Source organism: Solanum dulcamara, chromosome 7 (genome assembly GCF_947179165.1).
Source record: "Solanum dulcamara chromosome 7, daSolDulc1.2, whole genome shotgun sequence".
NCBI lineage: Eukaryota > Viridiplantae > Streptophyta > Magnoliopsida > Solanales > Solanaceae > Solanum > Solanum dulcamara.
Window position 1 is genome coordinate 11,570,799 of NC_077243.1, and position 69,191 is coordinate 11,639,989.

The 69,191-nt window shown below is 34.3% G+C and overlaps 8 protein-coding genes across 18 annotated transcripts in view; 4 read left to right on the forward strand and 4 right to left on the reverse strand.

Annotated features, from left to right (window-relative positions):
* Window positions 1-2,226: 2,226 nt before the first annotated feature.
* On the forward strand, window positions 2,227-10,930 carry LOC129896986 (uncharacterized). The gene is made up of 7 exons (XM_055972998.1): window positions 2,227-2,530; window positions 3,483-3,718; window positions 5,832-6,501; window positions 7,749-8,112; window positions 8,200-8,303; window positions 8,868-9,062; window positions 9,785-10,930. The coding sequence occupies exons 1-7, from the start codon at window positions 2,345-2,347 to the stop codon at window positions 10,487-10,489; spliced, it is 2,460 nt and encodes an 819-aa protein (XP_055828973.1). The 5' UTR covers window positions 2,227-2,344; the 3' UTR covers window positions 10,490-10,930.
* A 938-nt stretch (window positions 10,931-11,868) lies between these two features.
* LOC129894322 (40S ribosomal protein Sa-2-like) lies at window positions 11,869-14,186 on the reverse strand. Its single transcript, XM_055969957.1, has 5 exons — window positions 13,935-14,186; window positions 13,025-13,287; window positions 12,752-12,949; window positions 12,352-12,553; window positions 11,869-12,120 (listed from the first exon to the last, which is right to left on the reverse strand). The coding sequence occupies exons 1-5, from the start codon at window positions 14,074-14,076 to the stop codon at window positions 12,023-12,025; spliced, it is 903 nt and encodes a 300-aa protein (XP_055825932.1). The 5' UTR covers window positions 14,077-14,186; the 3' UTR covers window positions 11,869-12,022.
* A 2,095-nt stretch (window positions 14,187-16,281) lies between these two features.
* LOC129896337 (alpha-galactosidase-like) lies at window positions 16,282-23,869 on the reverse strand. Of its 2 annotated transcripts, none has more exons than XM_055972204.1 (15): window positions 23,557-23,869; window positions 21,128-21,186; window positions 20,928-20,984; window positions 19,982-20,016; window positions 19,598-19,701; window positions 19,389-19,464; window positions 19,193-19,251; window positions 18,837-18,902; window positions 18,549-18,632; window positions 18,115-18,179; window positions 17,909-17,991; window positions 17,721-17,811; window positions 17,130-17,179; window positions 16,901-17,041; window positions 16,282-16,560 (listed from the first exon to the last, which is right to left on the reverse strand). In XM_055972204.1, the coding sequence occupies exons 1-15, from the start codon at window positions 23,733-23,735 to the stop codon at window positions 16,471-16,473; spliced, it is 1,239 nt and encodes a 412-aa protein (XP_055828179.1). In that variant the 5' UTR covers window positions 23,736-23,869; the 3' UTR covers window positions 16,282-16,470. The 2 variants fall into 2 exon arrangements, with proteins under 2 accessions (XP_055828179.1, XP_055828180.1); XM_055972205.1 differs by lacking the exon at window positions 23,557-23,869 and adding an exon at window positions 21,402-21,493.
* Window positions 23,870-27,366: 3,497 nt separating this feature from the next.
* On the reverse strand, window positions 27,367-33,841 carry LOC129894199 (RNA polymerase I termination factor). 2 transcript variants are annotated; one of them, XM_055969760.1, is made up of 3 exons: window positions 33,571-33,841; window positions 32,350-32,407; window positions 27,367-29,485 (listed from the first exon to the last, which is right to left on the reverse strand). In XM_055969760.1, exon 3 carries the CDS (start codon window positions 29,453-29,455, stop codon window positions 27,734-27,736), a length of 1,722 nt encoding a protein of 573 aa, XP_055825735.1. In that variant the 5' UTR covers window positions 29,456-29,485; window positions 32,350-32,407; window positions 33,571-33,841; the 3' UTR covers window positions 27,367-27,733. The 2 variants fall into 2 exon arrangements, with proteins under 2 accessions (XP_055825735.1, XP_055825734.1); XM_055969759.1 differs by lacking the exon at window positions 32,350-32,407.
* A 1,575-nt stretch (window positions 33,842-35,416) lies between these two features.
* LOC129895163 (uncharacterized) lies at window positions 35,417-40,608 on the forward strand. Of its 3 annotated transcripts, none has more exons than XM_055970828.1 (7): window positions 35,417-35,588; window positions 36,308-36,743; window positions 37,179-37,298; window positions 37,388-37,441; window positions 38,142-38,305; window positions 39,052-39,228; window positions 40,328-40,608. In XM_055970828.1, exons 2-7 carry the CDS (start codon window positions 36,360-36,362, stop codon window positions 40,536-40,538), a joined length of 1,110 nt encoding a protein of 369 aa, XP_055826803.1. In that variant the 5' UTR covers window positions 35,417-35,588; window positions 36,308-36,359; the 3' UTR covers window positions 40,539-40,608. The 3 variants fall into 3 exon arrangements, with proteins under 3 accessions (XP_055826803.1, XP_055826805.1, XP_055826804.1); XM_055970830.1 differs by having other exon boundaries at window positions 40,338-40,507; XM_055970829.1 differs by lacking the exon at window positions 35,417-35,588 and having other exon boundaries at window positions 35,896-36,743.
* Window positions 40,609-40,619: 11 nt separating this feature from the next.
* Window positions 40,620-46,488, reverse strand: LOC129895162 (probable aquaporin TIP3-2). Of its 3 annotated transcripts, XM_055970827.1 has the most exons (4): window positions 44,645-44,670; window positions 41,979-42,133; window positions 41,522-41,772; window positions 40,620-41,412 (listed from the first exon to the last, which is right to left on the reverse strand). In XM_055970827.1, exons 2-4 carry the CDS (start codon window positions 42,115-42,117, stop codon window positions 41,020-41,022), a joined length of 783 nt encoding a protein of 260 aa, XP_055826802.1. In that variant the 5' UTR covers window positions 42,118-42,133; window positions 44,645-44,670; the 3' UTR covers window positions 40,620-41,019. The 3 variants fall into 3 exon arrangements, with proteins under 3 accessions (XP_055826802.1, XP_055826801.1, XP_055826800.1); XM_055970826.1 differs by lacking the exons at window positions 40,620-41,412; window positions 41,522-41,772 and adding an exon at window positions 45,588-46,488 and having other exon boundaries at window positions 42,048-42,133; window positions 44,645-45,034; XM_055970825.1 differs by lacking the exons at window positions 40,620-41,412; window positions 41,522-41,772; window positions 41,979-42,133 and adding exons at window positions 43,222-44,252; window positions 45,588-46,488 and having other exon boundaries at window positions 44,645-45,034.
* A 10,734-nt stretch (window positions 46,489-57,222) lies between these two features.
* Window positions 57,223-63,075, forward strand: LOC129896425 (uncharacterized). Of its 3 annotated transcripts, none has more exons than XM_055972327.1 (6): window positions 57,223-57,520; window positions 57,660-57,801; window positions 60,535-61,033; window positions 61,440-61,615; window positions 62,497-62,620; window positions 62,740-63,075. In XM_055972327.1, the coding sequence occupies exons 1-5, from the start codon at window positions 57,478-57,480 to the stop codon at window positions 62,606-62,608; spliced, it is 972 nt and encodes a 323-aa protein (XP_055828302.1). In that variant the 5' UTR covers window positions 57,223-57,477; the 3' UTR covers window positions 62,609-62,620; window positions 62,740-63,075. The 3 variants fall into 3 exon arrangements, with proteins under 3 accessions (XP_055828302.1, XP_055828299.1, XP_055828301.1); XM_055972326.1 differs by having other exon boundaries at window positions 57,225-57,520; window positions 62,719-63,075; XM_055972324.1 differs by having other exon boundaries at window positions 62,497-63,075.
* Window positions 63,076-64,009: 934 nt separating this feature from the next.
* LOC129893807 (mitogen-activated protein kinase kinase 3) overlaps window positions 64,010-69,191 on the forward strand; it is a 6,255-nt gene continuing 1,073 nt past the window's right edge. Inside the window, exons 1-8 of one of the 3 annotated variants that reach the window (XM_055969209.1) lie at window positions 64,010-64,250; window positions 64,409-64,533; window positions 64,608-64,853; window positions 65,452-65,670; window positions 65,761-65,898; window positions 66,012-66,179; window positions 67,448-67,561; window positions 69,054-69,161. In XM_055969209.1, the coding sequence (XP_055825184.1) occupies window positions 64,432-64,533; window positions 64,608-64,853; window positions 65,452-65,670; window positions 65,761-65,898; window positions 66,012-66,179; window positions 67,448-67,561; window positions 69,054-69,161 (1,095 nt within the window). In that variant the 5' untranslated portion in view covers window positions 64,010-64,250; window positions 64,409-64,431. Of the gene's footprint in view, window positions 64,534-64,607; window positions 64,854-65,451; window positions 65,671-65,760; window positions 65,899-66,011; window positions 66,180-67,447; window positions 67,562-69,053; window positions 69,162-69,191 lie in introns of all 3 variants that reach the window. The other 2 variants (XM_055969210.1, XM_055969208.1) reach the window with 2 other exon arrangements.

Here is a 69,191-nt window from a genome sequence, read left to right on the forward strand (position 1 = left end):
TGAGATCTGGGGAGGATAAAGTGTACGCAGACCTTACTCCTACCAAGGTAGGACGGCTGTTTTCGAAAAACTCTCGGCTCAATAAAAGCATAAAAAGAGGTCAGATAGGGCTAAGAAATTTAAAGCGATATGAGAAAGAAAATAACGAAAGCGACACAGATAAAATAAAGTAATCAAAGTACAAACAGTCATAGATAATAACAGAAATCAGAGCACAAGAAATTGCAATGCGCTTACTAGTAAGGAAACAAAGTAACAAAAACATGGTAAAAAATATCCTTGATATTAAAAAAAAATGCAAAGACAAACAAAATTTGCAAGACAAAAGTTATGTCTTACAAGGCAAAATAAACTTTTATAAATATTTTCTAAACTTTTGTAAATATTTCACAAGGCAAAATTTGCGAGGTAGACATAACTTATTCATACAAACCTGTGCTTATAGAGGCTAAGGTCTATGCAAGGTATAACTTATTCAACAAATTTATGCTGATAGAGATTAAGTTCTCTAAACCTTTGTTAAACAAGACAAATATTTTCTGAACTTTTGCAAAAGATTCTTAAGGCACACGTTATGTATTATAAGGCTTATGTTCATACAAACTTATGCTGATAAAGACTAACTTCTCTAAACCTTTATCAACAAAGTAAAGGTTTCCTAAACTTAGGCCTTACGAGTTGCGAATGCGATACTATACAACTTATAACGGACAAGACAAAAGTTTGTCCTGCGAAATTTGGTCATAGTTAAAAATTCTTTGCTTCATAAATTTTCATTAAATAAAAAGAAAGAAAAATTAAATACCATCAATTTAAAATAATAAAAATTAAAGATAATTCCAAAATAGGATCGAGGCAAATTTTGAATATCACCAAAAAAGTATTCTTTTTTGCAAGATGACTCAAGAAGTATTTAGCAAAATGAATGGGCTTTGTCATTAGGTTGGGCCAGGGCCATAGTCAGATACTATAATTGGGCCAGGCTCAAACTTACAGATTGGTGGTAAGTAATATCCAATGAATACATCTCTAGTTTGGTCTCCAACAACAACAATAACATATCCAGTGAAATCTCACTGGGTGGGGTTTAGAGAGAGTAGAGTATATGCAGACGTTATCACTATCTCAAAAAGGTAGAGAAGTTGTTTTCAAAAGACCTTCGACTTAAGTGCATTAAACCTAAGTAAAAGGAGAAAAAAACAATGGAAAAGCATAATCGTTAATACAAGAAGTAGTATACTAGTTTGGCCCCCCATATTCATATTAAGTTATAGTTTATTCCTATCTTTGGTCCACAATTTGGACCACTATATTAAATAATCTAGTCGTAATTTAGAATGAAAAATAATGTAGTTAGTGAACGATTGGATTGATTAGATATGAATTTAAAAGAATAGTATTTCAAAACAAAAGAATGTTAAATGAAATGGAGACATGAGAGTAATTGTAGATTCATGAGAGCCAAATAAGCAAACGAAAAACATAAAGACGAAATAAGAAAGAATAAGATGATTTGGGGACCAAAATAGCAAAGTTAATTACTTCATTCATTTCAAAATAAGTGTTATTTTTATTTTGTTTCAAGATAAATGGTGTTTCACATCATCAAAATAACATTAATGATATTCTTTCAATTTTAACTATATTCTTTTTTAAAAAATTTGATGTTACTAATAAACTACGAGAGATCTACGTATTTTTAAGAATATTTACGAAGAATAAATCAATAAAAATACATTTTATTTTTCAAGAATGAATAATTTACTTAAGGGGTATGCCCAATCTAAAACCACATCTATTCTGAAACAAAATATTCTGTACTTTCAAATTAGAATGATGTTTTATTTTAAAAAAAAATAATCAAAAACAAGGATACTTTGAATATGAATCATTAATTATATCAACTTTATCGAAAGTAGCAATAGTTCAATATATCAATACATCAATCAACTTAGTATTTGTTATAGTTGTTCACTCTGTATCGATTTGTATGTAATATACAAAATGAAGCAACACAACTCCAAATGAAACAGATAAATATATTTACGTAGTCGCTCTTTTGGATAATAATTTAGTATGGACATGGAATACCTCAGCTCCGTTTCTCGTGCAAGTCCAAGGTTGACGGATCTATTAATTTTCTCAAGTTTGAATTTAAGAATAAAATTATCCGTAACTTCCGCCCATAATTTGTTAATGGTTGCTTCTAGTTACAGCAAACCTTTAGCGCCCATTTCTCTGAGAGGAATTGTAGTGTCCAATAACCTTTTTTCTCCCACCTATAGAATTGGATAAATTTCTTATTCTTGTCGGGGGGTTGAGAAAAAAAGATTAAGGATTAAAGATGATGTTAATGTTAACAGTGTTTGTTCTTGGAGGGGTATCGGTTCTTGTAGTGGAAGCTGTAGGAATTGTTATTTTCATATGGTGGCTTATGAGAAAAGTTTCTCCTGAAAGAGATAAAGGGAAATCACCTCAAGGGTCATTGTGTTTTGCTGGGGATATTGATCCATCTTTCTACAAGAAGCAGGCAGGTACCCATTTTTCTTGCTTAATTTTTGCCCCAATATTATGTCTTGTTCAATGTATCATGTGTGTAATATATGTTTGCCTACACAAGCTGTGGCGGAGCTGGATTTTGACTAAGAGTGTTTAAAATGTAGAACTAGTCGATATCTACTGTATATACATAAAAAAGTTATTTTAATCAGGTATTAATAATATAATTTTCTAACGAATGGGTTTGGATGAACCCCTAACCACAAAGTGGCTCCGCAACTGTACACAAGACATGGGGCACCTTCAAATTCTTTTGAAAAGTTTCATTTCCAGGCATTATGGTGGAAACCAAACCATCTCAATGTAAATTCTTGTACTTCTCAAGTCCTGGAGAGTATTCCAAGTATAATCTAGTATAGACCATTCTATGCACAACAGGAGGCTCAAAGAATGCCCAAGGTTTCAGTGTTTTGGTATTTCTTGATGAGAAGATTTTTACTGATGAAAATGTGATGTTTATACACTTCAATGATTATTAGCAGCAGTCTGTCATCTTTCCCTTGTATATAAAGAAACAGAGAGAGGAAAAGTGGTTCTTGAAGACTATGTAAATGTTATTAGAAGATTAAATGGACCAGAAAAAGTTCCCATTTCATGTTGTAACCTTCTGACAACTTAACAGATTCCACCTAGAGGGCAGTACTCTAATCATTGACTAATCACCTCGCTGTCTCTTGTGCTACTAGAAAACAGTGAACGAATCATCTCGTTATCACCATTAAATGAATGAAACATGGTGTGTGAGAAGATTATTATTTGATCTGAAATAATCTGCGAATGGAATTTATATTCTTGTACTGATATTTCATTAGTATTGTATGATTTAAACTGGAGTTTTCTTTTCCATTCAAGCACCGTGCCTTTTTTTCCTCAGTGGACTTGATCAGTATAACTTATAGTATAGTATGTATATTTGTTCCTAGGGAAAAGTATGGGTTCTAGAATCTGAAAGAATCCTGAAAGCTTTAAACACGGACAAATCTACAAAGCAGCACAAAGCCCAGAAAGAGATCTTAGAAGTAATACCTACTCAGAAATTTGCTAAAATCAAGAATCACTCTCTCATCCTAATAGAATCGGATGGTTCCCATACTGAAATTCCACTCAAAGGTTGCATGGTTGCGGCTGTTTCTGCTTCAAGCTTGTCCACAAGAAAATGGTAAGTTAGAACCTGATTGACTTTACTTTTTGAAGTGCGTCTTAGTTAGAACTCTTCCTGCATCTTTCACTGGTTATAAATGGTGCTTGAGTTACTCACTTCAAACATAAAAAGTTGGAAATATCTAAGAGTGTTCCATCCTATTCTAGCAATTTTATGGACATGGTAGATTATTTGTATTGTAGGCATAAGATCTAAAAAGAGCCTTCTTGGTTCTGTTCTAAGTATAAGCAAATCCTAGTTTTGTGTCTCCGGGCACTGCAGCAGGAAAACTCGAGTGGGTACAAAGAGAACTTGACAGCTTTATACTTCTTCTTAGCTTGAATTTATCTGGTTGTGAGAAGATGATTTAATTTTAGCAACTAGTACTTCTTCCTGATCCGCAGTATGTGAAGTATAGAATACAATTCTCTGAGCTTTTTGAAGCTACAAGAAGGCAAATCCCAATAAAGAATATGCACCAGAAGACAGCCACCAATTTACCATAATATCCTAAAATGAAGAAATTGATTGGTAAATTCATGCTACCTAGAGATGTATCTTCTTTATGTAACAGAATTTCTTCTGGCAAATCCTTCGGCTGACAAGTTTTACTTAGATTGAAGATGCATGTCAGATTGTATTGCGCACCATGCCGTACATGCCAGTGGGTACTCTTTGATGCTGTCCACTGGAGTCTCCATTAAGTTTGCCGTTAGACAGCCACGAGTTATAAGAAAAATAGTAGTAGCATCTAGCTGTAGAGTTTAGTCTTTTGACTGCTTATTGGAAAAGGAAATCGATAACACGTCTATGTCAATTGATGAGATATTATCTCGATATTGGGGCCCTTGAAAGGTTTGAAACCCAAACATACATTTGAAGAGAAAGTTCTGAAGTCGGCGTTCTGGTTGATGTAAAATAATAGGTGGGGAAGTTATATTGTTTGTGTGTTTTTTACTTTCCAGCTCAATTCAACTGAAACACTAGCTTCATTCCTGATTTCCACAAGACTCATTTAACTTTGTTTTTTTCTTGAGCATTTAACTTTGTTTTATTATAGTTGGTTGACCATGTGGACATATTAACTGTAAACTTGTCCTACTATAGGCTGGTAAAATGCCTAACGCATGACTTCTTATTTTTTGCTTAGCTAAAAATTGATGTTTGTTCAATTTACAAAAAGAGCTTCTGAAGCTCCGCTTGAAGTTAAAAGATATATAATGGGCATAGTGCTCTGCTGCTTTCCTTATTTCCATCTATATTGCTGTAAAAGTGAACAACTCCTTCATATCCTGGTTTGACCTTGTACAATGTTTAATATCTTCACTATTCAAGGTTATAAGAGGCAACATGGGTAGGTCTATTTGTTGCCTTTTGTTACTTAAAATCATTGATTGAATATGATAAATTTCATACTAGTATTTTAGCTTCTAGTTTCTTCCCCTTTTTCTTTACACTAAAGTAGTTAAATATCTTTAGAGTATTACAAACACTAGAAAAAAGAAGAGGGTGTTGTATATAGTCAAATTTCTATTTACAGAATAGAACCTGTGAATGACCATAAAAATTAGGACACTCAATTTGGGACTTAAAATCCTCCAACTTTAGAAGCATCCCATTGAGTGTCATTTATTTAGTTACGCAATAATTGAGTATGTAGTAACCTATCGAAAAAAATTGATTGAGAATGTATAACTAAATAACAGGTTAAACACTTACTTTTGGGTCACTTCCTTTTGAATAGAAAACAATTTTCTTTAGTGCTAATTATATTCCAAGACAATCAATGGAAAGTAACATAAGACCAAAATGTGGCCTGCCATTTCTGATGGTAGAAGTATCAAGTTGTCTTAGAAAAAAAAAAGAGAAATCAATCAGTACATGTTTTCATAAATAATAAAATTATGTCCAAGTAGCTATGGATGAAAAGTTGGAATTCAAGGCCTTACAATTCCAAGATGTAATCAATTCAAATAGGTTTTAACTTCATTAAAGAAGGTAGTATAGAGGAACTTTTTACTTAGTTATCTTATATATTTTGTCAAAAAAATTCTGTCACATAAATGTTTCTTTAATTTTCATATTGGAAGGATAGCGCCAACTGTAGCTTAGCACTTCAATTTCGTTACAGGGCAAAAAGATACCCAATTAAAGTTGAAAGTGGAGCATCTGCTGTATATAAAGGAAGTAGAATATTTTACATTTACCTTGAGACATCTTGGGAGAAGGAAGCATGGTGCAAAGCCCTTCGTCTTGCTTCCTGTGAGGATGAAGAAAAAATAAAGTGGTTGGCAAAGTTAAATGTAGAGTTTCAGAATTACCTGACTTCGCTAAACGCTGCATATCCTTCATTTATGAAACCATCTTCAAGTTTTGGTGCTGAATTAGTTGATAAATCAAGTAAGCCAGATGGTTCCTCGTCAAAAGTTCGTCAATTTCTAAAAAAGTTAACCAAGAAAGCTTCCAAGAATGCTCCAGAAAATAAAGGAAGTTGCAGTTCAAAATCAGGCCATGAAGAACGAAAGTTGATTGAGAAAGGCCCTTCATTCCAAGACCTTGACTTGACTAGTAGTGTCATGAAGGTTGCTCCAACAAGAAAGTCTCTCGATTTTTCCAATGAGGATGTTATAGTGCCTTCATCCATTGTATCTTCTACTGGCTCTGTCCTTTCTGATGCAGATTCTGATGACAGGGCTATTGGTGATGAAGGATCCCTTTGTTGGAATTTGTTAATATCGCGGTTGTTCTTTGATGCTAAAAGAAATGAGCAGATGAAAAGTTCTTTGCAAGAACGGATTCAGGTTCGTGTCTCCTTTTACTTCATTAGGAGATGTAACCTTTTTTTAGTTGACTAGGGTAGAGATTGATTATTAAGTTAACTTGTATTGCTTTTCTAGGACATTAACAACTGTAATACTACTACACCTTCAAGTTACCATTCTAAAAAAAGTTCACTACTACACTCAATCCCAAGGTAGTTGAGGTCAGGTTATATTTCCTTTGATATTTATGCTATGTTCTCAAAACAAGCAAACTCAATAAAATAAAAAATGAACAACAACTTCTATGCCTCAAACCCAAGTTAATTGGGAAATGAAATAAATGTTGAAAATAAAAATATACAATTCAGATGGTTATATGATAAAATGTTCTATGCACAATATGTATAAGATCATTTGATTTGATAAACTGAATATGGTAGATTTTTATATATGATATTTACAAATTTTCTTTACTTAATATAGGAGAATAACTACTTACCTAACATTTAGTAAAGAATAATTGTTTACCTTATTAAGTAGAGAATAAGTAACTATCTTATTATGTTAAGTAAAGACTCCTACACAAGGGGTTCTTATTGTGTAATGTCATTGATGAAGTCTTCAATATATAGTATTCTTCTTCTCTCTTTTCTTGTATCAGAGCCTCTATAATCTCGGCAACAACAACAACAACAACCCAGTGAAATCCCACATCGTGGGGTCTGGGGAGGGTAGAGTGTACGCAGACCTGACTCCTACCAATGTAGGACGGCTGTTTCCGAAAGACCCTCGGCTCAATAAAAGATAGAACAAGGTCAGACAAGAATATTAAAGTAAATAGAGTAAATAAGTAGATAAGTAGATAATCTCGGCAGAGACTCAAATAACTTTTGGATTTAGAAAAAACAAAGAAATTTGAGGTCTCCAATTTGAGACTCATCCCTATAAAATGTCATACAATTTGATACTTCTAAGTACGTGTAACATTTTTTAAGAAATTTTGCCATGGCTTGGATAAATGGCTAGTGAAATATCAGCAGCAAGCTTTTGTGTAAGCATCCATAACTTGCCACCTTTCTACTTAAGTAAGGTCTTGAAGGATTGAGCTACTTTCTTTCCCTGCTATGACACTAAGAGAAGTTATCAGTTCAGGACGAGAATTTTGTTTAATGCATTTCACTTTGAAGCTTTATGTGCATATATTTTAATGTGACAGTTTCATGATGACTTGAAGATAAATTTGTTTTTGTAATAAGGCTATAACTCAGTGTTCTCCTTATTTGTAGAGAACCCTCTCCAATATTCGTAGCCCCAGTTACATAGGTGAAGTAACTTGTGCAGCTGTTAATGTTGGTGAGCTCCCTCCCTATATACATACAATGAGGGTTCTTCCCTCAGACATGAACGAGCTCTGGGCTTTCGAAATTGATGTTCAGTACTCTGGTGGTGCAATATTAGACCTTGAAACAAGGCTTGAAGTTCAAGACCTTGATTTACATGAAGAGGACGAAGCAAGTTTAGATTCAAGTGTTGTTGATAACGTCAAATCAGATTTGTTAGAAGGTTTTGAACGCTTCAGTGAACAATTTAAGCATTCTGACGAGAACACGGATAAGATGGACCAAAGAAATGGTGGTGATATACTAGCACGTATGTAACACAACCCTTTTTGGTTATTTTGTTGTGGAAAAATAAATTCTATCTTTATCAGTTAGTAATCTAAAGTGCATTAATCAGGTAACTTCTCAACCGCGAGCAGAAGCTCTAATTGCACTAGTGGCTCACCTCCTGGATCTAAGTGGAAATCAATCTTACATTCTGTGGCCAGGCAGGTTTCACAGGTTGGTTATAATGTTTGCTTATCTTTAGCAATTTAACCTTGGGTTTCCCTGAAATAAACTTCCTGGCTTTGCTGTGTTTAAACGCTTAACTTGCTGGTGGATTCAATAGCTGCAAAAGACATGTTACAATACTTCTGAACTGATTGCATAATTCATGGTTAGGGTACAACAGTAGCTTTCGTACATAATTATCTATAATAATGACCTCCCTATTGTGCTACAGAAAAAAGGAACTAACTAAAACTCATGTTATACAGTTGACTTTTGGTATGTTCTCTTTGATAATTGATGAAAATAGAAAACACTAGTTAAAATGAGGATGCAAGGTGGTAGAGGTGGGAAATAAATTGTGGTGAAAATGGGATCAACTCATTCTACAATCATGAGACTTGTGCTTCACTGATATTTCCCTTTTGCCTGTATTACTAAGATATTCAGAAACATATGGTCCTTTTTACCTGTTTATGTTGGCTTTGCAGTAGTGAATGGAAAATCTTAAAGTGTCCATCTTGTAGCTAGTGGAAGCAGCTCATCGATTTCTAACCATTGTATTTAAACATTCAGGTTCCACTCTCGTTGGGGATCAGGGTTGCATCTCTACGAGGAACACTGAGGTTATATGTAAAGCCACCACCTTCAGATCAAATATGGTTTGGATTCACAGCGATGCCAGATATTGATATCCATTTGAACTCTTCTGTTGGGGACCGTAAGATCTCAAGTGGACATCTTTTGTTGTTCATAACCAGTCGAATTAAGGTCAGTTTTAAAAGTAATCTGCTCTATTGTTTGAATGATATTCATCAAGTAAATTTAGGTTGCCAGTCAGCTACACAAGCTTTTAGGTGCTGTGAATGCCAAAGGTAGAATGTAAGCCAAAATGGCCTGAAACTTAGGAGACAACTATTCCCTACTCTCCACAACAGACCAAAGATCCCATGTATGAGCATGAGGTGCTATTGTCATCAGCTATTCTTCTTCTTCTTGATTTTCTTCAACTTAAAGCATCATAACAGCTGTTTGACTTTAGTTGTCCCAATCAAAGTATCCACCTCAAAAGATCCATGAGCCAATTTTGTGTAGATGATACTTTAAATTGGTCTCGGATAGTTCATCACTGTATCAATTCAGTGAAATTTAAAAAGTACTTTGAGATGTGAAAAGCAGAGGAGAGTGATTCGGTTACTTCTTTAGTGGGGAGAGAGGATGATGGTACTTTATATGGCACCAACAGAAAGTGTTCAAGTAGAATACACTAAGCTTGTCTAGCCAGTTTATTACTTCTAGGACCTGAATTTTTTGCAAATTGTGCTGACTACAAAAGAAAAACCAACTTAATGGAGGAAATCGATTTTCAGATTCTACACCACGGGACATGTTGGCAATTTTTACATATACGTTCTCTTCTCTGCACCTACCTGCGACGTTATTTGCTTAAATTTTCTCAGAGGTTGAGCTGATGCTGTTACAAACTGATGCAGGCTGCTATTCGTGAAGCTGTTGTGCTTCCAAATTGTGAGAATGTGTGCATCCCTTGGATGATAGCAGAAAAGGATGACTGGATTCCCCTAAAAGATGCTCCATATATATGGATTCATAACAAATCTGCAGGTAATGCCAGGAAACAAGAAGCAGATAGGAGAAGTACCAGCAGTACTGCTGAAAGTGAACATGAAAGACTGAATAGAGTTGGATGGGCTACTCAAAAGAGTAAGTCAATGGATCCACACTCATTGTACTCAGTTCCTAAGGTTCAGCCTAGTTTCAGAAGCCTCACTACTAGTCCAGAAAGAGCACACCTTAAGTCGAAAAAACATCATGGAGAGACACTAGAACGCAAGTCATCAGACCCACAGGTATATTTATCAGTTCGTATGGGCCATTCTTCAGCAGCGGAATTGCATGCCCCCTTGTTGAACCACAATGAACAGCTAGAGAGTCACCGCATGAGCACAGAGGAGAACATGCAAAGCAACTCACCTTCACCTTCTCATTCACTGAGTATGCTAGAGGAACAAAATAGTTCTACAGAAGATGATATGAAGCCAAAAAGAACAGATACAAGGGCTAGGATTCTTGGTTTGCGGAAAAAAATGGGGGAAAAGCTTGAAGAGAAGAAGCGTCACATAGAAGAGAAGGGGAGACACTTGGTGACAAGGATGAGAAGCCACAAGGAATATTCGTAAATTTGCAGTTTCCTCTGATCAGTTTGATTGCACAAGGGAAAACACAGGCCAGTGTGTTCAAAGGCTGTTCAGTTAGGCTATACGCGAGTTTCACTTACACTAATTCAAGTAGCTGACGAAAATTGGAGCCATATTCAAGTCTTATCGATAGATTCTCTGGGTTGAGGTTCTCTTCTCACTTGTAAAAGTAAAGATCATAGCCATTAGAACCCACTTCAAGTAGAGTCACAAAGCTGATTTAAACTTCTTAGTCTTGCAGAAACGATGAATATATACACTTGTACCAAATCAGATTTATTTAACTAAAAATGGTCTGTTAAATGCCAATGGAGCAACCATCTTTGCACTTGCAGTCTTGGCAGTAGGCAAGATAGAATGGTCAATACAAAAAAAAGGTCATCAAGAAACACTTAACAATTGGATTGCAGGTTTATTATTTTCTTTTTCTTCAGCAAATAGGGTCAATAGGTCTTGTGGTTCTTTACAAGTTTGTGTAATTTATTTTTTTTCATTTTTATTCCTAAGATCTTGAAAACCTCTCATTTCCTTCCAAACAAAATTGTGAAATTGTAAGTGTCCATAATGGACCATTCTCACAATTAAAAGGAGCACCTCCATGTTGCACTTTCATAACGAAGTTTTGGTTAGATCTGACTTTCCGTTTTTTATTAATTTATAGCATATTTTGTACACTCTCCTCTTACAGCCTTTTCGGAACTCACTTGTGAAATTTTACCAGATATGTTGTATTAAATTATAACATACTGGCTACATTCCATTTCACTCAACCCCTCAACAAAAAAAAAGAATTTTCTTTTAGTTGTGCAAATCAAGAGTTTTATTGTTTTCTTCCATATTACCCCTAGCTTTAAATTACTGAATAATTAAATTTAGAATTCAAAAACATCATTAATAAGGTAGTTCGGCAAAATATCCCTAATCAAATTACTTGTTATATGGGACAAATAAAATGAAAAGAGGGAGTATCTAACAAAATGCTGGAACGACTTCCACACTGTGTTAGTGTGTTCTTCAAACATTCTGCTAACAAAATAACAATGAAAAAGCTTTAACCAAACACTGACAATATTAGATTTAGGGAATTTTATCCTATCCATGCAAAAGAGAAAAGAAACTCATAGCTGCTATATTCTTCTCATTAATTAAAATAACTCGGATAGCAACCCATCTTCACAACAGTTAACAACATCAATCAGTCAACTGCAATTAAAATGCTCGTAATGTAAGCCACAAAGAAGAACTTGGTTTAACAGCTATACTATAAAACCTACCATTACGGACGATTTTCCAATCCTTGAATCACCAAAAAGCTAGATGGGGGTGGGGTGGGGTGGGGGGAATCGGGTTCAAAAAGAAGAAAGCACTAAAAAGACATGCTATAAATGATTAAAAATAATTTCGTACATCAACAGGTCCAAAATTTTACAAATTGCATTGTAAACAAAACCGTCTGTTATAAGAACTCACATATCTAATTTTAACCAAAAAAGAAGTTTCTAAAGGAGTCTGAGTTCATTCCCAGCTAGGAGCAGCATCTGGAGCAGGGGTCACTTCTGGTACACCAACTTGTGCAGGAGGAGGAGCTGCAGCATCCCAACCTCCATCAACCACTGAAAGATATGGAGACAAAATATGGCATTATATGTAGAAGAGAAAAATACATCAAATCAGCAGACCTCAGAAAACTAAGAGATCACTCACTACGACATATATCATACTCTCTTTTTTTCAAAAAAATGCATTCATAAAGTAGAACACAAAAGAATACAGTGACACAATAATAATCAGTGGTTCTGCATCCACGGACTTGAATTACTAATTCCAGAAAACATGTCACCAACCTGCATCTCCAGACCAGCCACTGGTAGTTACAGGAACAGATGTTGCGCCATCTGCAGTCCATTGAGCATCAGGGATTTGGCTGCTAGTCCAATCACCACCAAGAGCAGCACCACCATATTCTGCATAATCAGCAATAGCAGGTACTTCCTCTTCTTGTTGCTCTTTTGCCTCTTCAGGTTCTCTGTAAAAGAACAGATCCACCTAGCACAGAAAGAAATTAAATGTGAGAATGATAGATGTTCAGTTACTACAAGATACACACAAAACATGTTTACATTCAGGGAACACCAAATGAAAATGGAACTTGAAATCATTATTCAAACTTAAGAACAACTAAACTAGAACAGCAGCTAGGAAAAAAATTATGGGCGAATAGATATCCTTCCAGATAGATTTTACCATGACATCCCACTTGGGTCCCGGATTAATGGTACCACGCATCTGCAGTACCATTCTTGCTAAGATCCAAAAGAGAACACCAATGCTGTGCTTTCCTTTGTTATTGGCAGGGATACCAATGTCAACATATCGCATTGGAGAATCAGTGTCACAGAAGGCAATAGTGGGGATGTTTCCAAGTGCAGCTTCCTTGATAGGCTGCAAATGACTCAAACTAGTTAAAAAATGTCAACAAGCTATAAAAGGAACGTGTGATGTTACAGAAATATCAACCTGGTGATCAGTTCTTGGATCAGTGAGAATGAGAAGCCGTGGCTCACTGTATGAAGTCTGAAGCTGGTTGGTAAAAGTACCAGGCGTGTGACGACCAGCAATGGCATGTGCACCAGTATATTGTGCGAACTTCAAGACAGCTCTCTGTCCATAAGGCCTGGCAGATTGCACAATTATGTCCTGGGGATTCTCAATAGAAACAATAACCCTAGCAGCCATATGCAGCTTATCCCATGTCTTTCCAGCGTTGATAATGTAGATACCTGGAAACAAATGATCAATCAAGATACAAAGATAGTTGCTAAACTAATGGATACATTAGTTTGCTAATACCATGATTATGAAGTGAAATATAAAACCCAGCCAGAATACAAATTAATTAGAATCAGAATTCATCACAACTGCTACATTACCTAATAATAAATCAACAAACATATAGTATTAAATATCAGAGATAGTATTAAATATCAGAGACAAGATAGGCATAATAATAAGATAAGTAATTAAGTGTCAACTGATCTCAATGAAAAATCATAGCATAGGAAAACACATCATCTATAAACTACACAAGAAAAAGAGTGGATCGCACATTAATTACCTGAGTGTGCTCGTACTATAGAGTCAAATTATTTGTTTTTCGAACATAATAACTAAGAAAAACATACAGCTTTTATTATTACCAAACAGGAAAATACTTTTCTCTAGGTATATCGATCAACTTTTCTCCTTCGAATCGCTAATAAGCATCTATATCCTATTCTAACGAATCTAGCAGCTTTGTCGAAGTGCATATTTAACACCATATATTCCGATACCAACACGTAAATACCTACTAAATTATCATCATGCATCTAGAACATAATGAAAATGAGGATATTTGCAGTTTAATGCAGCGAGCTAAAGAGTATACCGTCGTTGCGGCGCTTGAAGACGTAACGTTCCATTTGGAAGTCACAGTTCTTAGTGCCGAGATGGACTTCAGCGGCCAACATCAGCTGTATGTCAGCCTCTTTCGTCGACAATGTCCTTGCTTGCTGTGTAATTGCCGCCATTGTTGTGCTCTGTTACTCTCCCTTAGCTTCCTCTGCTTTTTAGGGTTTCACTGCGGCTGAAGAGAGAACACTATGGGAACGCAGAGCCATTAAAAAGCTCTTTTCGTTGGGCTTTAGTGATGGACTTGGGCTTTGCTGCCTTTTAAACCCTACTGATTCGGCTCTTACTGTGGATACCTGATTAATTATTTTCAGGAAAAATTATGCGGATTGGCAAATATAATTACTGCAATAAGCATAGTTTTAATTAATTATATAAATTGGGTATAGTTTAATTAATTTTGCTATTATATAAATTTGGAAGTCAATATACAAATCTGGAAACGAATATACAAATTTGAAAGCGAATATATAACGAATATACAAATCTCTTTGAAAGTCCAATTTGTATAATGCAGCGAGATAGAAAGCTTAATTTGTATAATGTAGCGAGATATACAAACGTTAATGACCATAACAAGCATAAATATAGTTATAGAGAGTAATTAGGCAAACTATTGAAGTTATTAAGCTTAATATGCTTGTCATTTCTGAAATTTCCCCTTATTTTTAATAGTAACAGTAACTCTTAATTACTTATTTTATTTTTTTTACTTTCAAAAATGTCCCAATAAAAAAGTAATAAGGTAACAACATGAAATAATATCAATTTTAAGGAGTAAATTGACTTGCTACGCTTGTTCGCTGTGCTAAAATTAAACTCTTCGTAATTGAATAAAGAAGTCATTTAAGCAAAGAATTTGAGATAGCCCTACTCTAGGTAGGAAGGAGATGCAAAAATAGCCCTAAATCGAGAAAGAGGAAAAGGAGTCGATATATGTGAAAGATAAAAGGGGTCCTTTACTCTATATGTTCGACCCATTTTATCTTTAGCGGGTCAACCAAGTGGAGCGGGTTAATTTACTAATTAAAATGGTAGTTTTTTTTAAAAAAAAATGGCTTAAAAAATCTCACATCAATAGCATCTATAGGAAAAATCCTATGAATGGGTTGAATGATTTTTTAGGTGAAATAATAATAACTAAATGACATTATAAATTAAAAATTAAGTGGTCATTTGAGAAATTAAGTCTTAAAAATTTAGATGGTATGATTAGAGGTGTCAAAAATGGGCGGGTTGAGTATGAATTTGGGCAAGTCAAAATGAATTGAATTAATAAATAATCGGGCTATTGATTTGAAATAATCCGCCCAAAGTTACTTAGACTGAAATTAGACTAAAATGTGGGTCATAACTCAACCTGTCCATTTATTAATTCAACCCGTTTTGACTCACTTAAAATCAACCTAACCCTAAAAATTTTAATTATTTTATTTGTTCTTTTATAATTTTTTAGTACCTTATAAAATCATCAATCTGCCCATTAATAGTTCTAATTTAAATTGATGGAGTAAATATTTGCACGACCTAATTTGGATTTAAAAATAACAGTTTTACTAATAACGTACGATTAAATTAAAATAGGTTTAACTTAATAGGTGTATAGAATAAAAACTAGACTTGACCGTTGAGCGTATTGGATGATGACACGTGGATATTGAAGATAAATCAAACATGAAACGGCGAATGCAATATTGGCTTTACATGTGAATTTGTCCGACGTCGTTATACATGTTCTCAGAAGGTCCAAAGTTTGTGATTCTTGTTGAACATGTTTCAGAATTAAAAGGCTGAAAACTTTCCGGTGACAACTCAAAATAAGCTCAAAAAATGTTACATTCCCGAATAATTTGAGATTCTCTCCATCAAGTATGCAATTCAATACACAACGAAAGATAACATGCAAGTATAAGTCGATGTGGGGGTGAGATTCACGTAAAACGTTACCTAATGTTTAGTTTTAAATGTATCCCTATCCCTCATTTGTATTCACAAGCTATTACTCTCAAGTTTTATAACCAATAACTCCCAAGCTCGCAAATTTTAGTATTTTTTGCTTTTTTATGACGTTGTTGGATAACCACACTTGAGAAGAGGCTTAATTTATTTTATTATTTTCAAGAAAAGATTATAGTTAATAATAAGAATAAAATTAGAAACTAAGTGATAACATCTAAATTAACTCTTTATTTTTTAAACTGAATAAGTAAAGGTGGACGGAGGTAGTAATATAGTATGTCGTAATCTTTTCATATTTTAATACGATTAAATTTCTCATTTAACTATTTTAATTTACATCCAAAGACCAGATACAAAAAAGTATATAAAACATAATGATATATGTCTCATATCAAATTCTCCCCACACAAAATGCACTATTAAGTTCAATACAATACATTTGATTAATGTGGATTAATTTATTTTTCTTATTCTAAACTTAATGATGTATGACTCCTCCAGCAATGTGGTAATTTTTCCATATAAATTATAACATTTGATTAATGTGGTTGAACTTATTTTCTGGGAGTAAGAACATACATGCTGCAATCATGTGACTCAACACTGGCTGATATTTGTCCTTTAACTGATCCTTTTGTTGAATGCTGCAATTCAATCCAAATGATAAAAAGTGTCAATTAAATTAAACTTGGAAACATATACAATAGATGATTAATTAATAATGTGATGTGTGCAAATAACTAGTCAATATATATTGCGGTAAGTGTCCTTCCGTCTTAATCGGAGATCTCTTGTTTGACTCCTAAGAATGAAATTCGAAGTATTTTAAGGGATGAGTGGTCTTTTTAATATGATTTGATCAATTCTTTCCTTATAAGCTAGTTTTTGCGTTTAAGTTAGACCTAATATTCATTTATTAACGGATCATAGTATCAAATATGAGGAATTTAAAGAGAAAAATAAATAAATAAATGAAAGACTTACAGCCCATAAGTCTCTTGCATCAACAACAGTAGAAGAATCAAGGCCAATATCAGACCAATAAGCAGTTATATCAGCCTTTGATGATCCTCTGTTCCATAGCACAACTGCTACTCTTTTCCCACTTAAAGGCCCAGCCCAAACCTGTTACAAGTATATATATTTAAAGGTTTTTGTATTGAAAAAAAAAAAAAGTTAATTGGAAATTCAAATTAAAATTCAAAATATTTACCTCCAAATCTCCATTCTGCTTAACTTTTTTACCTTGAACTCCAAGTTTATCTGATCTCAATGTCAACAAGTAAAAACATGTTATGTTCTTGTTCTCTACTACTATTAGTCTTATTAGAATGCAATTAGGAGTGTTAAATGAACAGATTGAGTTGAACTTAAACGAGTAAAATGATGGATGAAGTGCTCAATAATCTGATTTTGATGTCATCATTTAACTTGTGCCAATTTTTTAGATTTTTGTTTGTATGTGTACCCAATTTGGGATAACTTCAGACACAATATTTGAAATTTCGTATGGTTTACATTCAAACAAAAATGATTGAAGTTAAAATGACTGAGTCCAACCATGTTTGCCTTGAACTTCACACGTATATAACTTAAGACATTTTGTCAAGCCTAACTTCAAATACCGTATGTCTGAAGTGAATATATGTGTAACTTTTAGGTGAGTTGAATTGGACGGCTCAAAATGAACTTATTACTTAAACAAGACATTATTCCGCTCAAATCAAGATAATTATTTTTTCATAGACTAATTTTATCGCACATAAATGCAACTGAAAAAAGAAAGAAAGGTAAACTCTTTTACCTTGATTAACTGCAATGACCTCTGAGTTACTTAGAATGTCATGGGCACTATTATCCATTGATCGTAAATCACAACCTATAATTAAAGGTGCCTATAAACAAAAAAACACGTATATTAATAACAAATTTAAGTCCATTTTTTCTTAATAAATGTATTAAATTAAATTCATAATAATAATCAGAACTAACTTTTGCTAATGCCCAAATGCTGAAATGAGAACGATATTCTCCAAAGCTCATTCCTCCATTTCCAACTTCTAACATGTCTGGATCTGAAATAACAAATTAACACCATGTAATTTAAATCACTTCAAGTAAAGTTAAAAATAAATTTTAATTTAGCTTTATAATTAATGAGAAATAAAATGCATTAATTTTTGTGAATTAATTTATACCATTCCAGCCACCTGGACCAGCATAAGATGCCCACTGGTTATTCATATCTGCCCGAGAAGTCATGCTGCAATACGAAACACACTAACATCACTACTACATCCATTGTCATAACGTTTCGTGTAGAATTATTTAAAAACTAGCGAATAACTATGGCAAAATTGTGAATATTTATAAGCAAAATTAAAAAAAAACGTACAAGTTAAAATGTATTTAATCGGATTCGATCAAAAATGGGAAAAGAAATTTTACGGAAAAAAAATTAGATTTTGTTTGTAAAAAGAATAACAACATTTATAAGCTAGCAATACAGTCTCTAGTTGTGCATAATTGAAAAGCACTTTTTTAAACAATCTCACCACTACACCATAACTCATGTCGGTGAAATAACATGTATTTTACCTGCCCAATGTTGGTGAAATAATCTATATTTTACCTGCCCCAATCATCAGAAATATCTCCAGTAGTTCTCCAACTATTTCCAACAGAGGAAGCCCACGTGGCAGGATTATCATCTCCCCTGAAATTGGAAAAATAACATATTAAAATTCTTAGTCTAATTTAGATGCGTCTCCAATGATTGTCCATCAATTGCTTAAACTAAAAATCCAATGAATATATAATATATAATTCATATATTATATATATATAATCATGTATAAGTAGTGAATTATCTATGTATATCGATTAAAATAAATAAACAAATCCAAAGAAATACACTCACCATTCACACATGGAAAAAAATATAGACCTTCCAGAGTTCTGTAAAGCATTGCCCATTATTGGATATCTGTTTCATTTAAGGAAACAAATATTGTTAATTATGAACATTTTAATATATCTTAGTAAAAAGAAGAAACAAAAGATATATTCTTGTTGAGAAAGGAAGAAATGGTACAAATTTATCCACAATCAATTTTATTTGGAACATATATTTTTTCTGAGTACTTTTTTTTTATCACCTAACTAGTTAATCATTGTAACACATTCATCGCATTATTTACTTAACCATAATAAAGTATATTGATATGATATAAATATTGAGTGCGTTTAAGTTATTTTCCGAGAGGCAAGTAGTACCTTTCTCTTGCACTTCGACCCTCGTTGTTACAATTATCATACTTCAAGTAATCAACACCCTGAGAAAAATAACACAAGTTAAATATTGGCGATTAAATATAAAAGTAAAAATAATAAACTCAAATAATCTCCAAAATTAAGTTCTTTTTTTTTTAATAATAAAAAAAGTGTGTATATAGGCCAAGCAAACACATACCCAGGCAGCAAAAGTTTTTGCATCTTGTTCTTCGTGTCCTAATGAACCTGGCATTTGTTTACTACACGTCTGAGTTCTGCATTACAAAAAATAAAATAAATTTGGTTAGTTTAAATAAAAATTATGACTAAAATATAACAAATTATTGGACTAATTATTATATAAAATAATTTAAAAGGAAAAAAATGTTAATTAGTATAGAAATTTACCCAGCATCAGAATAAACTCCGAGCTTTAATCCTTTGCTGTGAACATAATCTGCTAGTGCTTTAATCCCAGAAGGAAAAGTTGAACCTTTAGCAACCATATTTCCCTGTCAATTTTTTTTTATCAGCTTTAGTATATATCTCAGTAAACCATGTTTCGATTTTTTCATGTTGTCGTATTACAGAAAACAAGTTCAATAAGTAACATTTCACGTTGATTATCTCATTTCTACCCCGGCACCCCACCCTGCCCTCAGTGCCCCCATTTTTGGATTTGTGTACATCTCTAAGATTGGCAATAAAAAACAGGGGAAGCAATTTTTTATTGGAATAAAGAAAAATAATTTTTCGAAAAAAAGTAAAAAATTCTCATGAGTTAAATAGTACCTGTGAGTCTCTATTGCCTTCGGCCCAGCAGTCATCTGAAGGAATAAAATAAGACAAAAAAAATATTAAGAATAAAACTAAAAAGCATTTTTTTACCAACAATAAGTCTAACTCATTTGTTTACATTTAGTGAAGATCATGATTGTAATTATTTAAATCTCATTCATTTAGTTTTGTTTATATCTTACGTCTAAATTTTAATCACTCACTATTCTCAATTACTATAATCAGCTGTCACTATTACTAACCATTATTTATAATCATTATCATCAACCACCAATTACCACATTATATATTGCAATCATCATCACTATTAACACAACTATTAGTTGTTACTCCAATAACTATTACCACTAGCTACTATCACATTCCACCATTAGCCAACACCATCCCTAATTTCGACATTTACAACTACCATTCGGGGGCGAAGACAGAAGCCCGACTACGGATTCGATCGAATTCAATAACTTTTGCTCAAATAGTATATTTGTGTTAATAAGTTTATTAAAAATGTACAAATATTAATTTTAAACCCAATTATTAACATTTGAAATCATCTTTATAAAATTCAGAACCCATAAAATTAAAATCCTGATTTCACCTTTGCTACCATCGCTAGGCGCTACCACCATCAACCACCATATAATTCTTAAAAGATATTTGTTGATGTTTATAGAATTAAAATAATCTAATTTTTTATTAAATTTTATATTTAGTAATTTTTAATAAAAATAAATTTATATATTCAAGTGTTAAAAAAACACAATCTTAATTATTTAATATTCAAAATTTAACACAATATCTTAACAGTTCATATGTGTATTTAAATTCAAAATTTTAAATTTTAATACATATTTTAATAATTAAATTCAAATATATTATTAATCTTAATAAAAACAAATTAGGCCTAATTGGTTAAACATGATAAATTAAGCACAAAAGTTACCCAAATTGATGTACTCATATCCAAGAGAAGCAAGTCCAGTAGATACCATTGCATCAGCTGCCACATCAAAAAGAAAATAAAAAGTGACAACTGTTGTGCAGCTAGCAAAGGAAATGTTATATGGTACATGTATGTATTTCTTCATTTAATCAAATCATACTTCTCTTTTCCATTTGAAAGTAGAAAATAATTTAGCTGACCTGTTCCCCTTATAATGTTCTCATCAATATTGCAACCAAAATGATTCCAGCTGCTCCATCTGTACGTTTAAGTATGAACATTATTTCAAATATTTTTTATAAAAATATAATTATATTTTAATTTTAATTTTATAAATTTTAAATAAAATAAAAAATATTTAATATTTATGACCAAACAATTACTAAAATTATCATGTGTAATCAAACATTATTTAAAAAATATTTCTCAGAGAAAAGGAGAAAAACATCAATATTCAAACGGGCCCTCACTTACTTCTGACTTTAAGCATGATTAACGGTAGTCGTTAATTGGTTTATATGGATCCTTGTCGTGAACCACATAGCACAAAAAAAAATGACATTGCCAAAAATTGACAAGATCAAATTTTCATTTATTCATCAAAAGAAACGTTCTTTTTGACGCCAGAATTTCTAACATGCATAATGCATGTTTACTGGTTAGAAAAGGCACATCTTCCTTCAAATAATTTTTTGTGTCATTTTAGTTTGAATTATTATTTTTAGAGATGTCAAAATGGTGTGTTGGTTTTTATAATTTTTTAGTAGCTAATAATTTTTTTTTTAACTATGAATATATATAATATATTAAATAAAAAAAATATTTATTAATATATTTTAATAAGATTGCTCATGGATCTATTTGGACTATATATGAACCAATTTTTTTTTTATTTTTATGAATTAAAATGGATGGAACTAAAATAAGTTAAACAAATAAATAAATGAATCAAATAATCCATTAAAATTTAAATGAATTATATTTTCTAATTTTATCGCTTTGTAAACTATTTTTGTGCGGAATCAAGGAGATGTTCCCTTCACATGATCTGTTTGGGACGCCCTTCTTACAGAAAAATACGTGGGGTGAGTGGGGTCCACATAGATGAAAAATCAAAGAAAATTATGGGCTAAATAATAAATCACTGGCTCGTCTGAAGTGTTTTTTTTTTGTTTTTTTTTGGTTTCTTGTACGTAAAACGTTTTTTGAATTTATAGAGCTTTAATTAATCTTTTATTTTATTTTATTTTATTGGTGCAACAAGAAGTAGACAACTTGACTGAGTTCACGGGCTTTCATTATGATTCCCACCTACAGAGCATTCCTTCATGGTTTCTCTTTCATGCATTAGAAAAATAATATATGCATTATTTTTATGTATTATTAATTTTATGTTTGATACATACTTTTTTAATTAATATATTTTATTTGATGAAAATTCTTGATATTAATAGTGAAAAAGTTTTTAATCAATGTATTAGCATGATTAAAGATATAATTACTCTTCATAATTTTTTCCACGTCCTTTTCATCATATTTGTGGAAGGTAGTTTGCCCGTCAGCATAATTAATGTCTAACATTACTAACACATCATATTTAGTAATGCTGAAAAGTCAGTTACACGCTTAGACTATCATGCAACCTATTACATACCTATACTATTTAAAAATGAATTTATTTACCCTTAAAAATGATGTGGCAAAACAATTAAAAAAATAAAAAATAAAGTGTATTTGATAAAAAAGTAAAGTAAAAAAAATAAATCAAAACCCTCTATTTCATCACCACCCTACCCCAATCCCCACCACATCTCTTCTTCTTCACACCCCACCTACATCTTCTTCAAAAAAAATTTCACTATCTTCCATACCCAATTTTCATCCACACCACCCCACCCCGCCCACGCCTACCAGAATCCTCTTTCTCACCCACTCATCATATTATAATTTAATTCTTTTTAGATTTCGTCATCTTCATTATACTCGATTTTTCTCTTGGATCTTGTCGGTGGTTGATAAAATTGATGATTGAGTTTAAAAATAAAATATAATAATGAATTTGTTGGTGATGGGTGGTGCGTAGCAAAGCGAGGGAATTGAAGGTGGTGAGTAAGAAGAAATTGATATTAATAATGATGGTGGTGATATTTAGTGGTGAGTTTGTACCTTTTGATGGTGATGAGTGTTGAATTTTGTGGTGATACTTTATAATTTTTGTGGGGACGATGATGATAGTGTGATTCTGATGGTGAGTTTAACTATAGATGGTGAAATTTGTGGTGGCTATTTTAATTTTTGACAGTGAAATATATGAATTTGGTACCTAATATAGTGGCCATGTGGTGTTCATCGAAGGAGATGAGCCCAAGACCACATGCATAAGAAGGTATGGAGCGCGTTCAGTGAAGAAGCAATTGAATTATATGAAGATTATTTTTTTTGGAAACTAGACATGACATTTTATGTGGCAGTGAAATAGCATTGATGTGACAGAGTGTGATAGAGCTCCCATTGTGAGAGTAGTGTTATACGTCTCAAGTAAATAAGTTTACATGATTTTTTCGGAACAAGTTTAAGAATGAATCTATGCCTTTTCCCTTTATATTATAACTTGAAAACAAAATCTTACCCCATTTGCGGAGTTCCGCCAAGGCCATTGCCCAAGAGGTTTCTGCGGTTGAACTCGTTCGCACTGGAATTTGAATCGACGATCAAATTTCGTGGCTGCAGACGAGCATACGTCGTCGTGATCGTAGCCAGACACAAACACAAGCAGCACCATAGTTGAAGTAGCAAAGTTGACGACATCGTACGTTCTGTGGTTTTTCTTGTAGACTACTTTGACTCTGGCTTTGGCTTTGGCGACGAGAGAGAGCCCCTTTTAATGAAAGGAGAAACTGAAGCTAAACTTTGGTTTTTTTAAAATATCTGAATGAGAACCTAGCTATTTATATACACTAGTTATTAATGCTACGTGGGCAGTCAGTAGATGGAAATATTAATATATGTATGTAACTAATTATCTTTTTTATATATAAATGCAATATTAAAAAATTAAAAAATTTAAATTATAAATCTGAGCTGGTGAGAAAAGGTTGTTAATGTTTGAGTTGGACAAGTAAATCTGGCTAGGCAGATTTTTCTATTTATAGAGATATATATCATGACAAGTGACACTATGATTAGTGGTGGTGGTGCCACAATACATTGTATTTCTCATTAATCATTGACTTTTGACACTATACTTTGGCCTCCCTCCAGCCCTACCCCCAAACTAAGAGTGGAGTCAGTATATTGGTTACAAATTCGATTGAACTCAGTAATTTTATTTTAAATTTTGAAATTGTTTAAAGAAATTCATTGAACATGTACAAATTATTAATTTAGAATCCAACAGCTTAAAAGAATTGAAATTTCAAACTCATGTATAAATTTTAAATTCTGAATTCGACTCTGAACACTACGCCCAACCCTATTCATCAAATCTTATCTTTCAAGATTTCAAGAAAATTGTTACAGGTAGTTCTTATGTCAGCATTTACGCCTTACTATCTATTCTCAGACAAATTTTTAAATGTTTTACTACTATAGTCTAACATTTTCTCTTGCCAAAATGGTGGACCAACATTACTTTTGTAACTGTCTTGTTGAAAATGAAGTCCAACTTTTATCAAGATAATATATTTAATCATGAAATGGTGAAATATATGCACTATACTCAATTATTTGCCAAATTATAACCTAAGCTAGGATCGAATTCCTTGCCACGCATTGTAGTTTTTTTAGTATGTAAATTGGATGTCACCACAAATTCTCCACAAATCAAAATTCGTTTTTTAAACTTGTCAAGGGCGATAACAACTTGGAACGGACCATTATTAACTTATTTTAGTGGGTGTAGGTTGATACCTTGGAAGTTGCAAACATTTCCTCAACTTACTTTTGGACATACAAGTTAGTCCAAAATAATAAAATTTAAATATGCATCTAAGTATAGAAATAAGATGAGGTGTTGGAGCTTCAAATTGAAGCACACGACAGGGTCGGCATTGTATTGTTTTGTTTTGTGTATAGTCTTCAATATTGTTACACCTAGAATTTTTCATTTGTCGTTTGCATTATCGTATGTCATGTCACTTTATGTATACATATGAGTCTACGTAATTATATATGTATATCATCTCATGTGACCTATTTCTTGTTTCGTATCTTTCAGCTTCCTACGTACATGCATACATATTTAAGATTTTATATGAAGGGTTCAGACCTACTATTTGTTACAATTTTAGTGAATAAAAACACATAAATTTATGTTTCACATCAAGAGTATTGTATTAAGATGAACACGCAACTAAACACAGCTGCATACAACTCTCTTTCCTTTTTAACATAGTTTTCCTTCGTCCTAGCTAATCCCCTGTTATTCCTCTTCGGTTCCTCCTTTTTCTACTTCTTTCCAGTGTATGCTTCTGTTGCGGTGACGTTACGCCCATACTGGAATTAATCATTTCTTGTGACATGATCAAAATTGATTCCAAGTACCAAATGTTGTTTCATTTTAATACTCAATTTATGCTGAGGTATTGTTCACAATATAAAAATATTGTAAACTGTTGCTCCAAATGCAGAATGCTAAAATCAACAATATATGTGTTTTTTGTTGTGTAACCAACCCTATCAAGCTTCAACAACAACATACTCATTTTAATCACATAGGTGGGGATCTCCGATAGACCCTTAGCTCAAAAGAAGAAAAACTGACGTAGAAAAGTGAGAAAGAAAAAGATAACAAAATAGCAATATTGTACAAAACAAGTGTAACAACAAATAATAATACGGAGAAAAAGAAACAACACGATACCGTGCGAAACAGTGAATGTACTAATTACGCTGATCACTGCGAGATTCAGTAAGCAAAACCAAACTTCCAATTAACAACAATAAATAATTGCTAGCCTTATAGTCTCTGCCCCAGTGGGGGCAGCTGGGGCTAGGTGCTGTTTACAGTTTTGGTTAAAATCAAAATCAAACCGAAAATTTAATCAAACCGAATAAAAAAACTGACATTTGGTTTGGTTTGGTTTTAAATTTGAATAACCGATAATATTTGATTTGGTTATGGTTATAGAAAAAATAACCGAATAAATAACCAAACCAAATCGATAATTATATACATAAAATTTATAATTATTTATATGTATAATATTAGTTTTTCATAAATAATTAAAGATATTTTATACCTTTTAATTATTAATTTAATATTGGGAAATTTACATAAATATACAATATTAAGAAAATATTTACCATTTATAGCAATAAAAAAATAATTTCACTGAACACTTATAATACATTTATAATACAGTTTTAATACATATTGCAGAGAACTATTTATAAAACATATATAATACAAGTTTTATAGATAGATAATATATTTATCACATATTTTAATAGACTTATAATACATTATGTTAGTTTCTTACTACACAAACATAATATATATTTTAAAACACTTATAATACATTTATATTGTATGCATAATTCACTTTTAATACAAGTATAGATTTATCATAATATTACTATATATTGCTATAAATGGTAATAAATAAAAAATATCGCTAAAATCAGTAATTAATTTTTAAAAAACACTCAATCAAGTAATTTTTCCTTTAATATTAATCTATTTATTTTTAAGGCCCAACAATCCAAGCCCAACTCTCAAGCCCAATTATAAATTCTAATAAACACTAAACAACAGTCCAAGTCCAACAGTCCAAGCCCATTAGCCAACTCTCAAGCCTGATTCTAAATCCTAAATTCTTAATAAACACTAAGCACAGCAACATAAGGTAAAAGTTAAAAAACTTTAAAACCCTAGTATCTGTTTTCCTTTTACATTTCTGTTTCTCTCACGTTGGTTTCTCACAAAGTCACAGACTCACAGTCATAGACTAACAGTGAAAGCTCAAGAGCAACCTCAACTCCTCAACCCTAAATACAAGATTGTCAAATTTTGAGAAGGTCTATAAGAAGTTTTTCAAATTTTAAATTGATTTTAAGTTGTTTTCTTTTTTGTTTCGAATGTTTAAGTTGTTTTCTTTTCTGTTTCGAACATTTGTGGGCCGTGAGAAAAAAAGAATTTTGTAAGAATTTGGTAGAGAGAGAATATTTGTATTATCTCGGCTAGTCATAAACCGAATAATCGAACCAAACCGAACCAAACCGACAATAACCAAACCCGTGGTTATTATTTTACTTGATTTGGTTATGGTTTTAGATAATTAATAACCGATTAAATTAGTTTGATTATGGTTTTAATCAATAACCGACCCAAATCGAACCATGAACACCCTAGCTGGGGCTTCTGGTGTCAAGTGTCCTGAGTGATTTTGTGACAAGTTTTAATAGCACCATGATATTTCAAGATTACCTGAAGTACAGAACACATGCATATGTTACGAAATTGGGGGAAAAAATATACATTACAGATAATAAAGATTTTGAATAAAGACCACTAGAGCCATGATAACAATTAACAACACATTGTCAAAACCTTCAGTTTCAGTTGATTGATCTCTTGCCCTACAGAGTACAGACAACTCTCCAATATCAAACTATGAAAATCTTTCCATTTTCTTTCCACCAGAGAGTATTGGACCTCTTCCAAATTATGTCTATCAAATGTTCTACAAAATCTTTTAATAATTACTTAAATGGAAAGGAAGGGGAGGGGGGGTTGTTGTTGCCAATAGTATGTGTTGCTGTAAAATAACTCTCTACAGACATATCCCTGCTGAGTGATGGGCATATCATGGAACGATTGGTTTACTGTCCCAAGCCTCTCTTACTTCGGCTAAATCCAGACGGTATCTCTTAGCTAGAACTTCTACTTGTTCAGCAAATGGCCTGTTTCCAAGTTGACCTATGTGAAGAACCATTTGGTTCCATCTCTTTCGACATATATCTCCAGGCCTATGGTCAAGAAGATTGTCCCAGTCCACATCTTCGATGCAGCTTGCGTCCAGCTCAAAAAGTGCATCAACTAGGCGATAGTCATCAGCATCTGCCCATTCACCTTTGGCCACCATGGGTGATGTTAATTGACCATACCATTTCAAGCAGCAGGTTGCATCAGTTCTCGTGGACAAGCTGTCACTTATTGCACCCCAAGCAATATTATCTCGTAGCATCCCATGCTTAGATTTCTTCTCTTCAGAAAGCTTCAGTCTCAGATTGGTGTTTACTAAATCAAACAAAGTTTGGTACTCCTCCTGAGTCCATTGTCCTTTATTCAGATTGGGCAGTTTTATCCTTCGCCATGTATCCTTCACATGCCACCGATGTTTTCCAAGTTCATCAGCTAAGGCCTTCCAATTGTTCCCATTCTCTTTCTGGAACTTTCGTACCATCTCATACTCTTCTTCAGTCCATTTACGTGATTCACTCCTTCGAAACAAGATCTGTGCACGAGAATAAACTGCAGTAGAAGGTCTATATGGTATAGCACTCCCTATTTCTTTCCAGCAACCCTTAATTTCAGGATAAGATCTAGAATTTAAAACCTTTTTCAGCCCTTCCTCGCCTAAGTTATGTATCTCTATGTATTTATGAACAGCCTTTTTGACAATTTCATCTTCTAGCTTTGAGAATCGCTTGCCACGCAGTAAATTTTCTTCCTCAATATTATGCTTCTCATCCCTTGGATCATTCAATGAAGGGAAAATCTGAACATGACCAGAAAATCTCACTCTCTTTTCACTCTTCTCATGTGTAGGATCTTCAGAGTTGTGTCCTAATTTTACCTTTTTTCTCTTTTTGATATTACCATTGTCTGTTCTGTTTTCTTCTTCTATCTCTATAGGTGAAGAAATATCACCTTCATTGACTTCAGCAACAATATCTTCCTGTACATCCTCAGTATCATGCATTTTCTCCTGCTCATCCCCGCAGCTTTTCTTCAACTTCCTACTTTTATTCCCTTCAACAATTCTCGAAGCAACCTCATCACTGTCTTCACTATACTTCTTCCTAGAACGCTTTCCATGATCTCTTTCTTTCTTCCTCTTGATGTCACAATCATCACTCTTAGCTTTAATACTCTTAGCTTTAATATCAGTTTTTGTCACTTCTACACCATTGGTAGTCTTAGTGTTTTTCTTGGATTTCTTTTTCCTTCTAATCTCGTCCACAGCTTCTCCACCAGAGACCTCACCAAGGGTCTCAACCACCTTGTCACTGTCCCGCATTTCACTTGCACTTGCAGGAGCACTAGTTTTGGTATCTAAAGGCTCATTCAAGCAGCTTTTCTTCAGCTTTTTCTTTTTCTTTTTCTCAACACATTTCACAACATTTCCATCACTGTCTTTGTTGGATTTTTCAGAATGTTTTCCACATTCTCTGTTTTTCTTTCTCTTAACGTCACACTCATCACTCTCTCCTCCAAGACCACTGGTGGCAGCATTCTTATTGCTTTTCTTGGATTTCTTCTCCAGCTTCCGGAGCATATCCTCCTTCTCATCTCCTTGGACCATGCCTCTTTCAGATTTATCAATTATATCTTCCTGCAAGGCACCAAAAGTGGTTTCAAGAAGAAAAAAGAAAAAGAAAAGCCTGGTTACAATACAAAGTATACTGCAAACCCCTACAGAGACTACCCAGAAAGCATTGACAAACTATCACTGATCTGTATTCCACTTTTATTTTTTATATTATTATTTTGATAAGGTAAAGTAATCCGCTTTTACTTTCTTTACTTTGTTTTAGATTATCAGATTCACCTGAAAATTAAGGAAAATTCAGTAAACTGTTTGAGAATTAGCTTCTGAAAGATAATTGACATTAACCAGGGTATATCACAAGGATAATAGTTGGAAGTTCAAAATTCAGAATTTCCAGTATTTAAGCTGTTTTTTTAGAAAAAAAAATACACAGCTACAATTCACTTTAGTGTTGGATGTTACAAAAGAAGCGGGAGTTCCTCAACAAAATCAATGCTATAAATAAATTGACCAAGTCTATCATCTTGTTCTCCTCATATAAATTTTCAAGTTTACACCAAAGTGCCAAAAGACCTAAACATCTGTACTTCAGAGTATGAAGTCTTCAGAACCAAAATGGTCCAAATCATACAAGCAGGAGCAGTTCTCCACAAGAAATCAAGTTGGGAAGACAAGCAAGTCAAAGACCATGGCAGATTGTTAATATCAGGGCATATCACATTTTACTTCAGCTACAGTGGTTTTATACTTTCCACTAACTATTTTGCTCAACTTCCTAAAGCAGCTATAAGTAAGTTTAATGTTGTGCAGATATCAGAAGATGCAATTCGAAGACCAGAACAGCTTGCTAGTACCAGATTATAGATTTTACTTCATTTAATATTATTTTATATTTCGTCCTTACCCATTTTGCACAACTACATAGAACAGCTGTAATTTACAAAGGGAGCGAATCAGCTCCAGTAAGTTTCGGTCCAGTATTTCTCCAATGTAGTACTTCATATAGGGCATGTGTAAAAGAAAAAAAATGAAGCGATTGGATTCATCTTTAAAAATGGTCTCCTTCAATTGTTTTAAATTCAGTTTAACAAATTAAAAAGAAAGAAAATTAAATGGAAGGTTAACTGAGAAGGATAACAAAGATTTTGTGGTGAAGGCCTACAGGAACTAGTGGCTGCCATCAACGACTTACCTGAATCAGATTGATTCAAATGAGCATAGTCGCTTAACTTCCCAAAACTTTGATTTTGGGAGCTGAGTTTTTTCCCAGATTGCCATTGGTAAAGGCAAGAATAGTTCCTTTTGGATGTCTGTGAAATGGTCTTGGTTTATGGAGTTGTTGGACCTCTGGTGCGTGAGGACCTGGAATTATAGTGTGAAAAAGGGCGCTGCTATGCTGATCTCTCCTTTACTTTATTTGTTGGAAAATTTCAGCCCATTCTCTTTTGTAATTGTTGGCACAGTTTTCTCTTTTTTTCATAATAAGATTATGTCGGGTTGATGGCTTGCGCTTCTTTACAAAGCACAACCAAGATGGTCAATTCTCTTAAATTTAAGCTCTTTGTGAAATTACTAGCTAGAAGAAGAAAGAAGACGACCTTGAAGAGAGTAAAAATGAAGCCAAACCAGAGGAAGATGAAGCATCGTGGTTCTAAAATTGTAAACTCAAATAAAATTTGAATATAATTACAAACTGAATCGAGACCAGTGTTGTCAAAGGCACGCTTAAGCCTTGAAGCGAGGGTCAAAACATGTTGAATCGTCTTGCTTAATGTGCGCTTCAATATCGTCATCAAGAGGTTCTAAGGCATACTTTTCCTTGACAATGAGCCTCTTCTGAAGAGGCAACACTAAGCAATTGATATTTCACTTTATTGTAAAAAAATTCAATTTCTTTGTTCATATATTTGTCATTCATGCCTATAATTATTAGTCTTGGACTAAACATATTTATTTGTATTTTTTCTCCCTTTGCGCCTTTATTCATTAAAGCCCAGGCTTTATTTGCGCTTTACACTTGAAGCCCCAACAGACCTTAAAGTTTTTTTTGTGCCTTTTGCTTTTGACACACTAATCGAGACCATTAAAACTTTTTCAACATGTGTCCTATAACAAGTACTGCATTGGAGAATACTGGACTGAAACTTGCTGGAGCGGATCCGCTCCCATTCACAAAATCATAATTCGTATTCCTTTATTTAAACCTTGCTCTTTATTGGTAATGCAAGAAATCATAAGCATATTTGACCTTAATTCTGTAGCAAAAGACACAAATGGAGTGGATCCTCTCCCATTTACGAAAACATACTTCGTATTCCTTTATTTAAACCTTGCTCTTTATTGGTAATGCAAGAAATCATAAGCATATATGACCTTAATTCTGTAGTAAAAGGCACAAACAGTAATTTGATTCTATCAAAATAGAACTAGCTTAACTGCTAGAGGCACATCAAGTTATCACACTTAACAATTGAAACAGTAGAAGTTCACTTAGCCTTCATAGAAAAATTCAAAAACAATTACCCTCCAAAAATACTGCAAGTTGTGTCAGATCCTCCAACAATGCACTACTTTTGGAGGATCTAACATGCACAGGTCTGCATTTTTTGAGTCACACCAACAAGTTGACAAGTAAGTTCACTACTTCGTCGTCTAACTAAATTCTAGCCCCTAAAGGAAGTAATAAACTATTATGAAAGCTGAGAAGTCTTTACATTCTGGTGAGTTCAAAAGGATTCCTTATCATCTATCCAAATCCCTTACCAAAAAGCAATTAGAATCAAATCAAAGACCAACAAGCATAACAACTATTTACTTTTTCAGCACTGAGAATATACAAATCAATTCGCCCCTCATCTTACCCAAAAAATCATATGAAAAAGGGACTAGGGTTTATCGGGTGAGATACAAAGAGAGAGAAAACTTACAACTCAAAATTCGCCGAGAAAATAAGAGATCGTGAAGTGTTCGCCCAGAAAACAGCAGCTGAGGAAAAGGGGTTTCAGTCGGCGGACGAGAAACTGCAGCTGGTGCAAAAATGGCGCAAACGTTTGGGCAGGGGAATTAAAGTGGAGAAAAAGCCAAGACACCGTAGGGCTGCGTATCGGTCGGTTCCGTTCGGTTATGAAAGTTATCGGTTTTACTTATTGGTTATCGGTTTGTAGTCATGCTAAACCGTTAAAAGAACCATTAAGATATCGGTTAATCGGTTATCGGTTCGTTTATCGGTTAGTGATTCACACAATTCTTTTTTAATGAAAATCACATAAAAGACTGTAACTAATGGACCTATTATAGTAGGTGCAGGTCCTTCTGGTTTAGCAGTTTCAGCTTGTCTTAAAGAAAATGGAGTCCCTTCACTTATTCTTGAGAGAAGAGATTGTATTGCTTCTTTATGGCAACACAAAACTTATGATCGCTTAAAACTTCATCTCCCTAAACAATTCTGTCAACTCCCATTGTTTGATTTCCCTGAAAATTTCCCAAAATACCCCACTAAACACCAGTTCATTTCTTACTTGGAAGAATATGCTAAACACTTTTCTATAACCCCTAAGTTCGAACAGGGGGTAAAAGTTGCACAATTTGATGAGGTTTGTGGGTTTTGGAGAGTACAGACTGAACATTTTCAGTACTTGTCAAAGTGGTTGATTGTAGCAATAGGGGAAACTACAGAGGCAGTTATACCTGAAATTCAAGGGATTGATAAGTTTAAAGGAAGATTGATGCAGACAAGTATAAGTCATAACTCATAACAGCGACACACTGCACACCCATCATAATAGCTACACACAGCACACACTGTAAAAGAACTCTAAAGTCTAAATGATTCATTGATTTGAGAAGAAGCATCTCAATTCTCACAGAACTCTAAAAAAAACTCTAAATGGTCAAAATTGCCAAAAAAATCATGATCTCACACACTCATCAACATAACTAAATAAAACAGCAGCATCACGATTTGAATATTAAACTGTTATGATGTCACAGAACTTGAAAACTGTCTAGCAGAAACATAAAATTAACAGTCGCACAACCGGAAACAAAAGAGGGAAATCCAGAACATGGGTTGAAATTTAGGATAGTTTTCTCATAAATCGAACCCATACGTCATAGTGAAATCATGTGATTGAGTATTTGAAACTTACCAGGCGGCAGCAAGCGCAGAGAATGAGAAATCGTGAGCTTCAGTTCTGAGTTCTAAGCTTCAACCGTGAAATAGTCACTGAGCAGTGAGGCGTGAGGCACTGAGCAGTCGAACACTCGAACTCTCGAGCTTCAGTTCGACCTTCGAACTCTCGAGCAGTGAAGTCGAAGTCGTCGTCAGAGGAGTGAGGAGCGACTTCTGAGTTTTGAGAAGTGAGAATTGTGATTTGTGACGCCCAAGTCGCGACTGAGGTCTTAAGGCTCTGAGCCCTAATTGTCAATTGGGTTTAAAATATAAAAATTCTAAAAAGACCCAAAATATATTAACGGTTTCATATCGGGTTATTGGGTGGCCCGAAATTCAGCTTAGCCAAACTGACACCCGAACCGATTACCCAATATCCTGCTATCTAAAATCGACATCCAAACCGTTAGCCCAAGATCCCGGCCCGTTAATCCAATAAATTAATTATTCGGATTATTGATTTGATCCAAATTTTGCACAACCCTATGAGTATAGTCCCTTAAGTATGGGCATATCAGCAGTGGTGTCATTTGGGCGGAGTGAGTCAAGTTTGGATGAGTCATAATAGGTTAAAATAATAAATGAGTCAAGAGCTAATCCAACCTAAATTTGTTTGGATTAAAATAGGTTGAGCCAAAATGGATTAGGTAATGAGTTATATAATGGGTCAAAACCCAATTCAACTCAATTTTTATTAAGTTTAATTATTTTATTTGTTCTTTTATACTATTTTAGTGCCTAATAAATTTTCTTTATTATGGCTATATATAACATATCAAATTGGAAAAAAAAAGTTTTTTAAAAATATTTTAATAAGATTTCTCAAAAGCCAATTCGGATTGCATAACAATCTAATTATTAATGGGATGAGTTGAAATGGATTGAACTAATGAATGAGCGAGTTAATAACCAACCCAAACTTAAACGGTTTGGGCGAGTTTAGTTTGATTTTGCCACTCCTGGGCATATGAATATTTTGGTCCCTTGTGTTATATACTAGATACAAAAGTATGTGCAAGCACGAGTTTCAATATATGTTATTTTATTTATTTTATTTTATGTGGACATGAATAGAATTAGGAGAGTTAATCAAATTTTTATATAATTTTTAAATATTACAGTATTTCTAACATAATTTTTAAATAATATATGTCACTCACTTTGTCATAATTTATGTGACACTTGCAAAACTTTGAAAGTTAACCAAATTTTCATATGCTCTTTAAATATTTTAAGTTGTTAATTATTATCATTTATAATACTCTTAATTAGCATAATTTTTAAATAATATATGTTCCCCTCTCTCGCGCGCACATAACATGTGTGAAATTTGAAAGTTAATCAAATTTAATATGTTTTTTTAAAAAATATTTTTAAGTTCTTAATTAATTTATTGTGATTTATAATACTCTTACGTAATTTTCAAATAATATATGTTATTCTCCTGTCCCAGTTTATGTGGTACAATTGAAATTTTGAAAGTTAAATCAAATATAACTTTCAAATAATATATGTTACTTCTTTTGTCCCAATATATGTGGGACATGTGAAATTTGAGAGTTAATCAAATTTTTAATATATTTTTCTTATATTTTAAGATATTACTTATTGACGTAATTATGTAATTTTTAGATAACATAAAATAATACTATTTTTTCGTAATTTTTAAATACATAATATAATATAAAATAAAAATAAAATAAATATTATGTATATAAATAAAATGAATTAAAAAAAAGGGCCAAATCAATCAAATGACCGAGTCAATAGGCTCCTCAACATTCGTTTCTATAATATAGTTAAAAATAAAAATATGTACAGCTGAACATAAAACAAAGAAATAGCACAGGAAAAAGAGAGCCTGAAATTGCATAATCTATTTTCATTTCCCCGATGGGCCAAGGATAATTGAATTCCTTCCCAATTAGTTTCTTCATCATCTCCGGTTCGCAGACGATCTACGAGGATAATTGCTCATTTCGCAGTGATACCATGGTGCTTTTATCTTCTATTTCAATATTCCCCTGGCTGATTTACAAGTTTTAGGTTAATGGATACTGATTTAATCATCGATTGTTATTCTCCATTATCATCATTATGTAAACGAGGGATTCCTATTTCAATTCACAGTTTTACGAATTTTTAGCTATAAGAATTGGTAATTGTTACCTTATCCACTATAATTATTTATGTAGAATTCTTATTAAGTTCATTGTTCCTATCGGAGATTCGATTTTATAGCCTTTTACAAACTAAGTTTAGTTTATATCATTTTTATAAGATATTTTTATTATTATGAACTATCTTGAAACGGCATTTTCCTAATTTCCATTTGTAAGTGGTCATAACCATTCATTTCAACTTACTTTTCAAAAGATGTTATGTGCATCATATATAAAGGTAAACTGTTATGTGCATCATATATAAAGGTGATCAACTTTATATGGGCTCTTTTTTTTTCTCAAATAATTATGGTGTTCGAGTCAATTTGCAAGTACTTCGATTAATTTCACACCATGCGTGCTACCTCCTACCAAATCAGGTACCAGGTAACTCTGTTCATCAAGATTAGGACAAATGAAAATAAATCACTTAGTATTTTTATCTACGCTATTTGAATATGAGTGATGAGACATTTGTGTTCTCAAGGCACTTCATTGGCCTATAGACCATTATTCATGTTCCAGAATAAATTATTTGTTGTTCTGATGTAGAATTAGCTGATTCCAGAGTAGAGGAAATAGGAAAGGAGAGGAAAGCAAAAACATGGTTCTATGCTTAATTACGACCAGCTCAACTTTCTATCTGCAACCTGGACGTTCGAGATATCTTCGCAATTGTGGGAGATATCTCATGAAGCATGCTGATATTACAAGGCATAAGATTATCCCTTCTGCTAGGGTAGATACAGTTGGTTTGGAGGTTTTTGTAGTTTCAGACTTGCATACAGAATACGCGGAGAACATGGCATGGGTAAAGGGTTTACCAAAAAAAGGGAGGAAAAAGGAAGTTCTTCTCGTTGCAGGTGATGTTGCGGAGACTTATGAGAAGTTTGTGTTAACTATGTCCCTCTTGAAGGCTAGTTTTGAGCATGTGTTCTTTGTGCCCGGAAACCACGACCTCTGGCTCCGTAGGGAGAAAGAGAATTATGTAAGCAGTCTTTTCTTCATATTGTTCCATGAAGATGTTATTCACAGAATTTAGTTCAAAAGCAATGTGTAGAATTGCATCATATAGCACTAGTTATTGTTGCTATTTTACTTTCATGTGTCATGGTACCTCGTTAAAATGTTTTTGTGACATTTTGGGATCCCATCGCTTATGTGGACTTTTAGCTGAGGAGAAATTCTCCCTTTGAAAACATTGCCTTTTAGACAGTCTGATTAAGTTTAGGTCTCAAAGCTCCGTCGATGCAGGAAAAAGTAACAGTTAAACATGAATATTGGCAGTGTTTCCTCTCCTCTTCTCCCTTTTTCCATCTTCTGTTTGCACTGAAGTAGAATATTGCTTTTCCTTCCATTATGGTAGTTTTGTTAAACTAAAAGAAATACCACATGGTTAATGTGATGAATCCTCTGTATTCAGATTGATTCTCTTCAGAAGCTGGATAAAATGCTTGATGCATGTCAAAAGCTTGGAGTGGAAACTAATCCTAGTGTCATTGATGGTTTGGCAATTATTCCTCTATTCTCATGGTACCACAAGGTAAATCTTTACTATGAAATAGCAAAACTATTTCTTTTTGCAGCTGGGTCATTTTGTGCACATCTTGATGTCATTCTGCTTTATCCCAGAGCTTTGATAGGGAAAAGGACATAACTGGCATCCGCATTCCATCTTTGGAGCTGGTGATTCACTTTCTTTCTCCTTGTAAGGATTTTACCTTTTAGTTTGGTGATATGTTAGCCGTTCCCTCCTTGGCCTTGTTTTCTTTCAAAGTAGACATAAGATGAGCAAGTTGAGTGTGCCAATCTTTAGCTTACTGACAACTGAAACTGAAATGAAAAGTGCTTACTTGATTTTCTCGTTATCACTGAATTCGTCTAAAAATAAGTCAATTTATTAGCACCTCCATCACACTCAGTGCTCTGAAGTGATGTGCATCCAATTGCACTTCGTTTTATCAGTAAAAGATTCCTGATCGGTCCAAGGAAATGTGCCTATTACCTTGGGGTGACTTCAAGTATTTTCTGTTATGGGTAGGTGAGTAGGGATACTAGTTGACATCTGCAAGCTACTTGCTCATTTTCTTTTGCGTTTTATTTAATTATCTTAGTGATTCTTCTGTTTCTGGCTGCTTTGGATGCGCTTCCTCTGTTCTGAGCCTTTTCATTTTACTACTTGTATTGTAACATTACTCTCTGTTTTTTTATGAGTTCGGAGTGCTCAGACAATTTATTTTCTTTCAAAAAGTTTTCCCATCTATTACACAGTTAATAGACATTGGCTTATATGATACTCGTAGTTTACTGATTCTGTGTTCTATGGTAGACCGCTAGTACAGTGCAATATTACTGTTTTAATTCACTCTTATCATTTTTTGCACAGGCATGTAAGGACTTCCGTGCATGCAAGTGGCCCGTTGGACTTATAAATGGAGATAACTCCCTTGCTACACATTTTGATGCCATGAATGACAAAAATCAGGATACAGTCCAGGAAATGCTGGCAAGCTGCAACCAAATAATTTCATTCTCACACTTTATTCCAAGGTTAGCGTTAGCTCAGACTATTCTAAATCTCCTTGAGTTACTAGTCTAAAAATTTGATTGGTTATGGTTGAAAGGCCTCAGTCTTGCACTACAGTAGAAGAGACTTCTAGTTTGATTTAATGAGGTCGTTGTTTGTCAGATACTCCTGAAATTTAGTGTTACCATTTTCAAGAAAAAGATACCCTGAAAATTTCCCCCTTCCCTCCGTTACTGATTACCTAATTTGACATGTTCAGAGTTGAACAGTAAAACGTTCGATATCTCAGTGGTTGGCTTTTTCCCTGTAACCAAACCATGTTTCCACTATGATGTATCTGCCATAAGTGATGTAGTTCTTGTAGACTCTGTAGAGATATCAATGTATTTCCTTGCCCATCCCCTATGGAGTTTGCTATTCCCCTTGAAATGTTCTGTAAATCATCACATACAGCAACACAAGTTCTTTTCATTCATCTTTATTTGGCTGGAGAATCTTCTGCCCTGCACGAACCATCTATCAGAATCCTTGCTAAAATTAATCAATTGGAAAGATTTCCCCCCCTGAGACGAAATATATTTCGTTACCCATAATAAAATAAAGTTGCACCAGAGAGGGGATTCTACCTCACTGGCACTACCAGCTTACTCCAAATAATCCAGGTTCAGATAGATCATGTTGATGATTGGAGTCCCTAAACATCTTATGCGGATGATTACGTTGTTTTACCTTGATTGGACTTTTTTTGTCATCTTTTTTTTTTTTGCAGACTAGAGCTTTGTCCAGAGAAGAGAATGCTTTTCTATCCTAACCTTCCAAAGATGATTGGTTCTGACTTTCTTGAGGCTCGTATAAGATACATACATGGAGCAAGAGGGAACACAAACGCTTGTCATATTTTTGGTCACACTCATTTCTGCTGGGATGTCCTGCTTGATGGTATCAGGTGTGTTCTGTTCTTGTATGCATTAGACTGCTCATTCACATAGATGCCTACTACTTTTAAGGAATTTTCAATTGAAGCAAAATTTAGTGTGTATGACGACTAATTTTTTTTTCCTTTGGGTTCTGGTCTTAGAATATGATGACTAGAAGACATAAGTGTGACTTAATATCAAATAAGCTAAGATGTGTTTTCAGTCTTGAAATAGTTTTGATGAGAGGAAGGCTGAAACTCCCATTGCATGGTATTTTAAGGTTGAATTTACTAAAAGTATATTGGTTATAATTTATTTACTTAGGGTCTTGTCAAAGATCAAGTAACTTCTAATGGACAATTGAAGAGAGGGGATTTGGGGGGGAGGGGGGGTTTGCTTAATATGGCTGAAGAAGTACAGGTCTGTCAAATTCAGCTATGTGAATTCATCCTCCGTTCATTTTGGGATCTACATTGAGTTCACTTAAATGGTTAGTGAGTTATGTTTTAGGTCCTACTGTAAGATTTTGTTATCTTTGTTAAACCAGCTCTTTATGTCTTTAGGGATTTTCTGAATCATGGATTACTGATTATAAATTCATTGCCATATGCAATCAGATCCCTGGGTACAAATGTGAAGAACGTTTACAATGCATCAGTAAAAGTAAAGCTACTAGGTTATTATGCCTGTATAGTTTCTGGCCTGTAACTGCTCCATTCTTAGATTAAGTTGGAGTAATAGGACAAACTTTATTGTATTAGATCTTGCCATGAAAAGCATGCATCTGGCTGAAAATATACTCTATGAAACAAAGATGATACTACTCCTTGAAAAATGTAATATATCTGATGAAACCTGAAAAATACTATTCTTGCGAAAATTCTTCTTTAAATATCTCTCATTGAGTTTAGCTTATCATGTTTCTGTAACTTCTAATGCAAATGGTTCCCCCAATTATTCAGAATCACTTTGAACTCGTAAAAAATGTGAAAGTATTGCCTTTACTGTAGCTGCCAGAAGATGAACGTAATAAAACAGCTTCAAATAAACTACTCCAGTCACATCCCCATTCTATTACAGCGTAAAACTAAAAAACTTTTGGGGGTTTATTTGGCTTGGCTGATACAGGTATGTGCAGGCGCCATTGGCATATCCAAGAGAAAGGAAAAGAAGGATGAACGGAGGAGAAGACTGGCTGCCATTTTGCATTTACTCAAAAGGTGAACTCACAGAGAATATTTCTCCCTGTTATTGGTCTGATTATTATGCCTCTAATCCTAGAACCCCTGATGTAACTGAACTTGCGCCATGGGTTGCCAAATTTTATGGCAAACTGTAGCAATCTCTAAAGAACAAAAATCTTGTTCCAAGGCCTAGCCAATATTTGTGTACCTATTACCATTTTGTAATTTGTAGCCAAATTTTTTGTACTCCCACCATTTTGTTATTTGTTCTCATCACACAGTAGTGTACCTTTCTGCCTGCACTGTACCATCTTGAATTGTTACAGTTTGGGCATTTGAGAAGGATTATCTTTTTGCTTTTGAAAAACATTTCATAAACAAGGCGAAAATTAGAACGGTAACCCAAACATGGGACTCCAATAAACATAAAGTAAAAGACAGATAAAAGTAGACCTTATTTATGCTATTACTGGTCTAGGATCATTGTCTTGATTTCTTGAACTGACGAAATGCAACTACATACAGAAGTATTAAACGCAGAAAATGGAATTAAAAAGCAACCATAGACTGGACTACAAACATCACATAAAAGTTTCAGTTTTCAGCACAATCCCTTTTTATTCACAAATGGAACTCTTAGTAATCTTCTGGTGCCAAGGGCTGATGAGTAGTGGGGCGTGGAACGGTTTCATGCTGTATGATCCCATACTCGTAGATAAATCCAGCCAGGGCTGCACCCACAAAAGGGCCCAACCAGTAGATCCAGTGGTTCCTCCACCTCCAGCCAACTAGAGCAGGCCCAAATGCTCTTGCTGGGTTCATGGATGCCCCCTCAAAAGGCCCTCCTACAAGGGTGTTTGCCCCCACAATGAATGCAATGGCAAGAGGGGCAATGGTTGCCAGGCTTCCCCTCCTTGGATCAATGGCAGTTGCATACACTGTGTACATTAGTCCAAATGTCATCACTATCTCCATCACAAGTGCATTCCAATCGCCAACCCCTGCTGCAACTGCGAATCCCCGTGGCCGCTGCAGGCACCAACACAACACAACAATTACACCTCAATCTCAAACAGAACAGAGGTAAAAATGTTAAAACACCAAGCAGAAGGGGGAAAAACAAGTTTTTTGTTATTACCAAGCCATCAGTAGCAAGCCTCAACAAGAGAGAGGCTACAACAGAACCAAAAAGCTGAGCAACCCAATAATAGACAGCACGAACAACAGATATCCTGCCCCCCACAAGTGAACCAAAGGTAACAGCTGGGTTGATATGTCCTCCAGAAACGTTCAGGCTAGAGGCTACAGCTGCAAAGAAGGATAACGCATGCGCCAACGCTATCACTATCAGTCTTGATGCTCCTAACCCCGTATCCGGATATAACTTATCTGCACAAACAAATATCCATAGTGAAACAACATCTGTGATAGTCCCAAGACACTGATCCAGTAACCAAAAGTGAGTAAAAAATCTTGAAAAACCAACATCAAAATCGAATAAAAACATACAAAAGAGAAAGAAAAGCTGTTCGCATGCATGCATGCAAGTGCACTTTTATTTACTTTTACTTAATTATATGTGCAAGATGCCTTACCAATAGCAAGAACAGAGCCTTCACCGGCGAAAACGAAGATTAAAGTGGAGAGAAGCTCAGACAAGGTGGCTCGCATAGAATCAGGATGGGTGGCTTCATCCGCCCTCCCAAAAGCATATCTCCTTGCTGGCATAGCCATAATTATAATTACTTGGCTGTCAGAATCAATATTGAGCACCTTTAGTACCACTGATCAAATCTGTAAATCAAGATTCTTAATCTGATGAAACTTCCTTGAAATACCTATTATATTAGTAAATGAAGTCACACAAGAAATGAAGAAGATAAAGATGAAAGATAGATAAATGAGGCTTAACCAAGAAGGAGATGGTGTTATAGAAAAATGAAGTGGACACTTGGGGTGAAAGTTTGCATGAAATTTGACACGTACTACATAGGTGTCTGTTTCAAATCCAATTAAACACCGTTTTATTCTTACACCTAACCTCATCACAAAGACTTAGTTCAAAGTCCATCCATACTAGTAGTAGAATTAAATGAAAACCATGTTCGAATTTTTTTTCTATTTTATTTCTTTTCTATTATATCAGCTAAAACTCAATCCCATCTTCATCCACAATTTGCAACAAATTCAAGAAAAAAAGTTTGGGCTTTATTCTAAACTTTATCGTCATCCACTTTGCTTGCAGCCAAAATCAATTGGCCCCACCTTGTTTCTTGGCTACTACTACATGCCATTATGTACAAAATGGGGAATACTTCCAAGTTTTATTTTACAACTGATCCTGAGGTATCTCAGGTTACTCTTTAAGTTGATTACTCTTTTCTTTTTTCTTTTAATCAGAAGATTATATTAGGAGTATCATTTTCTGGATGTATCCTTTGAGAGAATCCGAACAGTAATTTTTTTTCCCGGAATTTACTGGCAATTACTACTGTTTTGTAGTGATCCAAGTTAAAGTTGGCAATACGAATCTTTACTGGTTATATCGTTTCATTGAAGTTTATCTGAATCCATTACTTAGATAGGAATAATCCCATTGAGTGATCATTTTGAGTTGATTAGTTATATGTTTGTTGTGAACTAACTACCCCTTTCTGCTCTAATTGAACTTGGGACACTCACACCTCCTAAATCTTGGTATGGAATTTAATCAAATTAATGACTAAAAAAAAAGATGAAAATGAAAAACTGTACTATATGCTACTCCTTCAAAAGGGTGTTTTCATCAAGTAAAAGATGAATAATGGAAAAAAAAATCAATATCTACAAAGAATTAACTTGCAGAATGAGAATGATATCATAAAACTAAGTTTACTATGCTCTTGAGCTAAAAGCCTCTTCCTAAATTTCTATCTTTCTTGATTACATGTTAGGAAAAAGCCTCTCTACCCTTATAAGGTAAGGTGTGTGCACATTCTATATTCTCCGGATCCCACCTGTTGGGATTATATTATAGTAAGGGTAGGATATGTGTATACTTTACCCTTTTCATACTCCATCGGGTTTAAGATATGCGTACATTCTCTCTCCATCGGGTTTGAAATATGCGTACATTCTCCAGACAGCCCAGTGAGATTATACTGGATATGTTGATTATCCAGACTCACTAGCCCCCTATATGTTGTTGCGTGATTACAGCTTAGGAGGGAAAGTTCAAGTCTTCAACTAAGAGACTGATACAACTTCCACATCAGTAACTAAATTATTTTGTTCAACCTCAATCTCTTCAATTCTTCTCAAGACTTCACTCATCTTAGGCCTTTTTTCTGGAACCTCATCTGTACACTGCAAAGCCAATTCAGTAAGTTTCAACATTTCATCATACCCTTCTTTTTGTGCAAGTATTTCCATATCCAAAATGTCGGTTGACCAATCATTATTCACCACTGTCCTTACCCACTCTGACAAATCATCATCAACATAACTAGTAACCCCATTTTCTGGTGAAAACAATTCACCTGGTACTTTTCCAGTGATCACTTCCAACAGAAGAATACCAAAGCAATAGATGTCAGCTTTTCTTGTTAGCTTTTTCCCTTGACAGAATTCTGGAGATTTTCCTACTGCTAGTTTTCTTGAGGATTCTTTAGTTGGTAGCAAAGGAAAGAATCCATAATCTGTCAGCTTGGAATGGTAGTTCTTGTTTTGAGGGTCTTGATGGATTAGAACATTTTTTGATCTGATGTTCCCATGTGGAACCTTATGTGATGGTAAGCACTGGTGCAAGAAATTTAGACCCTTTGCTACATCCTTTATGATGGATATTCTTGCTTTCCAGTTTAGTGGTTGTCTCCCAATTCCTCTGTTTTCTGAAATCAAGAATCATAAGTTTTTACAAGGTTGAATATGAAGATTTCAACAGTTGAATCTTAAGGGGTAAAAAGAAGGGAAAATGGTAAAATATATTCCTTTATTACTACGACAACAACATATTCAATTTAATCTCATAAAGTGGGGTCGGGTAGAGTGTATTTCACAGTAGCACTATAGAGAAGGGAAAGGCCACCTCAAAAGTCATTTCAGCATTCATAGTTTAGGATCAGAATGAATATGAATGACCTCAAAATATAGCACCAGACGTCTTAGTAATGAAAAGGATATGAACGATCTTAAAGTATAAATGAGACAATTAAGATATTTCGTGTAGGAGGGGTTAAATTTGGACATTTTCCCAAAAGTAAAAGAAAGTTAATGAACCAACCATGTAAGAGCTCAAACAAGTCTCCCTGGGGAACATATTCGTAAACAATGAGCTTCTCCTCCTTGGAATAGTAGAAGGACATCATCTCCACAAGGTTTTCATGTCTCAATTTCCCAAGCAACTGCATCTGTTGGATGAATTCCTTCTTGCTTAAAGAATTCATTTCTTTGAGTCTCTTTACAGCAACAACAGAACCAGATTCCAGGATTGCTTTATATGTTGTGCTTAGCTTTCCTTTTCCCAAAACTTCAGCTGATGCCCTTAACAAGTCATCCATGTCAAAGACTGACATATCCTTTTCAAAGAATATTAAGTCCAATGCTTTTTCTGGATCTTCCGTACTCTCTGACCAATAACTTCTCTTTTTCACATTCTCTATTGAAATACTTCCTGCCAAAAGGGAAATTGAAAATGTTAAAAGAGGAAATAATAACAATATGAAGTTATGAACTACTCTATCACATGTCATCCTCCTTCTGCCTTAGCAATATGTCAAAATTGAAAAAAGAAAAGAAAATTGAATTAGCTAATCTAATTCTATGTTTTATGGCCACAAATGTATCCGAAACAGTCTCTCTACCCCAGGAGTAAGGTCTGCGTACACCCATCCTCCTCAGATCTCACTTGTGGGACTGTACTAGTATGTTATTGTTGTTGTATAGCCACAATTCAGGGCCGAGAGACTAGATCTCATCTTATTGAGCTAGAAATGGTTGACTTCGATGTCATAATTCTTCCCATCACGAATTAACCTTCTTTAGCACCTCTGAAGCCGCCCCATTCTGGAGCCAACTAGTTCTGAATGACCTTTTTGCGGTCACAATCATCTTTAGCGCCTCTGGAGCCATCTATTTCTGAATGACCTTCTTTTCACAATTAACATAACTTTTCCCCAGAATAACTGGCACTAGCTAGGATAAAATAGATACTATAAAAATATTACCTTGCTTGTCTTCTTCTTGTGTTTCCTTTCTTTTAGATCTTCTGAAGTAACAGAACAAAATGAACATGATTGAAAGAAGGACAAGTACTGCTGCTACTGCTGCTATTAAAGCAATACTCCATACTTTAAGGCCATTCCTTTTCTTTTCACTTGGTGCTTTGGGTGGACTTGCAGGTGCTATTGAACAAGGTATTCCTAGAACTTCACCACACAAATTCGCATTATTCCCAAAACAACTCTTGGAAAATCTCTTCAGGACAGGAGTTTCAGGGATAGGTCCTTCGAGTTTATTCGAAGACACATTGAAAGCAATCAAAGTCTGTTGATCAAATGGTGGAATTGAACCTTCAAGATCATTCCCCTGGAGCTCCAAATCTGTTAGTTTCTTTAACTCAATGTAACCAAAAGGAATTGAACCCGAAAATCGATTATCTGAAAGAAACACAAATTCCAGGTAGATTAGTCCTGTGAGGTTGGGAACAGGACCATACAATAAATTGTTCCTAAAGCTGATTTTTGTCAAGTAAGTTATGTGCTCCAAGAACGTTGATGGAAGAGAGCCAGTTAACTGAATTCCTTCTAAAACCAGTTCATTTACATGACCATCAAAACAAGAAATTCCAGCCCATTTACTCTGGTTGTTGTAACAAGGTGGCCCTGTCCAATGTGAATGTAAATCAAGAACACTTGATTTTACACCATCTCTAAGCTGCAACAAAGCATCTCTTTCATTTGGATAAAAGTCATCGTTCTCATATGACTCCACCGCCAGAAACAACGCGAAAAATAGGATCGTTAAAGGAGCTAGCCTTTTCATTTCTGGTCGTGGTAACCTTTACTTTGAGGACTAATAGATAAGTTATAATTGAGAATTTACCAGTTGTATGTAGTAGGTGAAGTGAAATTGAACATTGGGGTATAATTAAAGTATTCAAACAATGTCAAACACCTCAAAAAGTTGTAATTTTTTTTTATAGTGATCTCCATTACAGAGTTTTTTTGTTTTTTTTGTATAATATGTGTGTGGGAGTATTATTTTAGACAGCTTTGACGTAAAGCTGCTAAAAGATTCCCAAATAAAGACGTGAAAGCGGACACAACAAAGAATATGATTATTATGTGGATTAATATTAAACAAGCCAAGTACAGACATGATATTTGTCAAAGTTTTTATTGTTGTTTCCAGTTGGTGGGAATAGTAAGGATGTTTGGGTTGAGGAGTTGAACTATACATGACAATTGGTGTTTTTTTCGACATCTAAAATATTTTTCTGCGACTTTCATATCTCAATTATTACTCTTTGGTAGTAAAACACATCTCGATGCTAAGTTTGTCTACAAAGATGTGTGTTTTAACACAAATGGAGTGGTAATTTAGGTAGGTAAAGATAACAATGAATAATTGAGTTTATGAAACTCACGAAAAGATAATAGTTTAAGTGTGGTTTGACGTTTTCTTTTATAAAGATGATGTCGGATGAGTTTGTGCGTACTTCAATTATTTCACTTGGGTCTTGTCATCTTTAATGATAGCTCTGTCTATTTCACTTGAAATCTCATGGTATCTGGTCAGTTTGCACACGCCTCAATTATTCCATCAGATTCTTGCTACCTCAATGAATAAAGGTAATTTTCACCAAAATTCAAGATGATACGAAGAAATTACTTATTATTATTTCTATCTCTACTAAAGTTTGAACTTGAAATCTCCATATACTTCATTGATGATTAGGCAATATGATTGGGTTCATAATTGGTGGTTGTTGACAAAAACTATAAAAAAAACTTAGGGGGGTCCTAATCATATACATTTATTGGATAGAAGTTTTTCTTGATAGGTATTATATTATACTACTATATTATAATATTGTTCTTATGATAATACATTGGGGATGATGTTGATTTCAATGAGAGTGATTAGAGTTGGCACCATTGTAACAAAATATTGTTGAAATTTGAAAATTTTCCTTCCTATTTTTGACATTTTGTGTGCGCAATTGAGACTTTGCAGTGTCAATGGAATTAATCATATATATACTTTATTTAAGGGAAATTAGTCAAATGATACCATTACCAAATAAGTTCATTTTTTTCCTTATGTGGCTGGCAACTAAGAAGTTTGTACTAATATTCTTATTTTGAGGGTCTAGACTAGAGTACCATAGACACAATTTTCCTTTGAAAAAAGTGGCTACGTGTTATAAAATAACTAAGTTGACAATATTATAACAGAAAAGAAAGTAAGAGAATATGGAGAGAAAACAGAAAAGAAAGGAAAGTAGCGTGTATATGTATTCTGTGTGTTTTTTTAGCAATTCACAATGGCCAAGAATGGTCATATTTATAGTTATACAAAAGAAGGCAAGTTGAGCAACTTGCAAAGTGGTGTGTCCACACAAATAATGGACAATCCACTACTTAACACTCCCCCTTGGATGTCCACATGTAAAGAAAAATGCTAGTAAAAAATATATATATACATAGTTATCCTGAACATCCATTGATGTTGTGCCTCATTAAAAACCTTACTAAAAAAAATCAGTGGGAAAAAGCCTAGTAAAGGAAAAAGAGTACACACATCTGGTAATACGCCTTGAATGCTGCCTCATTAAAAACCTTGTTAGGAAAACCCAGTGGGACAAAACCTAGACTAAGGGAAAAAGAGTGCAGCGCGTATTATACTCCCCCTGATGAAGACATCATTTAATATCTCGAAGATGACGCATTCCAATTTTGTATCTCATTTTCTCAAAGGTTGAAGTTGGCAATACCTTGGTAAACATATCTGCTAAATTGTCACTTGAACGAATTTGTTGGACATCTATTTCACCCTTCTTTTGAAGATCATGAGTGAAAAAGAATTTTGGTGAAATATGTTTTATTCTGTCTCCTTTGATGTATCCTCCCTTCAGTTGAGCTATACATGCAGCATTGTCTTCATACAATATTGTTGGAGCGTCTTTTGTCAAAGAAAGGCCACATGTTTCTTGAATGTGTTGAGTTATTGATCTTAACCAAACACATTCTCGACTTGCTTCATGAATGGCTATTATCTCTGCATGATTTGAAGAAGTGGCAACCATAGTTTGCTTTGTTGAACGCCATGATATAGCTGTACCACCACATGTAAATAAATAGCCTGTTTGCGATCGACCCTTATGGGGATCAGACAAATATCCCGCATCTGCGTAACCAATCAATTGTGACGGGGATTCATTCGAGTAAAACAAACCCATATCAATGGTCCCTCGAAAGTATCTGAATATATGCTTAATTCCATTCAGTGTCTTCGCGTTGGGGAAGAACTAAATCTTGCTAACAAGTTTACTGCGAAGGCTATATCTGGTCTAGAATTGTTGGCAAGATACATTAATGCACCAATTGCACTAAGGTATGGTATTTCAGCACCAACAAGCTCTTCATCATTTTCATGAGGTCGAAATGGATCTTTATTAATATCAAGAGATCTCACAACCATTGGGGTACTCAGTGGGTGTGCTTTATCCATGTAAAATCTCCTTAAAATATTTTCTGTATATGTTGATTGATGGACAAATATCCCATTTGAAAAATATTCAATTTGTAGACCAAGACAAAATTTTGTCTTTCCGAGGTCTTTCATTTCGAACTCCTTTTTAAGACATTTTACTGCCTTTGAAAGTTTTTCAGGAGTTCCGATAATATTCAAATCATCAACATACACTGCTATTATAACAAATTCAGATCCAGACCTTTTCATAAAGACACAAGAGCAAATTGGATCATTTTTATATCCCTCTTTTAGCAAGTATTCGCTAAGACGATTGTACCACATTCGCCCTGATTGTTTCAGCCCATATAAAGATTTTTGAAGTTTTATTGAACAAGTTTCCCGGGAATCTTTATATATTTCAGGCATTTTAAATCCTTCAGGAATTTTCATAAAGATATCGTTATCTAGAGAACCATATAAATAGGCTGTAACGACATCCATCAGATGCATGCCAAGTTTTTCATAAACTGCCAGATTTATAAGATACCTAAAAGTGATTGCATCCACCACAGGAGAATATGTTTCCATATAATCAATGCCGGGTCTTTGCGAAAATCCTTGTGCCACAAGTCGTGCTTTATATCTTACAACTTCATTTTTCTCATTTCTTTTCCGCACAAAGACCCATTTGTACCCCACTGGTTTTATACCTTCAGGTGTTCGGACTATCGGTCCGAAAACTTCGCGTTTTTCAAGCGAAGCTAATTCAACTTCAATTGTATCTTTCCATTTTGGCCAATCATTCCTCTGTCTACATTCATCGACAGATTTTGGTTCAAGATCCTTATTTTGTTGCATTATTTCCATAGCAATATTATAAGCAAAACTATTGTCGACAATTACATTATTTCGGTTCCATATATTTCCTGATGAGACATAATTTATTGAAATTTCTTTATCATTTTCAGACGCCTTAACCTCTTCCAAGGTTTCATCAATTGTTATGTCTCCTTGCTCATCTTGAGCAGGTTCTTTCATATCATGACCATTGGTCTACCACGAAAAATCCTCGAAAAAGAAAAGGAGCAAATAATCAATATGGTCATGATATGAAAGAACCTGCTCAAGATGAGCAAGGAGACATAACAATTGATGAAACCTTGGAAGAGGTTAAGGCGTCTGAAAATGATAAAGAAATTTCAATAAATTATGTCTCATCAGGAAATATATGGAACCGAAATAATGTAATTGTCGACAATAGTTTTGCTTATAATATTGCTATGGAAATAATGCAACAAAATAAGGATCTTGAACCAAAATCTGTCGATGAATGTAGACAGAGGAATGATTGGCCAAAATGGAAAGATACAATTGAAGTTGAATTAGCTTCGCTTGAAAAACGCGAAGTTTTCGGACCGATAGTCCGAACACCTGAAGGTATAAAACCAGTGGGGTACAAATGGGTCTTTGTGCGGAAAAGAAATGAGAAAAATGAAGTTGTAAGATATAAAGCACGACTTGTGGCACAAGGATTTTCGCAAAGACCCGGCATTGATTATATGGAAACATATTCTCCTGTGGTGGATGCAATCACTTTTAGGTATCTTATAAATCTGGCAGTTTATGAAAAACTTGGCATGCATCTGATGGATGTCGTTACAGCCTATTTATATGGTTCTCTAGATAACGATATCTTTATGAAAATTCCTGAAGGATTTAAAATGCCTGAAATATATAAAGATTCCCGGGAAACTTGTTCAATAAAACTTCAAAAATCTTTATATGGGCTGAAACAATCAGGGCGAATGTGGTACAATCGTCTTAGCGAATACTTGCTAAAAGAGGGATATAAAAATGATCCAATTTGCTCTTGTGTCTTTATGAAAAGGTCTGGATCTGAATTTGTTATAATAGCAGTGTATGTTGATGATTTGAATATTATCGGAACTCCTGAAAAACTTTCAAAGGCAGTAAAATGTCTTAAAAAGGAGTTCGAAATGAAAGACCTCGGAAAGACAAAATTTTGTCTTGGTCTACAAATTGAATATTTTTCAAATGGGATATTTGTCCATCAATCAACATATACAGAAAATATTTTAAGGAGATTTTACATGGATAAAGCACACCCACTGAGTACCCCAATGGTTGTGAGATCTCTTGATATTAATAAAGATCCATTTCGACCTCATGAAAATGATGAAGAGCTTGTTGGTGCTGAAATACCATACCTTAGTGCAATTGGTGCATTAATGTATCTTGCCAACAATTCTAGACCAGATATAGCCTTCACAGTAAACTTGTTAGCAAGATTTAGTTCTTCCCCAACGCGAAGACACTGGAATGGAATTAAGCATATATTCAGATACTTTCGAGGGACCATTGATATGGGTTTGTTTTACTCGAATGAATCCCCGTCACAATTGATTGGTTACGCAGATGCGGGATATTTGTCTGATCCCCATAAGGGTCGATCGCAAACAGGCTATTTATTTACATGTGGTGGTACAGCTATATCATGGCGTTCAACAAAGCAAACTATGGTTGCCACTTCTTCAAATCATGCAGAGATAATAGCCATTCATGAAGCAAGTCGAGAATGTGTTTGGTTAAGATCAATAACTCAACACATTCAAGAAACATGTGGCCTTTCTTTGACAAAAGACGCTCCAACAATATTGTATGAAGACAATGCTGCATGTATAGCTCAACTGAAGGGAGGATACATCAAAGGAGACAGAATAAAACATATTTCACCAAAATTCTTTTTCACTCATGATCTTCAAAAGAAGGGTGAAATAGATGTCCAACAAATTCGTTCAAGTGACAATTTAGCAGATATGTTTACCAAGGTATTGCCAACTTCAACCTTTGAGAAAATGAGATACAAAATTGGAATGCGTCATCTTCGAGATATTAAATGATGTCTTCATCAGGGGGAGTATAATACGCGCTGCACTCTTTTTCCCTTAGTCTAGGTTTTGTCCCACTGGGTTTTCCTAACAAGGTTTTTAATGAGGCAGCATTCAAGGCGTATTACCAGATGTGTGTACTCTTTTTCCTTTACTAGGCTTTTTCCCACTGATTTTTTTTAGTAAGGTTTTTAATGAGGCACAACATCAATGGATGTTCAGGATAACTATGTATATATATATTTTTTACTAGCATTTTTCTTTACATGTGGACATCCAAGGGGGAGTGTTAAGTAGTGGATTGTCCATTATTTGTGTGGACACACCACTTTGCAAGTTGCTCAACTTGCCTTCTTTTGTATAACTATAAATATGACCATTCTTGGCCATTGTGAATTGCTAAAAAAACACACAGAATACATATACACGCTACTTTCCTTTCTTTTCTGTTTTCTCTCCATATTCTCTTACTTTCTTTTCTGTTATAATATTGTCAACTTAGTTATTTTATAACAGCTATATATTATTTGATTAGCAAAATTTCATATTATTGTGTTTTTTGGGGGGTGGGGGGTGGGGTGGGGTGGGGGGAGGTATCAATGGTGTTCAAGTTAATTTGTATATATTAATTATTTCATTAGACATCTGTTACTTTTTATCAATACGAATACGATAAATTTACCTATTAACCCAATTGTCTTAATAGGTATTAGTATGTTTCATTTATTGCTAGGCACATTGTTGGTATATTTTCGTGATTAAATTTTTATATCACAGGAAACTCGACAACATTTAGAAGTTAGAATTAATATATCAAGCCGTTTTAAATTATGACATTTTTGTTATGAACTAACTTGTTTAACGATCAGTTAAATAAATTAAGAAATTAGATTCTCATTCTTATAATAATTCATAGTAATCTCCAAAGTTTTTTTGATATATCATCAGAACCATTTTATTCATAATAAGATCAATTTGTTTACTAATATGAAAGCAGATGTTACTATAAATATTGCGGTAACTATTTTTTCCATTCTTAATTAAAGATTTTGGATTGAAGCTTTAACCTCTAAAAATAAGACCGTTTTAATAAAAAATGTTTTACCCTCAAAATTTGAATTTTCAATAAAAATTCAAATTAATCAAACTTAATGAGATGTCATTGACCTTCCAAGATACAGAAAGCAGCCTAGAAGGGGAAAAAATGGATATTCTTGAAAGAAGTAAAATAACCAGCTTATTTCAATATACTATTCCTTTAATTAAGAAAAGTTGCTTGAAGACTTTGGAATGCTAATTCAAAGCTTCTTAAATAATGTTACTATAATTCAGAAATGAATTTCTTTCAGGTTGTATTTGATATAAAGAAGAATATTCTTAAAAATAAATTATATTATTTATAATATTTAATAAGTAAATAAAAATTATTAACAAAAATACTACTATATATAATTGTCATTATAGTAGAGATCGAGGTTGTCATGATTCAAGATTATTTCTAGACGTGACATGGTGAATAAAATTTCGAGAGACTAATCGAACCACTTGACATAGCATGACATTAAGATGATCAACATAACTGATAATAAAGAGATAAGCGGAATATAAATCTCAAAAGTGATATAGCATAATAGGAAAATCATATATAGCTCAACATAGGCAAAAATATTAATGCCTGAAATAACCTCTAAACATAAATGAGTTGATAGGACATGTCCCTAGGTAACTCTAAAATCTAAAAACTGAAGAATAGTCTGAAATGAACTAAAGAACTCATAAGTGGCATGTCCTCAAACCATGAGGACACACCAAAATAGTGTAAGCTGACAGGATTCAATACTAACTGTAGCCCGAAGGATGTGCGTCATAACCTATATTATGAGACAATATAAATAAAAGTATGCGGTCAAGTACTATGTAATGTACTGAGTATAAGGAAAGATGCATGAATATAACATGAAAGCATGATAAGTCTGAAAACATGATAATGCATGATTAAGTAAAACATATTGAAATCTAATAAACTGAGTTCATAAAATATAATGCAAGGTCAATGCAATATTCTGAAAATAATCATAAACTGTTGTGGAGATACAGTTAACCGACATAAATCATGTGAGTTATAACATGAAGTTCAATGTCTACTCCCACACCAAAAAAAGAGTGTTCCACTTGCCAAGGTAAGGACCTTTATCATAAGCCTAGGTGGATCCACTAGCTAGAGTCAAGCCTTAACTGACGGGTGACTGACTAACGAATCAAGCCTCAACTAACGGGCGATCCTTTACACTCCTATGGTGGCACGTAGTTCTGGGACAAGGGAATTGCTTCTAAAGAACTTCACATCTATTAATGGGTGAACCTTCATCCCGAAGTTTACTCGGTGCTAAGTAAACTCCTAACGGAAATCATGCATAATCATATCATATTCATAAACTTTGAAGTAGTAAGAATCTAGTAATATCAAATCAATCATAACTTCATATCATAAGAATAACAACAACAATCCAGTGAAATTCCACAGCGTGAGGTCTGGGGAGGGTAGAGTGTACGTAGACCTTACTCCTACCAAGGTAGGACGGCTGTTTCCTGGAGACCCTCGGCTCAATTAAAGCATAAAAAGCATAAAAAGCATAAAAAAATGTCATGATACTCTTTTCATAGTAAAACCACACTTCAATAGAAAGTGGCTAAATCATGATAATATTTCATAATGCGAATACTTCAATCAGAAGCAACCTAATTTTGTAAAATCATATTGACACTTTATTTGAAAACATCCTTAAATCACAATCTCTTCAATTCATAATGCATGCATAATCTCAAAGATTGATTTCATAATCAAAATACTAATATGGCATGGGCTCATGTAGAAATCATTGAAAACATTGAATCAAGATCAAATCATGCATAATAAGATCAATAATGACATGTAAAGTTGAAATCAATTGAACCCACGGAAATATCATGAAAATTCTAGAATTGGGTGAGAATCATAAGAGAAAATTTGAGTTTTTTTGGGACTCAATGGGTAAAAAGAAACATATTGATGAATTTTCCACATTCCTTGATCAAAGCCCTAATAAAAAATGGAGAAGGAGACTTGGAACTTGAGATCTTGTTCTTGCCTTGGGAGAGAAACTTGAGAGAGAGAAAATTTATTTTGAGGTGGGAGTTGAGAAAATGAGGGATTAAGTTGATAAGAACCCCTAAATCCCACCTTAAACACCCCCAAAACGATATAGTGTAAGAGTTAAAAGAGCGGGCAAAGAATGAAATATCCCTGAGAAATAACTATCGAACATACTTTACGGGCCCATCTATGGACTGTACTTCCTTATACATACCGTGAATCCCATCCATAGAAAGCCACTGAAAATTTTCCAAGTTCCAGAACTTGAATCACGAAAATAATGTACAACTCGTATATTCTTTTGCGGCTCGAACTATCCACTCGTAGATTTCATTTACTGAAAATCCCAACTCTCTAAAGATTGAACAACGAACCTCATCTACGATTGTATTTTTTTTTACGATTCGTAGATACCTCAATACAGATATTGAAAAACTACACTTTTTCAAGTCCAACTCTACGAGACCCAACTACAATTCGCGGTTCCTTTCACGAGCCGTACTGTTGGCTCGTACATTGAGACCTGAGGTTCTAAAATTTTTAAGTTTCTTTCCATGATCAGTTAAACCAATTACAAGCCGTAAAGTCTCCTCGTAATCACCAAATCTAATTTATGAAATCTCAAGTGTCAATCATGACTGATTTTCGTGAACCGTAATTATTTTTACGATCAGTACTTTAGACTTATAAATGCCAAAAATTTTCAGACTTCATCAATTTTCTATAACATTCCTGATTCAACTGAGTTATGCACTTTCGAGGTGTTACATAGGAAATAAGGAGTTGCGTTGAGTAGGGAGATGTTAAGGAAGAGGGAGAGCACCTACTTCCTTAAATACTTACGATATCATTACAAAAACTACTCATGATACGCTCTTAGATAATTTCAAGGGATATTGGAGAAGTTATACGTAATAATAGAGGTGATTGGACTTTGACTTTCATGAAGGATATTCCAAATAGTATTAATACTTGACAAAATTATTAGCTTTTATATAGAGACAACATTGCAAAGGATAATAACTTGATGCCTTTGAAAATCTTCACAGACACAATTAAAGTAATACTTTGGTCAAATACATACATAGCCTCTTTAACTTGTTCCTACGTATCATTTTGTCACTCCAACTTAATCTTGATTCATTTTAACTCTCCAACATCATTTCAAATTTACTATTTAAACACAAAATGATATCTTAACAAATTAATAAAATTATTCTCCTTTTAAAATGCATGAGGGATCCTTTTTAACGTTTATATTCAATATTTTTATCGTAAACAACATTCTCTTCTATTTATTTTCTCTATCTTTTCTTCAACCCCATTTTTTTCTTCATCTACTTTCCTTATCCATTTATTTTCTTCATCTACTCTACTTATTCATTTATTTTCTTCATCTACCTCATTTTCTATTTATTTTTTTCTATCCTAAAAATAATATTCTTTTTATTTTTATTTATATCATTCATTTTGTCTATTTAAAATTTAATTATATTCTACGTTATAAAGGACTAAATAAAATGTTCAAATAATAAGTAAAGAGCTAGATTGATGAGAATGATATCATATTATAATTTAGAATTATAATTATCCGAATGGTGTCAAATATAAATTTAAAATATAGATATATTCATAGTAATATAAACCTGATAATATTAACTTATGTCACTAATCGATTTCAATAATAAATTTTGTAACCAATTGAATATAGCTAATTAATATATATTCTTATATTGATTAAATATGATAAATTATTAATACAATTAATATAAATGCCAAGCAAATTCAGATAACTTGAAGAAAACAAAACACGTGGAGTAATTTAATTGAATATTTTTTTTTACCTTTTTAATGTTATCTAACACGCGATGAAAACTTATATTGAATAAAAATTTTATGTTTAAATGATACATAAAAATTAGAGTTAAAAAGTTAAAATGAAACAAGATTTGAGTTGAAGTCTCAAAATGAAATTTTGAGGCATGTTAGAGGGGTTGTATATGTGTTTGATGTAATACTTGTATTAATAATGACCATGATATTTTATGGTTCATTCAATAATTTGTGAATGCAAATTATTGATAGAATAATTGGAGACTCCAAAACTTTCACATGCCTATAGAAAGCATAATAAGGTAGAAAGCGTAATTGTTTTTTTTACTAGAAATTTAAAGTAGTACAAGAGAGGGAGGGAAAAATGAAAATAAAAAGAATTTTTACAAATGCTGTCTTAAATCTCAGTGCCCAGAATGATATAAAAAAATTAAAAAATCAGTAATTTTGGATTCTTAAACCCTCCGTCGCCAAAGCTTACACTTCAAATATAGCAGCAAGTATTATTATAGAGGAATTTTGGGTTGGTTTCAAATACTTGAGATGCAGATTGTTCGGCGGCTCTCCAGTACTATATCCAAACGAGGTTTGTTTCTTCTTTTTTTGAATTTCTATGACAAGTAATTTTTTGTTAATCCTGTATGTAGAAGTAGTAGTATTTTGTGATCTTCAATATTTGAGAAAATGTTAATTCAAATGCATGCTGAATCTGATGTGTATGACAGTACTTGGCGATGCTTCAAGTACTCAGTGCCGGTGGAGGTCGTTTGCGGTCACCGTTCCGTCTGATTCAGCGGCAGATAGAAGGAAACAGAAAAGGGTATCAATGGAAGAAAGGATAGAAATGGTGGAAGGTTTTGTTAACAAGTAGTATATCGTTTTTTCCCTCTTTTTTAGGTTGACTCCTGCTTCTATTTTGTGTTTAATTGATGCGGTATTTGTTGAATCCTACCCAAGTGTGGATTTGTTTTGTTATCCCAAGCACAAACTGCTTCCCAGCTACTGTGGGTAGGGGGAGAGCGTACTATATATTGTATGCACCCTTCCTGTTAATTTTATGCAAAAATGTTGTTTCCAATCCTCGAACCTGTGACCTACGACAACCGAATGAGCAGCTCTATTGTGGCACTGATTTGACTGTACAAATTCAAAATTAGGTCACAGGCTGATTAAAAAGTGAGTTAACATAATAGTAACGATTTGGGTGCACTTAAATAGGAAATACTGCTATTTTGAAGCCATAGAGTTTTTCTTTTAATAAGTATTCAGAGATTTTGTAAATGCTTGCACTGAGCCAGACATGCAGATCCCCTATTGCATCTTAATATGCATCTACATCCTGGACAGTAACCAGGCTGCATCAAAAAGCTAGCCAAAAAAATACATCTTGGTTAAGGGTATGTATGTTGCTCTTATGGAAATTCTGCCATTTCTTTCAAGCCAAACATGAATGGCTTGAGGAATGATATTCCAAGTCTTTTTTGATTTCTCGGACGGTCCCTCTCTGTTTCAGCATTGTATTAGCTCAATAATGTATTTGGCATGGTTTAGAACATGTCAAAGAACAAACTTGCTCCACAGCCGGATGGTAACTCTGCATTGCAAAAAGGTGGCCAGCATCTTTGGAGAAACCTGTTTGCAGTGCAATGGCGATACCTTTTCAATGGCATGAATTTTGAGGATTCATATACTTATCCCAACTAATTTTTGATTGAGGCATGATGATTATTGTTGTTATTCAGCATGGATAGTGGAGAGGACTCTTTCAGTTTTACGACCTGATACCAATTAGCAGCAATGCATTACAAGTTAGACTTTGGACCCATTAGTTTCCCGACTAGTTTTTCATATTATTCGTCAAGTATTTGATATGTTATGAAGTTTGGTGCTATATATTTATTTAAGTTGTATGAATTGCTGGAGATTTTTATTTTCAAATGCAACCCTTGACGAGTTTGGAAAGACTGATGCAAAGGGCTACAGTTAGCCAAATAGGCATAAAGAATTTTCTAAATTTCATTGTCAAAATCTTTAGAGAGTGAAGGAGGATTAACAAAGTTTCGTATATGCAAATTTCTGAAGGCAAAATAAAAGTGGATATTTGATATTTGTGTCTTAGTTTTACTCATTATTAGGGGAAGTCAAGTCATGCTCTTTAATTTCATCTCTTCCTAATTAAGTTTCATCTGTTTTTTTCAATTTGGTGATTGATGGTTGACTAATGTTAGAGGAAAAAAGGCGAATTTCCATCAGGGTTCGTGAATATGGTGGAGGATATTTTACTTCTTGTTGGATAGTTTCCCTTTCCATCCCCCTCTCAAGTGAATAACTTGCGTTACTTATCATGTATCCAAATATGGCACTGGGATAGTCGACATGTGTTTTCTTGGAAATCATTGTTCTCAAATGTATCTCTCCCCTTGGATACTTCATAAAAAGAATTTCCCTGGTGTCTTTCACGTCCTACTTCTAAATTTGGCTGCAAAAACCTGTTATATGCCCCTTTTGTATACTATATCAATGACCTGGTAGAGTTTCAATGGTTGTATTATGCTTTTTTTCTCTTGATTGGTCCTAACTTATGAGATCCCTTCTCATTTTCCATTGGTCTGAAGCTGGGATCATAGCCAAGATCTTTCATGTTCTTGGAACTACCTTGTTCTAAAACTACAGCCATCTTGTCAGTGTCCTTACCTTTCTGAAGGCATGCACTATTAGATATTTGTGTGACTTGATAGGTATATTCTATCTTCGGCTTGCTCATGACCTTTGAGTATATTCTGTGTAAGTGGACCAATGAACTTGTTGTCATATTGATGGAATTGATGATGATAAAAAATTAACGTTGTTGAATTGGTTATTTGGTTGATGTTTTAAAGCCACAATATAGGAGTATGGCCAAGTGAGTGGTAATCCTAGGGGCAGATTTGTAGTAGTCAAAATGAATTCTTTTGTGCAAACTGAGTTTTTATTTTTGTTGGTGTGCTAGTAATCAACAAGAATATGCTACTCTTATTTCATGGATAATGAGACATATTTTCATTGGTTTATTGATTGCTTTGAAGTGTCCTATGATTAAATTTTCTTCTATTTACTCATACTTGGGAGAAAATCTCTAGTGGTAGTGCAGAAGTCTGAAGGGATTCTGGATATTATTATCTTCTCTGTCAATGTTACTGAATAATGGCCCCTTTTTATTCTGGATGCCCTTTAGGAGTTCCCTAAAGGTATTGTTGTCTCTGGATTGCGGGATCCTTTGTATTTTAAACATCAAACCTATGTCTGAACTGAGTTGGAATTTCTTTGAGTAATCCTGGTTGTCAATACTCAATAAGGATGTTACCCAGGACCTTTTATGTCAATCAGACTACTAGTTAGGTCTATATCTGTTCCTTTACACCACCTTACATGGCATCATTTCCCAGCCTTTCTCCGCCTACATGCCCCCCAAATTAAGCTACACGGCTCCAGTCTAAAGCAAAGAGTGAATGTTTACAGCTAATATGTAAGCGTTGAAACAGGTCCTTAATTTGATTTGCAGGATTTACAGTGGAGTTCTGAAGTTTAAGGTCAACTATTCATCTTATATCCATTTTGCAGATATAGAGCCATGAATGGTGGAAAATTTCCATCTACTAAGATGGCAATGAAAGAAGTTGGTGGCTCGTTTTACACTGTTAAGAAGATTGTCCAAGAAATGCAATACAATGCTAAAATGCCAGTAGATAAAGACACTGTGGTTAAGGAAGCTTCCGCAAGAAAAGCTGCAATTAGGAAGGACAATTTACTGAGCAAGGTTGAAGAGACTTTAAGCAGTGCAACATCTCTCGGACATGAAGAAGAATGTGAAGATGGTCAGTTAACCAATGAGATTTTGTTGGAAAAGGAATTCAATCAGAATTGGAAGCCCTCGCATGAACTCAAAGAAATCCCAAGTGATCGACAAACAGTTGATGGAGGCATATCTCAAGAAACTCAATCATTATGTGGGGTGGAAGGTGGGGATACTAATAGCTACCGTGAGGCAGAGGCAAAGCTACAAACTCCAATTGCAGCAGAGCAGATTTTGTTGCAGGAGATGTCAAGAATTTCTGGAAGTGTAAGTATGCAATAGACCTGTGTCCTGCAAGAATCTGGATTTTAATCAAATAGAATTCATCAATTTTATTACTGTTCAGAAAAAATTATAGCAAGGTTATCTGCTGTGATTCTAGAAAATCACTTAATGCTCTTTGAGTTCGTCTGAGATATTGAAGATTGATCACAATTTTGACCATGATGTTCTTGACTTTGAGTTTGTAATAATCGTAAAATGTTCAATGATGTAATCGTTATCTACCACTATGCTGATTTTTCGAATAGACTTTTGAATCCTCTTCCAAGAACTCCATAGAATCAGGCCTCTAACGAGAAAAAAGACACTCACTTACTATCTATTTCCTTTCTGAGTCCCTAATTTTTCATTTGTATGTTGCATGTGGTAAAATAATTAGTTTCTAATGCAGGATAATAAAGATGATGATGCACAACTTCTTGAATCGAAGGTAAAATCTTTTTCACGTTCCGAGGAACCTGAGAATAACATAAAACAGAAACACTCCCCTGTGGAAGATTTCAAATTAGATGGCCTAAAGCAGATGGATGAGCAAAGGCATTCACCTGAACCGGAAAAGCCTACAAGGTAAACTGGTCATCTACGTGATATTTTTGAAGGATGCATGTCGTGTCTCAGGCTCACTACAACCATCAACCCACTCTCCGCCACCCACCCCCCCACCCCAAAAGAAAACTCTTCATTAGCATTGATATTGGACTTGTCATCTTTCTGTTTGAAGTATCATTTTAATGTGTTACAGTATTACATAAGCTGCCAGGTGCAGAACCAGACTAGCAAATAATGGAAAAGTTTATTATCTCAAGCATTAAATTTGGGCTAAAATTGATTAACATGGTGGCCTGTCTTTGCAGTCCCATTTCATCAACTTAGTACAGAAGCAATGTATGTTGTAAACACACAAGTGAAACACGAATGAGTATAGGTTTTGAGGGATACATTACGATCTAGTTAAAATTTGATAGATAAGGATCTCGTAAAAACTTTTTTCGAAGAATAGGCCAGACCGGTCAATGATGCCCATGTTTGTAGTTCGAAAGGAAGAGGATCCCAGGAAATTATTCGAGCTTAATCCTTTTGAGATTTTCTAGTCCAATCAACAGCACATAAATCAGTTAATAAAAAGAACAGAAAATGCTTTTACTGTGTCACTTAAGTTATATAGGAATTCCTAACCCAAGAGTTAAGAATAATAAAACAAATGATATTTGTCGAGTACTGCAAAATTGTATCTGTTCAATGTAGTTAAACTTGGAATTGATTGCTCTTAGGTTAGGGCATCTTAAAGCAGCTCACAATTACGTTTTTACTTATGCCTGCATTTGACAGATCAACAGACAATCAGAGGTCTCCAATCCTGCTTTAGTTTATTGGTTTTCATTGACAATCATTATACATGATGAGTCTATATTTACACCTTATCTGACATGAACTAGCTTCACATATAGGGAATTATCCAATGAGCACAAGGCTGATACACAAGCTGAAAGCAAACCATCCATGTGGAAAAATATGAAATCTTTTGCAGATGGAATCCTCAGCATGTGGTGGAAACAGTAAATTAGTGCCCAGGTGGTCTCTAGTTTTTGAATTTTTCCGTTTAGATATGATACTGTTTTTATCATCTCCTACCGTTGCTAAGAGTTCTGTATTGATTGCTTCCTCCAAAGTGGACTTTTGTGGTTCTGCAGAGTTACCCGAAAACAAGGAGATGGACTGCATTTACATCAACTTGAGAAATCTTGTTAGTATAATGTTATGCAGGCAAGTCTGTGCAACGAATAAATGATCAATAGTGAGAGAACTTGATGATGAGGGATTGTTGTTTTGAAGCAGTTCTTTTCTCTTTACAAGATAGGAGCCTCTTGGTAGGACAGAATTGTTGTATTAGGTGAGCTGCATTGGGTATGATATGGTTTATTTAGGGGATGGTGTAATTATATCCTCATTGGAGATGCATGTTATGTAAATATCTCTTAAACAGTCTAACCATTTTTATTTGTTCTTTTCTTAGTCCTTGATATGCACACCTTTTTTTTGGGGGTGGGGTGGGGTGGGGGTGGGGGGGGGGATGGGGGGGAGAGAGTTGGAATTGTTTTATTTTGAGAAATGCAAAATCACCCAAAGATGGCAAGATGGGCATACAAGACAGTACTGCTAATTGGCCAAACATTTTAATTTTTAGATTCTTTTCAACTTCACAAAAACTGCATGTAATTCTATTTAAAAGCAGTTTTATTAATTGGCCAAACATTTTCATTTTTCAGAAAAAGTGCTTTTGGCGTCCCAACTGCTAAATATGCTCATTCTGTTAATGGGTTTCAATTTTTTTCCTCAAAAAATTGCCTTGAGAGAAAATAAATGTCTTTCCAATGGTGCTACAATAAATTTCTCATGATAAAACCAAAAAAAAATAAAAATAGATATAGTGACTTCTTTGAACTAAACAAATGCACGGGGACAACGTTGCAAAAGAAAAAAGGAAGTTACGCGTTTGATCACTTAAATATATTTGCAGTTTGTACAAAAGAAAATGATTTTAGCATATCTCTACAGTATTTTTATTTTATTTTTGATTTCCACCTGAGGTTCTTTCTGGAGGTCTTGGCAGTGGAAGATGAACAATCGCTAAGGAATAGCTTGAACTAAAAGGAAGTGAAGTAATACTTCGCCAATTCCCCAGTATTCATTGATCTTCGACGATCCATTCTGAAAGTGACACATCGAATAAAAATTTTATCATATCCAAACTCGTTATTATCATACTTCATATTATATCTAAAAATATAAATATCTTCTAGTTATCACATAAAATTAAAAATAAATTTATAAAGGGTTACAAAACTAACCATCCATTAATGTACATATATTATACACCATTTTATATCTGACCATTATTTTTTTTGGACAACTATTTAAATTGATTTTCTAATAAAGAAAAACTATTAAAGCCTAATGTAATTTGTATTTTCATTTTGTATATTCCAAATCCAACGTCTACCAATCCATCATCTTCATCGTTGTACCTTTTGATCATCTAAGCAGCTGATTGCTTGCTTGCGTTCTGTGTTTGTTGTTGTAATTTCTGCTTCTTTTGTTGTACCATAGAAGAAGCTAAAGAGCAGATCGTCTTCATCAAATGGAACTGGTTCGTCCATGAAGGCCGTATAATTGAATTGATTTTTTTTCTAAGTAATAATATGTAAGTGTGAAGGCGCTTTTGTTTCTCAAATTTCTCCTACTTTTAGGTTTTCGGTTCATATTGCTTCCATTCTGGAAATTCAGTTCACATGATGTGTAATTGATGTCCTTTATGATGTGTAATTGATGTCCAATTAATTTGGAATTGAGCCATAGTAGTTGTTGAAGTTTTTTGGTGTGTGATGGCTGGACTGGAGGAATTGAAGAAGAAGCTTGTGCCTTTGTTTGATGCTGACAAGGGTTTTTCCCCTGCATCTTCATCCGATCCTTTTGATTCATACTCTGTAAGTTCTTCTTTTATTATTGTTGCCCACTGAATTTTTTATGAGGGAAGGCTGATATTGGGGGTTTTGTGAAGCTATCGGATGCCGGAACTGTGAATTTGTTGAGTCAATCATATGGAGTATACAATATCAATGAGCTGGGATTACAAAAGTGGCCTGTTGATGACACAGATCATGGTGAAAAGACATATAGATGTGCTTCCCATGAGATGAGGGTCTTTGGAGCCATTGGTACCGGTGCCAGTAGTGTTGTTCAGAGGGCAATTCACATTCCAACTCATAGGATTATTGCTTTGAAGAAGATTAATATTTTTGAGAAGGTTTGTAATTTCCATTTTAATGTGTTCTTTCCTCTGATTTTTGCTTCCTTTATCCAACTCCTAATATGTCTACAAGGAAACACCCCAAGTGAGTAGACAAAAACAAGCAAAAATAGACTCTTGGTTTAGCTGCAAGCCTGCAATGATGTTTGGACTGTACAGAACAAGGAGCACTCTTCTTCTCACCTTCTCTCTCAGGAGTTACTGTGTTTCTACTAAACGTAGAGGTAGACGACGGAACATTCTATACACTAAATTGTGGACAAAATCAATGTTAAAAAGTAGATGGAAGTTTGGAGAGGACCAAAAGTGCACCAATATTACAAACATGGGGTCTGTTAGTGTTCCGTGTAAAAAAAACAAGGATGACTTTGAGTTTTAGCCCAAAGATAAGGGACTATTTTGGGCTCTTTCTCTATTTAGGTGTAGCAAATTATAACATATGCATCCATGAAGCGTAAGGGGTGTAGCATCAAGTTTTGTGCATGTTGATAACTGAATGTCATGTGACCATGTAATGATTTAAGAAGGGTTGACCATAAGGAAAGAGGAAATGTCCAATTTTCTATTCACTGAGATATTTTCTCTTGCATTTTAGGAGAAAAGGCAGCAACTACTTACTGAAATAAGGACATTGTGTGAGGCACCATGTTACCAAGGTCTTGTCGAGTTCTATGGAGCATTTTATACTCCAGATTCTGGCCAGATAAGCATAGCTCTAGAGTACATGGATGGGGGTTCTCTTGCAGATATCATAAAAGTGAGGAAGTGCATTCCAGAACCTATCCTTTCCTCAATGGTTCAAAAGCTCTTGCATGTAAGGACTCTTGTTTAACTTCTTTCTTTAGTGGTAGTTTTGGTATTGTCATTATTCATCTTTATTTATAGATACTTTCTGTTCTTTAAGGGTCTCAGTTATTTGCACGGAGTTCGACATTTAGTCCACAGAGACATAAAGCCAGCAAATTTGCTTGTCAATCTCAAGGGGGAACCCAAAATAACTGATTTTGGCATTAGTGCTGGTTTAGAAAGCTCAATTGCTATGGTTAGTTAACAAAGGTTATATCAAATACCTCTTCTCTTTCTGTGGGAAATGAATAATGAATCTTCAATTTATCTTATTTCAGATTCATTCTTCTAATTTGTTCTGTTTTCCAGTGTGCTACGTTTGTTGGAACAGTAACTTACATGTCGCCCGAACGAATACGGAATGAGAATTACTCTTACCCAGCTGACATTTGGAGCCTTGGGCTTGCACTGTTTGAGTGTGGTACCGGTGAATTTCCGTATACAGCCAATGAAGGACCTGTCAATCTCATGTTACAGGTCAATCTTCTACTGCTTCCTTTCTTACCTTTTTGTTCTTGATTATTTAACAGGATATGTAACTTAACACCCCTCCACTCACCAAGGATATATAATATGCAAATCTGAGTTCAAACTCCCGTAAAATTTGCATGAATTGATATGGAACTTGTTTTGCATTACAAAGTTCCTTTATTTTTCTTTCCGTAGATAAGCCTTAAACTTGCTGTAAACCATTAGGTCATGAACATCTAAAAGCTGGAAGTTTCATCCTCCTTCTGTGGTGGAATAGAGTATGCCATCAGAGGATAAAAAAAGGAAGAGGAAATTAGACAAAGTATTACTGTTTCTGTGGCTCAAAGGAAACATATGAGACGGTTGCAGCTAGGAAACTTACAATTTTGGAGTGTGATGCTCCAGGAGATGAAGATAATGTTCTTCAGAGGAGGACACCAATGATGAAAAAGAGTCGCAGTGCAAAGGAAGCCATTGCTATAATGGTTCAGATTTGGATGGAAGAAAACAGATAATTGATGATGTAATAGGATTGGCTGATGTAATATATTCCCTGAGAACACCAATAAAGAAAAAAATCCCTCATAATAATGGAAATAAAGATTAACAAGGAAATTTCATGGAGATCAGGCGAGGAAAGGAGAAGGTAATGCCACTTGAAGCAACTTAAAGAGGGAAGGCAAGAAGGCAGTGAATCAAGTTGTAAGGAAACTCTTGTGAAGGAAAAAAAGGCTGGCAGCAAAAGAGAATGCAAACATCAATGGTTAGAATGTAACAATAACTTTATCAAAAAAAAAAAAGAATGTAACAATAACAGCAAAATGGGAAATCAAATTCAGGGAAAGAGATTGTATTAGAATGTTGATCTTGCTTTCCTTCTGTCTTTTGATTTGAGGTGACAGATACAATTTAGTTTGATGAAAAAAGACTGGACTTGGTTAGGGTTGTAGTAGGTGGTTGACGTGTACAAGTTACATCCCCTGGATGCTCTTCTGTCAAATTATCTTATCAAAAAACATGGTGGTAATTTTCCCCATTATTGTGGAAGTGCATATATGGATAAAATAGTAAATGATTCGTCATTTTTTTGGCCCAATATGGAAACAAATCAGATCATGAGAATAACAATAAGATTCTCTAAATTTGAATATCATTCAGCCACTGATAGCATGTTGAGAATTTGGTTTCTTTTCTATTCACCTAGATGAATTACACATAAACTTGAGTTCCATCACCACATCTCATCCTTATTTTTTCCAATATTATGATGGCAGATCCTAGATGATCCGTCTCCTTCACTGTCAAGACACGACTTTTCACCAGAATTCTGCTCATTCGTTGATGCTTGCCTCAAAAAAAATCCTGATGACAGACCGACGGCAGATCAGGTTAGTACACATTTTCTTTTACAAGGAAAAAAATCACAAGAAAGGGTGGATGTTCTGCCCATTCTAAATAGGCAATGGAGCTGTGGAAGTAGTATTAGTCACATGTACCTTAAGTAATGATTTGATGATCACTTGTACACTTATATGCCGGTCTTGAACCAAAAAAAAAAAGGAATATCATCCCTCTGTCCCACTCTATGATATAAGTTTGACTGCATTTCTGAGTATTGTGAGGTACAGTTTATTAGTAAGAGCATGAACGCTACAAAGTAAAAGTCAATATGTCTGTATGATGAAGGAATCATCACATCATTGTTTACAGTTGAATAGGTTAGATGTATTCTTCTTGAGCCCTCGGTCTATCGGAAACCACCTCTCTACCCCACAAAGGTAGGGGTAAGGCCTGGGTAAACCCACCTTCCCCATACCCCACTTGTAGAGATATACTGGGCATGTTGTTGTTGAACCATGTATCTGAATCCTCGAAAGAAAAGAACTCTGCAACTGTAATTATTCCATAAAACCCTGTTAAACATTTGAGAGGTCCTACAGAGGAAGTGAGAATATGGTTCCCCTTTAGTAATACGTCCATTTGTTTTGTGAGGGAATGGGAATGATACTGCTACAATCAGTATTTCCAGTACAAATGGATTACACTTGGGAGAATCCATCTAATGACTAAGCACGCTACTTACATGCAAGTGATGTTTCTGACTCATTCTCGGAGGAGACTAAAAATAACAAAGTGCTCTGCTCGCAAGAACGAGTAGTTTATTTAAGCTGAATAGTACACTATCAATACCTAGTGCATATTTCGGTCCCTGTCTTTAAGAAACTACCAAGGCACTGTGATTCTGCTGGAAACAGAACCAGACTGACTTGGAATAATCTTCAGTTTTATTTATTCATCTGTCATACTATTCTCCTGTCAAGTGCATTGCTGTTCAGGATATTTAGGAACACCCGGATACTATTGATTATTAGATAGCTACGAAATGGTATAAATTGTTAAACACTTGAACCGGAAAACATGACCTTTTCTCTATAAAACACCGGTTGTTTCATGCAGACAAATATAATTCGTCTTATTAAATGAAGACCAGTGCTTCTTGATGGATTGGTTGATTTGTGGGATGCCTAACCACCAGGGACAAGTTTATTTTTCCTATTATAAAGAAGGTACAAGCATAAATGTTCATTAAACATGGTATGACAGACTAGGTTTAATGTTATTTATATAGTTTCCGTTGTTGGAGCTGGATGGATATTGTGTGTGCATACATATTCATTGAACATTGTTTATCATTGTTGGAACTTGAATTGAATTTTATTCAACCTGTATGAAAGGGGGTGCATTTACTTCAATGATCATAGAGTTTCCTACATAGACTGATACCTTCAAGACCTTTACGACATACAATCGTTAAGTTATGATATACAAGGTAGACTGGTTTAAGATTGGATGGTGGCTCAGTGTCCTCTTTAATTGCAGCTTCTGTCACATCCATTCATTATCAAGTATAGTGATTCTGCATTGGACTTGGGTGCTTTTGTCAGAGGCATTTTTGATCCAACACAGAGGATGAAGGATCTGGCAGATGTGAGTTTCCTACTTCATATATGCCTTTTC

Bases quoted from the DNA above. Each gene is read 5' to 3' on its own strand.
- LOC129896986 (XM_055972998.1), top strand. From the start codon at position 2,345: ATGATGTTAATGTTAACAGTGTTTGTTCTTGGAGGGGTATCGGTTCTT. The intron at 2,531-3,482 runs GCAGGTACCCAT...ATTTGTTCCTAG, and splicing joins CATCTTTCTACAAGAAGCAG to GGAAAAGTATGGGTTCTAGA. The intron at 3,719-5,831 runs GTAAGTTAGAAC...ATTTCGTTACAG, and splicing joins AGCTTGTCCACAAGAAAATG to GGCAAAAAGATACCCAATTA.
- LOC129894199 (XM_055969759.1), bottom strand. From the start codon at position 29,455: ATGGTCCAAGGAGATGAGAAGGAGGATATGCTCCGGAAGCTGGAGAAG.
- LOC129895163 (XM_055970828.1), top strand. From the start codon at position 36,360: ATGGTTCTATGCTTAATTACGACCAGCTCAACTTTCTATCTGCAACCT. The intron at 36,744-37,178 runs GTAAGCAGTCTT...CTCTGTATTCAG, and splicing joins GTAGGGAGAAAGAGAATTAT to ATTGATTCTCTTCAGAAGCT. The intron at 39,229-40,327 runs GTGTGTTCTGTT...TGGCTGATACAG, and splicing joins GTCCTGCTTGATGGTATCAG to GTATGTGCAGGCGCCATTGG.
- LOC129895162 (XM_055970825.1), bottom strand. From the start codon at position 46,404: ATGAAAAGGCTAGCTCCTTTAACGATCCTATTTTTCGCGTTGTTTCTG. The intron at 45,035-45,587 runs GTAATATTTTTA...CCCTTTTGGCAG, and splicing joins ACAAGAAGAAGACAAGCAAG to GAAGTATTTCAATAGAGAAT. The intron at 44,253-44,644 runs GTTGGTTCATTA...TCTTGATTTCAG, and splicing joins CTTGTTTGAGCTCTTACATG to AAAACAGAGGAATTGGGAGA.
- LOC129894322 (XM_055969957.1), bottom strand. From the start codon at position 14,076: ATGGCGGCAATTACACAGCAAGCAAGGACATTGTCGACGAAAGAGGCT. The intron at 13,288-13,934 runs GTATACTCTTTA...ATTTGTTTCCAG, and splicing joins CTTCAAGCGCCGCAACGACG to GTATCTACATTATCAACGCT. The intron at 12,554-12,751 runs GTAAAATCTATC...TTTCTGTGCTAG, and splicing joins GACCCAAGTGGGATGTCATG to GTGGATCTGTTCTTTTACAG.
- LOC129896425 (XM_055972324.1), top strand. From the start codon at position 57,478: ATGCAGATTGTTCGGCGGCTCTCCAGTACTATATCCAAACGAG. The intron at 57,521-57,659 runs GTTTGTTTCTTC...TGTGTATGACAG, and splicing joins CAGTACTATATCCAAACGAG to TACTTGGCGATGCTTCAAGT. The intron at 61,616-62,496 runs GTAAACTGGTCA...CTTCACATATAG, and splicing joins GAACCGGAAAAGCCTACAAG to GGAATTATCCAATGAGCACA.
- LOC129896337 (XM_055972204.1), bottom strand. From the start codon at position 23,735: ATGTCGTCAACTTTGCTACTTCAACTATGGTGCTGCTTGTGTTTGTGT. The intron at 20,985-21,127 runs GTCAGCTAAATT...TTGATGTGGCAG, and splicing joins GAACATTATAAGGGGAACAG to CTGATGCAATGGTATCTACT. The intron at 19,702-19,981 runs GTACTATTTAAC...AAAAATTGACAG, and splicing joins AAGGCAATAGAGACTCACAG to GGAAATATGGTTGCTAAAGG.